Source organism: Python bivittatus, unplaced genomic scaffold (genome assembly GCF_059951505.1).
Source record: "Python bivittatus isolate LINGU-HERP-01145 unplaced genomic scaffold, Pbiv_v1 ctg000480_np1212, whole genome shotgun sequence".
Taxonomy (NCBI): domain Eukaryota; kingdom Metazoa; phylum Chordata; class Lepidosauria; order Squamata; family Pythonidae; genus Python; species Python bivittatus.
In genome coordinates this window covers 72,265,725-72,337,078 of record NW_028277075.1, presented here as the reverse complement: position 1 = coordinate 72,337,078, position 71,354 = coordinate 72,265,725, and the positions used below count along the sequence as shown (strand labels likewise).

The 71,354-nt window shown below is 38.6% G+C and overlaps 9 protein-coding genes across 9 annotated transcripts; 2 read left to right on the top strand and 7 right to left on the bottom strand.

Annotated features, from left to right (window-relative positions):
• Positions 1-2,951: 2,951 nt before the first annotated feature.
• Positions 2,952-3,899, bottom strand: LOC103052392 (olfactory receptor 5J3-like). The gene has a single exon (XM_007439610.1). It carries the CDS (start codon positions 3,897-3,899, stop codon positions 2,952-2,954), a length of 948 nt encoding a protein of 315 aa, XP_007439672.1.
• Positions 3,900-17,718: 13,819 nt separating this feature from the next.
• On the top strand, positions 17,719-18,690 carry LOC148215028 (olfactory receptor 5AS1-like). The gene has a single exon (XM_088145111.1). It carries the CDS (start codon positions 17,719-17,721, stop codon positions 18,688-18,690), a length of 972 nt encoding a protein of 323 aa, XP_088001237.1.
• A 6,387-nt stretch (positions 18,691-25,077) lies between these two features.
• On the bottom strand, positions 25,078-26,022 carry LOC103051921 (olfactory receptor 5AS1-like). Its single transcript, XM_007439608.4, has one exon. The coding sequence runs from the start codon at positions 26,017-26,019 to the stop codon at positions 25,078-25,080; it is 942 nt and encodes a 313-aa protein (XP_007439670.3). The 5' UTR covers positions 26,020-26,022.
• An 8,448-nt stretch (positions 26,023-34,470) lies between these two features.
• Positions 34,471-36,631, bottom strand: LOC148215027 (olfactory receptor 5F1-like). Its single transcript, XM_088145110.1, has 2 exons — positions 35,744-36,631; positions 34,471-34,524 (listed from the first exon to the last, which is right to left on the bottom strand). Exons 1-2 carry the CDS (start codon positions 36,629-36,631, stop codon positions 34,471-34,473), a joined length of 942 nt encoding a protein of 313 aa, XP_088001236.1.
• Positions 36,632-39,424: 2,793 nt separating this feature from the next.
• On the bottom strand, positions 39,425-40,363 carry LOC103051447 (olfactory receptor 8D1-like). The gene has a single exon (XM_007439606.2). It carries the CDS (start codon positions 40,358-40,360, stop codon positions 39,425-39,427), a length of 936 nt encoding a protein of 311 aa, XP_007439668.1. The 5' UTR covers positions 40,361-40,363.
• A 4,288-nt stretch (positions 40,364-44,651) lies between these two features.
• On the top strand, positions 44,652-45,599 carry LOC103052153 (olfactory receptor 5L1-like). The gene has a single exon (XM_088146281.1). The coding sequence runs from the start codon at positions 44,652-44,654 to the stop codon at positions 45,597-45,599; it is 948 nt and encodes a 315-aa protein (XP_088002407.1).
• A 7,147-nt stretch (positions 45,600-52,746) lies between these two features.
• On the bottom strand, positions 52,747-53,694 carry LOC103050497 (olfactory receptor 5AP2-like). Its single transcript, XM_088146283.1, has one exon. It carries the CDS (start codon positions 53,683-53,685, stop codon positions 52,747-52,749), a length of 939 nt encoding a protein of 312 aa, XP_088002409.1. The 5' UTR covers positions 53,686-53,694.
• A 4,602-nt stretch (positions 53,695-58,296) lies between these two features.
• Positions 58,297-59,238, bottom strand: LOC103050442 (olfactory receptor 5AS1-like). The gene has a single exon (XM_007445436.2). It carries the CDS (start codon positions 59,233-59,235, stop codon positions 58,297-58,299), a length of 939 nt encoding a protein of 312 aa, XP_007445498.2. The 5' UTR covers positions 59,236-59,238.
• Positions 59,239-68,539: 9,301 nt separating this feature from the next.
• On the bottom strand, positions 68,540-69,481 carry LOC148215026 (olfactory receptor 5AS1-like). The gene has a single exon (XM_088145152.1). It carries the CDS (start codon positions 69,476-69,478, stop codon positions 68,540-68,542), a length of 939 nt encoding a protein of 312 aa, XP_088001278.1. The 5' UTR covers positions 69,479-69,481.
• Between the last annotated feature and the right edge of the window lie 1,873 nt (positions 69,482-71,354).

The window sequence follows — 71,354 nt, the reverse complement described above, 5'->3', positions numbered from 1 at the left end:
CAAGTTTAATCCATGTTGGAAAGAGGAATGCTTAAAGAACATTTGAAGGATATACCAGGTACAGAACAGTTAAGAATCCTTTCTGTCTGCTAATTTAGTTCTAAACATCATTCCTGATGCATGATTATAAATCACTTTGAAAGAACTTAACTATTAAAAATGGGAAAAAAAATAGCAACCTTTGCAAATGTAACTTTGGGCATTTGCATCAGCTAAAATGACGTACATTTCAGCCTTTAGATGCTATTTCCTGTCATGCAAACAATATTTTTAATTGAAAAATCCTAGCAGCTTTGTTGGATTTTTCAATTTCTGCTCTGAATCAGAGGCATCTGATTCATCCTTATAGACTCTCATGCTGAAAACATTCAGTTACTTTTTCTCTATATTCTTGTATTTCACAGCACCGTAAACAATGTAGAGGCCACCTAGAAATAATTTCTTTACGGACACTATCCCAAATGAATGGAAGAAGCCAATCTACCATGACCATTCACCCAGAGTGACTGCATCACTTCTCAGGAAGGGTTTATACAAGAGTGATGAGTTGGTCACAGACTTGATTTATGAGAGAACAATATTTATTCCTTTAAGTGATCTGAAACAATAGCATCCCTGAAGTAACTTCATCTTCAAAGTCTCAAGGGAAATAACTTCAGGCTATCTTCCTGGGAGCTTTAATGCTGTACTGCTTTTAAAATTATTCACAACTGAATTGATGCTTAGTTTTCCTGTTTAACAGAAAAACAAACCAACACAATTTTCTAATATCTCATTACTTTAAATTTTGTCCAATTCTAGGGACATTTTATGCCAGACCAATGAAGAAAAATACCACCACTGTTCCAAAACCTGGTATTGTAGTATTATTTCTATACACATGGATTGCTAGTGTGTTTGTGTGTGAGAGACATTGAGTAATATAAAGGAAAACATTTTATGGAATTTGTGCATGAAATAGATTGTAGTTCACTTGGATTTTGCGCAATCTAGATAAAAGTTGGGTCTATGCAGATCCTCAGAGATCTCCAGGATTTTACTGGAGTTCCATCTGAAGCCATCATTAAATCAAAGGTCACACCTATCTGTAAGCCATTACAATGACAAAACTAATTTTTTGGCATTACTGAAAGTGCAAAAACACAAATTAAAGGTATGAATTCTCATATATCTTCACTATTTTTACATGGAACTCAGCTGAAGCTACCATCAAAACAAATATGACATTCATCTGCTTGGAATGATCCACAGTCATCCCATAACCAGTAGGACAGGACTGTGTGAAGTGGATTCAGAGGCAGAAGGATGCTGCAGAACCCTTGGATCACATATCACCTCCTTAAATCAAATTCAATGTTTTGCTCTGTGAGCTCAGGAAAAGGCATACTTTCTTTAAGGAGTTGCCAACAGATGTGATGTGAGTGCACCCATTTCCCCCTTGGAATCTGGATTGCTAAATAACCCTAACATTCAATAATGTTTCAAGGAATCCTCTAAAAACCCTGTAAGAATGCATTAAACTTGGCTTGGACCTACCTTTTAAATTCTTCTGATGTAATATTCTTTTGACTCTGAATGAACTGTATGTCATAACTTGATAAATGTCTAGCTGTCATTAAAGAGTTCAAATGCACAAACAGAAAGAGAACTCCAAACAAACATTGATCGCATTCTGCCAGACAAAGAATTTCTAAAAAATGAGTTATATATTGGCAGTTTTCTTTTACGTGTTACATACAAGAAGACACTAATTCTGTCTAGAGTGGAAAACTGAATGACATGGAGAACAGTGGAGAATCAAATACAAATGCTCTTGGTAACTTTTTTTTCTGCATTAAGTCACCCCAAGCTTTTGTTTCTCTAGAACAAATTTGCAGAAGTTTAAAAGAGAAAGGCAAGATCTCAGGTTCTGCTGACCTGTGGGAGCTCTCCTGATAACTTTTGCTTTTGAGCATAAACCAGAAAAATGTTCAAGGCCTTGTATCATAGAGTTACCATGTGAAATGCAAGATCCCACAAAGCAGCTCAGTGAAGACAGTAAGTAAGTAGGCCATCAGGTTTGTCTAATGGAAGAGCTGCAGATTTAATAACAGTCCTCCAATCCAAGTTAGCAGACAGTCTAGATGACTGAAGACTACAGCACATGAGAGACCAGGATAAGATTGTATAGTGGTGAGGGGAAGAAGATGGTCAGCAATACTGAGGAACGTATTTTTCTGTAATTTCTCAGTTTATTTATATATGGCTTTATTTAATGAGTTACATGCTGTCTATCATGAAAAGGCGATTGTGTGGCATGTGCTTAATTACAATGCAAACACTTTGTTTTCAAAGAGAACACTTTCTCCCATGGAAAAGCATGTAGAGATGAAAACACCCTTCTCATACTGTAATTGGATCCAGATCTTCATAATGCATTACTAAGGACTACTGATCCCCACTATCAGTAGCTTCTGTGTGGGTGGGGTGGGGTGGGGTGGGGAAATGAAGGTGGCATATTGGGAACTTTTAAAAGAGATAAGGTAAACTCCTAGACTGTGTGTGTGTGTTTGATTGGGAGGAGGGCAGAAGGAAAACTAAATAAGTTTTAAAATTATTGGGTGGCCATGAAGTAGTTTCCCATCTCCCTTAAGTTACTTCTTTAAGCAAAACCAAGGACCAGGGAAGAGTATTTACCAATCCTGATGTTTGCTGAAGCACACTTTGCACATTAGGCCCAGAAGTTCCTTTAGAAAAGATACTGTATCAAATTTACATCACTTGCTGTGTCCTTTATTCATTAGATGATCAACTTTAAGGTGTATTTAGCAGGATGGAGAAATTGCCAGGATTCTATTAATAATCAACAGACCAGTATGCATTATAGAAATTCTTTGTTAAAACTGCATATTTTTTTTCCTGAAATCTGGGCATTTTTGTTCATTTACTCTGAACAAAATGACAAGAGATATTTAATGGGAGCCCAGTTCTCTTCCAAATACTTTTTTCACAGCACATTTTACATCTTTATTCCTCAGGCTGTAGATCAAAGGATTCAACAGGGGTATTATTACTGTGTAAAACAGAGATGCCATTTTGTCAGTGTCAAGGGAATAGCTAGAACTGGGCCGGAAGTACATGAAGAGAATAGTTCCATGAAATATGGCCACTGCTGTGAGGTGGGATGCACACGTGGAAAATGCTTTATACCTCCCTTCAGTGGAGCGAATTCTTAGGACCGCAGTGATAATGAATATATAAGAGGTAACAATGATTAGCAAGGTGCTCATTTCAAACAGGCTGCCAAAAATGAATATCAGCATTTCGTTCATAGAGACGTCACTGCAAGCCAGTTTCAGAAGGGGGGTGAGATCACAAAAAAAGTGATTGATGCCTTTGGAGCCACAAAAGGACAACCTCAACAAACCACTCGTGTGAATCATAGAATTCACAATTCCCCATAGATACGATCCAGCTATCAATCCTTTACAGAGCCTCTTAGTCATCACTGAAGTGTAGAGCAAAGGGTTACAGATGGCCACATAGCGATCATACGCCATTGCAGCCAACAGGAAAAATTCAGTTGTGGCAAATATGGCAAAGAAACAATACTGTGCAATGCAGGAAGCATAAGATATGGTTTTCTTGTCCACTAAAAAGGTCACCAGCATTGTGGGTGTGATGGTGGTGGAATAACAGGCATCTAAAAAGGACAGGCTGCTAATAAACCCGTACATGGGGGTATGCAGCTGGGGAACAGTCCAAATTAATAAAATCATCCCAAGATTCCCCAGCAGAGTGGCAATATAGATGATTAAAAATGTTGCAAAGAGCAGTGGCTGCATTTCCAGGTGTTCTGTGAGTCCAAAAAGAATGAAGTTGGTCACCAAAGTGTAATTTATTCCAGACTTTGCTTTCATTCCCTCTTCCCTGTGGGGAAAAACAACAACAAAAATATTTAAAAAAAAATACAGATTATGAAACTCTGAGCAGATAGCTTCAATTTTCCCTTTTCCCTAAATATAGGACTTGTGGATGAGAGAGAGTTTAATTGATGGATTTGGGTGAGAAAGGGACATTGTGCTACTCCTATATTTATCTCTTTGCTATACCCTTATTCTGCTTGCAAGAAAAGGGATATTGTATTTTTAAAGAGAACATGTTTGAGAGAACATTTTCATTTCTACTCTGCCAACAAGAGTCAAGAGGACAATAGACTTATTTTAATCTTAGGATTATTATGCCTGTTACATATACACTGAAAGTTTTAAAAAAAAATTCTATTTTTGATTTCCCATTAAATAGATTTATTGAAGTATAATGTATTTTTACTGATAATGGGACTGTGTTAGAACTGCAATCTTTTGTTTCAGAAGTTAAAATGATCACACAGGGATTTTTGAATATATTATAAATATACTGTAGGTCTTCATACAGCTGGATTGACTAACAGGGCTGAATGTGTGATGTACAGTATTTTTGTTATTGGAGATAAAAATTCTCTGGATTGCAAAAACAACATCCATGAAGTTCCTCCAGTACACATGATGAAGCCAATTCTGTTTCATATGGCCTTCAACAATTGCCTTCACACCTAACTCTGCAGAAGAATAACAGTTTGCTCAAATCTATGGGGTGATTCCAGTAGTAATGTATGGCTATGAGAGCTGGACCATAAAAAAGGCCGAGCGCCGAAGAATTGATGCCTTTGAACTGTGGTGCTGGAGAAGACTCTTGAGTGTCCCCTGGACTGCTAGGAGGTCAAACCAGTCAATCTTAAAGGAAATCAACCCTGACTGCTCATTGGAAGGATCGATAATGAAGCTCAAGCTCAGATATTTTGGTCACCTAATGTGAAGAGAGATCTCTTTGGAGAAGACCCTGATGCTGGGAAAGATTGAAGGCAAAAGGAGAAAAGGGCGGCAGAGGATGAGATGGTTAGATAGCATCACTGAAGCAATGAGCATGAAACTGAGCAAACTCAGGGAGGCAGTGAAGGACAGGAAGGCCTGGCGCAATATGGTTCATGGGGTCACGAAGAGTCGGACACGACTTAACGACTAAACAACAACAAATGGGGTGATCATCTCACTAAAACCACAGATGGCAATGCTCAAAATACATTATGGTGTAGAAAGATGAACTGCCTTGAAACAGAAAAATGTATGAGTGACTATCAAGGTCAAAGTTTCTCTTTGGTGGTCTGACTGTCAGGTTCAAGCTTAAGCACATAGACAGTTATAGAAGAAAGGAAAAAAATTAAACTTCTTAGAATCACCTGCAAGTTGGCATGTAGGTTTTGAAAGAAAGAAGAATCAAATATAGCAGGTAGACAAAGAAGTGTGTGTGTGTGTGTGTTCTAGGTTTGACAGGAGATGCTGCTGGAGTGAGAGGCAACTGGATAGAACGTGAAGAAGAGGAAGCATTGGCTGAGGGGGCCAGGAACCAGACTGTCCACAGTCAAGGAGATGTAGAGTCTGGGAAGGAGCCTGTGGCACCAGGAACCAGAGGAGGAATCTGCAAAGAGAGAGCTGGAAGGAGAACACGGCCCAAGACTGTAGATGGTGGCAAAGTGGATACACCAGAAGGTTCAGGTGCTGGAGAACTGGGCAGAGCAAGTACAGGAGTGAGAATATACAGTAGTTATGGTCAGGCAGGCAGGCAGGCAGAAATTGTTAGCATTCTTAAACCTGTAGGTAAGTACATGTGGGAGGAGGGAAGAGACTAGCAGCTAAATGTTTTATATTAAAGGAGTAGAGGTTTGAATCCTTTAGTTAAAAGTCTTTTAGTATCCTTTAGAGTTAGACTTTGTTAGACTTGATCTGTCTCTCTCTCTCTCCACACACACACATGCAAAAAAAACAAAACAAAAAACTTTCACCCCTATGGGTGGTACGTGCCTTCCTCAATCTTGGGTCCTCTACCAGGCCTGGGAGTTTGAGGGTTCTGTGCAGTATCTTAGCTGTTCCTAGCACTGCACTCTTCTGGACAGAGAGCTTGGATGTTGTTCCTGGGATCTGTTGGAGCCACTCTCACAGCTTAGGAGTCACAGCTCCGAGTGCTCCTACCACCACTGGGAACACTTTGGCCAGTTCACACTACCGGCAGGGTATCTGATGATTGGCAGGTCATGCATGTTGATGGCATGGATCTTTTCCTCCCATTGAACTGGCTCTTCAGGACCTGTCTTATCCTTTGGTGGTACTTGGATGTTGCTGTCTTCCTTGCCTTCTCATTGTGGTTCCCATGTGACTGTGGGATACCAAGGTACTCGTAGCTGGTCTGCATGTCTGCTATGTGGCCCGCTGGTAGTTCCATCCCATTGGTCTTAACTACCTTCCCTCTCTTTACTACCATCCAGCCACACTTCTCCAGTCTGAATGACATACCAATGTCCTCCCTGTAGATCTGTGTCAGGTAGATCAGCGAGTTGATGTCTTGTTCACTCATAGCATACAGCTTGATGTCATCCATGTAGAGGAGGTGGCTGATGGTAGTTCCACTCTTGAACTTGTATCTGTATCCAGTCCTTGTGATTATCTGGCTGAGGGGGTTCAAGCCTATGCAGAACAACAGTGGGGACAGTGCATCACCTTGGTATAAGCTCCACTTGATGCATCTTGAGTTGACTTCCAGTGTTGTCCTCCACAGTCCCAATGAGCTCTTGAGGAAGGTCCTTAATGTCCTGCTGACTTTGTATAGCACCAGGCATTCACAGATCCATGTATGTGGCATTGAGCCTCTGTTGTTGTTTCCAATGCCCTTCTAAGCTGTGTTCATGTGCTGGCCCATATGGTCCTATAGCTTGGTGGCTATGTTGCCTGATAGGACGTTCCATATTGTAGAGAGGCAAGTTATTGGTTGGTAGTTGGATAGTGCTGTTCCCTTATGGGGATCTTTCATGATCAGCACCATACTATCTGATGGTACTTCCCCACTGAGGCTTGGTAATCAGTCTCGAGGGTTGACTATAGCTAGTTTATTCATGATCATATGCCTCATATCAGCTGCTATGCTCTGTAATAGAGGGGGTGGCAGTGACATTCCAGCTTCAAGGGTGGGCTGCACATCCAGTTGTTCTTCCGGGTCTTCTTGAGTCCAGGATGTAATGAGTAGTTGGTCTATCTCAAGTTGTGAAAGCACCTTCCCCTTCACTATGTTGAAGCATTGGGTAACTAGCTATTTCTCAGTTAGTGTAGATGTAGGTCTTCTGTCATATATCCCCTCTTATTAGATCTACTATTATAGTAGCATTCCATCAATTCCAGGTTCTCTTGTCTCATTCATGTATGGTTTGTTCCAGTAGCCCATTTATCGTCAGATTGTCCTGGTTCCCCAACATCTGGCATGGACCTTGTTAATTTGGGCAATGTCTGAGCTGGCATGACTCTCTTAGTTCATGTCACTCTCATATCTGAGGTAGGCAGGTGAGGCATTAGGTGGTCTTTGCCCAAGGACCCCTACTGGTAAGATAGGTACTAGCTGGAATTTGAATCTCAGGTCTCCCGTGTCAAAGGGCAGTACTCTAACCACTATGCTATCCAGCCTCTCTCTCTCTCTCTGTCCACACGCACACACGCACAAACACTTATGACTGGAATGATTGTAAATACACTATTGCACTAAGATTGTATAGTAATAAACAGCTCCGTATTTGCTTGTTGTCTCTGGCTTTGTTCTTGTCCATACTCCCCCTCCAACAGAAGGAATTTTATTGCTTCAAGTATCAATACAAAGTTAGCATGTTGAAGAAAGTTGCATACCCAGTAATGTATGGAAAACCTTACAGATATAATGCCTATACTATCTTGGGCAAGTGGGGTTTTTGTGTGTGTGTGTATGTGTGATGGGGGAATAGTTAGATGTAAAGATTTGACTGACATGGTATGTGTGTTAGCCAAGTGACATCATAAGTTACATGTATTTGAGGAAATGTAAAGAAAACACAGTTAAGAAAAGAGAGAGTTTGAAAACACGTATACATTTTCTTGTAACCTCCAAAAACAATCAAACTGGGCTCAATTCCAAAAGAATGTAGTATCTGGGACATTTCCACCACTTGTGAGTTACAAAAGTGTACACTTGCTCACCTCCAACTATTTATTTTTATATTATGTAACATCTCCGTTACTTTTGCAGACTGATTTATTTTTATTTATTTAGAAACTCATATGGCTGCATATCTTATATAAAATAATCCTAGGCTGCTCACATTAATATTAAATAAAAACAGAATAAATAAAACAAACCAACCCCAAGCACAGCACCAAAACATCATATAAACTCCTCATCCTCTTACATTTTCTGCGCTTGCTTCTATCCAAGCCCGAAGACTGGGTGAAGAGGCAGGTCTTCACAGCTCTCTGAAAGGCTAATAGGGTGGCAGCCCTTGGAATCCCAGGGTGGAAGCCCTCAAGGCACAAATGACCAGGCTCCAATTATCCTATTTTGGACATATTATGCGAAGACCAAGTTCTTTGGAGAAGGCTTTAATGCTGGGTAAGGTGGAAGGAATGAGAAGAAGAGGATGACCAGCAGCAAGGTCGATGGACTTGATTACAGTGGCAATGGGAGAACCATTGGAAGACCTGAAAGAAAAGGTTAGGGACAGTTCGTCATGGAGAAAATCTATCTATGTTCTCACTGAGAGTCAAGAATGACTTGATGGCATATAAACTATCATAATCAAAAGACAAAAAGGGTTGTTAATCTAAAATGAAGCCACACATGGCAGCTGGGTTCTCTTCTGAGCTATTTCTTTCCTTCTATGAGTATGGAAGTATTCATTGGGGCCTCTCTTGCCTAACCTAAGCAGGAAAGAAACCAAGGTAACTCCAAGGAGGATGTCCTTCATTTGGAAACAATAGACTCAAATACCCCAATTCAACTTTAGCTGGGGCATGAAAAAAAATGATGCCCATCTAAATAAGAAGAGGACCTGTCAGTATAATCTGTGCAAGCTTCTTAAAGACACAACTCATGTATAGCACACTGTAGGTTTAGTAGTTCAGATACTGTGGCAGCAAAGTTATTTAGGAGGTTCCTTTATACCTCACATATGATTAATGAACTTTGAATCTGAATAGGTCATTTTATTTTGATGATTGCTTATGAGAAATAGTCAATACTGAGCCAAACTTATAAAAGATGCAATGCCTACCTTTAAGCAGGAATGTAGCACTTCTGATAGTTTTAAAAGTCAAGCATAAGCTGAAGGCTGGGTTTTCTGAGGTGTTTATGTCAAAGCTTATAAAATGCTCAGTAACATCCCTAAAGCAAGGTAATTAAAGTTCTTCCCAGATGTGCCTATTTAGAAATTGGTAATTAGCCTCAAAATGACCCTGGTATATCCCTTTTTTTATATTTTTTCTCTTTTTTTTTCTTTCTTTCTCTCTTTTTTTAATGAGCAATGCATCTTCTCATACAAGTTCCTGTGAAGATTCCCAGTGTCAGAGGGTCATATCTGTTAAGAGATAGGTGGATTTACATGGGATGAAACAGTCTGTGAAATAACACAGTCTGTAGTTTTCAGGGAATTAACTGATGGCGTCTGGAAATGGCCAATATAGTTGATATGATATTATAGTCCACCTTCCCTTAAGTTATCAGAGCAGAAAAGTACAAATGTTATAGTATATCATGACTTCATGTATAAGAATTTGCATGATTTCCACCCTATCTTCCTTTGGGGGAGGGGAGAGAATTCTCTATTTTTACACAGTTTATATCCTGTGTGGTGTTTTCACTTGTATTAACCACCAGGAAGCAGTATGTGACTCATTTTGTCCTATTTGGGATTCTTCAGTGGGTGGTTATAAATTCTGTAAAGTCTGGGCCCCAACATTGAGAAGGCAGAGAAAGGAGGAATCACCTTCCTTTTCTGCCTCTAGCGGGAAATAGCTACTTGGAGCTAAAACCAAAGAACAGTTAAAAGTTGAATTTATTCTTAGTGCACAAGAGAAAGTAGCAGAGAAATTAACACAGAAAGAAAATTATGTGGAGGTGGCTTATCATTTTAATAGCTCTCACTCATGATTTATAGGCTTTTAAAACTACTGAGTTCATGTAGATAAAAACTTCAGAGGATGAGATAGAACTGGGCATTTTGGAGGAAAAGCAGAGACTTGATTCTCTGGATGTAAAAATGGAAGAGTTGTCTTAATGAGTGATTCACATGACAAAAATATTGCCCAGCTCGAAGATACTGATAGACATGGGAAATCAGTGGTTTTATATGCTCCAATGGCCTCTCCCTCTCCCACAAGCAATGGACAACTACATTCTGTATGTTCAAAGCCTCTGAATTATCTTCACAACTTGTTCTTCACAACTTGTTCTTCACAGAATGCTCTCCAGTTCTGTAGTGTGGAAGTAACAAGTGCGTTAATAATTTGGGGTTTTCATTAAACTGTAACAAAAAATGCTCCATCATAATTATTATCCTATATACTGCATATATGATCTATGTACCTCCGGGTTAGTGGGTTATGGGTAAAAGCATACTGGCTTGCAAGTTAGTTTCTAGATCAGAGATCCTGTATTACATAGAATCATATGAGCACAACTGGGGAAAAAACAAAATAAAACTAGGCTTTTGTTGTGCTTATGTTATGCTGGTCCAAATGCGCCACAACTGGTGGTACTGTTCTTATCATAAACAGAATTCAAAAACAGTATGTACGTATATGCGTGTGTATGTATGTATGTATATATGTATGTGTATGTATATATGTGTGTTGTGTGTGTGTGTGTATATATATATATATATATGTATATAATTAAAGTTTTAACAACAATAATAAGAACTAATACAAACTAAAATGGAACACAGAAAACGAAAAAGAGAGAATAATAGAAAAAGCTAAAAGTGCAATAAGAAAAACAAAAGAATTCAAAAACAGTCTTGGAGAATCTTTTATTATTTTTTTATTTCCCAAATTTCTAGGCCAACTCCCAGAATGACACTTGGTGGCTTCACAGAATTAAAAACCAAAAGCCAAAAAAAAAAAAAAAAGGCACAGACTCTATGAGGGAACAAATCTCTCCTATCACCACCAACCAAAGGGGCCTGCAAGGTACCCTAACCCAAGGCCTGAGTGAACAGCTACATTTCAGAGCTCACCCGAAGGTGCACGGAGTGAGAGTTGAACAGATTTGGGGAGATGCTGCTCCTGAGGGCTGGCACTGCAACAGGGAAGACCTACTTCTTGGGTGTCACTAGATGACATTGTTTAATTGATAGGACTCAAAGTAAGCCAACTTTGATTGTACAGGATGGACAGGATAAAACAGGAGATAGATGGTCCCTCAGATAGCTAGGTCCTATGCCACATAGGGTTTTAGAGGTAATAGCCAGCTCCTTGAATTCCACTTGGAAGCTTACTAGCAACCAGTACAGTTCATATGACAGAGGTGTTACATGGGTATAGCAAGGCCTGCCTATCACTGCTCATGCCACTGCATTCTGGACCACCTGTAATTTTGGAGTGATCTTCAATGGCAGCCCCATGTACAATGCACTGTGAGGTAAACAAGCCATGAATGCCTGTTAAGAGGGCCTCCCAGTCCAGGAACAGGCACAACTGGCATACGAGTTGGACTTCTGCAAAGGCCTTTCAGGCCACAGCTGCCACCTGCTCCTCAAGCAGGAGCTGGGAGTCCAGGAAGTTCCCCAGATTGGGCATTAGTCCCAAATGAGGTGTATATGTGCATGTGTGTGTGCACGCTACTTTATTCATGATGAAGGATGGAAAATCCCCAGAACTGGGAGGTCCAAACCCCGCAGCCACGTGGATTGGCTATGGCTGACCTTGAGCCTGTTTCCTACCATACAGACCCCCAGTGTCCTCTAGGCACTGAGACAAGAATTTGACAATATTGTTTGGCCAGACAAGGGTTGAGAAGTACAACTATTATCTACCTACTGGTGATACCTGACTCCAAACTGACAAATGATGTCCCCGGTGGCCTCATGTAGATATTAAACAATATCAGTTATTTAAACTAAATCAGTTTAGCCATTACATGCATCTGATAAAGTGAGGGATAGTTCATGAAAGTTAGGCTTTTAATAACATTTCTTAGTCTGAAAAAGTGTTAGCAGGCTCCTTCGGAATTTGGGCTGCCCTAGGCTAACATGGCTTTCCTCCTACAATGTTTACCCTAAGCATGACATATAATGACATTGTCTGTATGGTTGTGATGTACCTACCATACAATTTGGCTGAGTTCACTTCACCTCAGTCAACTGCCAACTCATCTACCTCTTTCCTGTTGGATCAGATGGCAATCGTGCTAACCAGGTCAAGGGCTGCTGTTTGGGAAGATATAGTGACCTAAAACCTCATACAGTTATGGCTAGCGCTGCCACTGTGGCCCTTCCTGAATCAGATGCCTGCACCAACAGTTATTTCTGTCTTAACTACAGCCTATCTTGACTACTGCAATGTGTTGTACATGAGGTTATGCTTGAAAACTGTCCAGAAACTGCAGTTGGTGCAAAATGTAGTAGCTAGGCAGCTGACAGGTACAAAGTACAGGGGGCATTTGATTCCTGAACTGAATATGTCCTGGTTATCAACTGCCTACCAGATACAGTTCAAAGTGTTGATTCTGAGCTATAAAGGCTCAACAGTTTAGGCCTGTATCTGTGGGTCTACCTTTGCTACTGTGAACCTGGCTGAGTAGTCTGGCTAGTCAGGTACTCTGCTATCAGAAGCTCAGCTATTGGGTACACAGGAAAAGGTCTTCTCCTGTGTGGCTCCCACGCTGTGGAGTACACTTCCAAGAGAGATGGACTTGGCCTATTCTCCTTAGGACATGGAATCTCTGTTAAGAACAATTAAAGCAATGAATTTGCGAGTTATAAATGTTCTTCTAGAAGGTGACAACCCAACCCAAATTTGCTCTGCCACCAAATTTACTTCCCGCCCATGCTAAGCGTCTTGCTAGCAACAAAATAAGGTGATTAGATTAAACTATAAACCGGGATTCCTTACTGTTCTTCATTGCTGCAATATAACTTCTCTGTGTTTTGTGAAAAAAGTACTTGGATTTTGAGATGGCTAATAAGAGTTCAAGAAAATATTAGAAACTTCATTCAGTTCTTCAGGACTACTTTTCTGCATGTCATTAAGCTTCACCCCAGGAGACACAAAGGGCATTTTAATTATCCTAACTGTTCCTTTCTTGAAAGGTAGATCTTTGAGTCTTTTTTCTTTTCCAAACTGAGAATATGTTAGATGGAAAGAAACTCTCAACATTCTCTAATCGATCATCAGCAATGCAGTTGGATAACCATGCTTTTCATCTGAAAGGTAGGACCATTATTCTATGATAAAGTAAAAAAAGAGAGGGTGGTGAAGCTTTGAAATAACTTGCGATCATGCAGTGCAAGATTTTGAGATGACTTTTTTTGGACTCACTTTGGAAATTATTATCAGAACACTGTTGCACTTTTATATTCTCTTTTGATGCTTGCCACTAGCTCAACTTTTCAAGAAGACTGCAATCAACTAAAGTTTTACTTCAGGGAGGAGAAGAACCAAATTTAGTGGAACTAAAAGTTTATTTTTTAGGTAGCAATGTATTTCAATAATTCCTTCAAATGTTAAAGGTAGGCTATTCTTCTGACCAGGGATAACCAGGAATTAAATTATGTTTTATCCTATAGTGAGCTATTAGTTGTATTATATTAATTAAATGAAACAGATGGGTGGAATAAAAACAGGTTAACAAATAAAGAAAAACATTTAAGAACATTTAGGCACATATGGTTTCTTTTTCTTCTGTCATTGCTATGTATTTATCTATTAAGTGGGCAATCTCTGCAATGGTTTCCTCTTTCATGAAAATGTCCTTAAAGTTTATTTTGAAGTACAGCACTCATTGCTTGTCTTACTGTAGATCTTGTGATCTGCATAAAACTTTACACTCTTTGTCTAGTCACAGAATTCTAATCCTTCTTCCCATTTTCAGTCTGAGAAGCTGTCTTGTCTGAGAACTTAGCTGAGACAAAATGTGAGATCCTTAGGCTCCCATGCCAACTTGGCCTCCTGAAGTTGGATTGAATCTTCTACTTTTTTGATGGTAAAAGGAGGATTCTACCACTGTTTAAATGCACAGTGGTGCAGTAGAAATGCTAATTTGCATTATTTATAGGCAGTAGGTTTGGTCCAGCTGTTGGAGGATGTCCTGACATTTGTGTTCTCCACAAAGCAGTTGACACTGGGAAGGGTTTGAGACAGGAGCTGGAAAAAGACTTCTTCACATACCAAAGTCCACCTTATTCTCATCCTCATTGTGTTCTTTTTACAAAAGTATATAAAGTAGCTGACCATAACATCAACCTGGAATGAATGAGAGAAATATTCAACCTGAAAAAATCAAAACATAGGCCTCTTTAGTTAAATCCTGATGAGGGCTGAGAGATAGGCACCTTTTAGAAACTCCAGGCTGTGCCACTGCAGAGGGGATCCCCAGGCTGCTTCCCAAATCTTGTACAGGGACTGAGGTAAACTGTGCCTCTGACTTAATTATCTGACAGCCTTTTTGCTTGATTGATTATGTGCCATCAAGTTGTTGTCGACTCCTAGCTACCACATAGATAGATTTTCTCCATGACAATCTGTCCCTAACCTGGTCCTTCAGGCACTCATCACCATTATAACTGAGTCCATCCACCTTGCTGCTGGTCACCTCTTTCCTCCCACCTTTCCTAGCATCTGAGCCTTTTCCAGAGAACTAGGTCTTCACATACTGTGACCAAAGTAGGATAATTTGAGCCTGGTCATTTGCGCCTTGAGTGATAACTCTGGGCTGAGGACAGTCCTTTTAGAAGAAACTTATTTAGTAGCAGCTGTGACATACTGAGTGTGAAAACTTATTACTCTTTACATTTTGTTTTTGATAGTCATGTCATAATAATGAATATTGTTGCTTTATCACATTTGATTTGTTAGATGTTTTGGATTTTTGTCATCATCATCATCATCATCATCATCATGTGTTTCCTTAAGTTATTTTAAAATTTTAATAATTTTTTATTTTATTCTTTGTCAAATTCCATATATGATGCAAAATAGGCAGCCTATTTTCGGTGTGCTTGTCCTTCCTCCAATTATTTTACTTTTAATTATTTTATTTTTAAACACGAAATATTTTTGAATACATACATATGCATAAACTCCCCCTTTCTTTTTGGTAGTAGTTTAGTTAGGCACTATCAAGTGGAGTTTGACTTCCGGTGACTTCTGGAAAACAGATCTCTCCACTTTTTGCACTTTTTCCCTATGGTTCTTGATGGAGTATCTCAGGAGCCATATGATTTTTGAACCTCCATTTTTCAGAAGAAGAGATCTGACCCTCCTCTATGAGGCTGCATTAAGGTCTGAAGCTAGTGATTCCCCATGTAGGAATCTGATGCTGGAGAAGATACAACAGATACAAATGTCTATGATTGGGGTGGAATTTACATTCTGTGAAATATATAGACAGACAGACAAATAGGAACGGCTGCAGATCCTCAATACAAAATTCCCTACCTCCTGATATTCCTTCAGAACGTGAGGAAAATTTTGCCAGTCTTGGATCTGGCAAAAGTTTGATCCTTCCCATGGAGAGGAATGGGAGAGGAATTTAAAACGAAACAGGAGGTCATCTAAAGTACCTTGGTTTTCCTTCAGTCTCAATAGTTCTGCTACTGTATTTTATAGGAGGGAAAATGAATCAGAGGTGTATCCAGATTGCATACATTTAGTTCATACCAGCATTTTATAGCTACAGATTTTTGAGAAGTGATGGTTCCCCACTTCCCAAGTGATCTGTAATCCCCATATTCCTGGCTTTCATTTAAAGACAAAACCAAGTGTCCAGTCCTTACCAAATTCCATATATGATGCAAAATAGGCAGCCTATTTTCTGTGTGCTTGTCCTTCCTCCAATATTTTTAGCCAATCAACAAAGTCATAGCAATAATTGGCACACCTTCTGTCTGGAGAAGGAACTGAAGGAAAAAGTTACTCTTCTTGCAGTATGGCATTGCTCTAAAGTAACCAATATACTGTACCATTATGCTGTGGAATACTACTAGGATGTGGGTAATGGAAGAACAATGGTTAGTCTAAATTTTCTCCTGAATGGGAGAAATACTAGAGGAAGAGAAGGTTTATTAGATTCAAAGCTTCACTTATTCACTCCTGTCCCAGGGTTGCTCAACATTAGAAGAAGCTAAGCATAGATGCTGGAGGGAGAATCTGATGTAAGATTTTTCCCTTCTCTAGTCAGACCTCTGTCTTCAAACTCAAGGGAAAAATGCAAGGAATCCTCTACCCCCATGATATTATCCCCATTCTGCTTGTTCAGAGACAGCCTCAACTATGTATTGACTGACTGGAGTGGGGTTTAAGGCAGGTCACAGATCAAGATCAAAGAGCCAGATATATGTATACATGAAATCAGATTAATAAATCAGTGAGCAGGCTCTTCACAAAGACAGGAAGGCTCAAAATCCAGGATCTAGTTCTAACATAAGCATAAGTTAGAATGCCAAGACCAGAAATTAGGAGTTAGAGACAGATGGTGATTTAGTCATTAGCAACCCTGAGCTTAAAGATTTTAAAGTCTAAATAACCAGATTTCCAGCCAATGTCCAATTGCAGATGTCCACAGTGTTTCTGAAGGATATGATTTGCCAAGAAAGGAGTTGCTCTTGAGTATACTCTTGTACTGGGTGGTTCCTTACACAGGCCTCTTTGGGAGGGCCAAGGGGGGAAGTGATGAAATGTTGTGATGTCACGGGATGTGAATTCTATCCCTTATGTATTTGTGTGATATGAATGGGTGCAGCTTCCATTGTGAGGTCATGACACATATATTGGAATATTAGTGATTAGGGATGGATGTTTATATTAGCCTGGGTAGCTTTCTTCTAATGTTAATGCTCTCTAGGGATAAAAGGTGGCTCAGATCTTTTGGTACTCAGACAGGGTTCCTCATATCCCAAAAGTTCATGAGTAGAAATTCCTTTGAAGGACTGGAATCTTTTTGGTTTGGCCTCAAACTGGCTGCCCAGAACTCTAATAGGTTTCCAAATTTTCCTTGGAAGAAAAATAGACCAAAGTGGACATGACAGTTCCAAGGATTAAACAATTTCAGCCTTTTTTTTTTTTTTTAACAATATGTGTCTTCCATTATAGGAACATGTTAAAACAACGTGTTAAAGTAGCATGTTAAACACGTTCAAAACAGCAGCAATACAGAAGTCCAGATTGTAAAGTAAGTGTAATTAAGCATCATTTAACACCGCAAACAAACAGTTGCGACAAAAACCACCATTCACGGTTTTTGTAACTCAGGGCTTCTTTTTTTAAAATAAGATTTTCTCTTTTATTTTGTAAATGTTTAATAGTATATTCAGCCAATATGGATATAATCATTTATCACATTATTATACCCACTATCTTCTCGGTACACCTAATAAATATATTATACTTAGTACCATAAGTTTCTCTTACACTATGGGAACATTTGTGAAGATTCTTATATTGATAAGTTTCAACAATACAAATTGAAAGTTCAGAGCAGATGATTAATTACAATATTAATTATCTCTTTCAGAGAATGCATGAAGTCTGAAGGAAACAAGTTTTTACAGCAACTGATCAGCTGTTCCCCTACTCAGATCAGTCCCAGGCTCCACTATTTGAAGCTTTGGGATAAATGAATAAGGAAACAGAAGAAATGGCCCAGTGGAACCAAACAACAGTGACTGAGTTTGTTCTTCTTGGCTTCACAGATCATCAAGAGACCAAGGCGGTCCTCTTTGTTCTCTTCTTAGCCATCTACCTAGTCACTTTGGTGGGAAATATTGGTATTGTCATATTAATCTGGATCAGCCCTTGCCTCCGCACCCCAATGTACTTTTTCCTCAGTAATTTGGCCTTCCTAGACCTCTGTTATTCCTCTGCCATCACCCCTAAAATGCTTCTCAATTTCTTAACTGGAAAGAAAACTATCTCACTGGCAGGATGCATTGCACAGATGTATCTGTTTGCTTCTTTTGCAGATGCTGAGTGCCTTCTTCTGGCTGCCATGGCATATGACCGCTACATGGCCATTTGTAACCCTCTGCTTTATCCAGTTCTTATGTCTCATAGGGTTTGTTTCTGGCTGGTAGCTGGCTCTTATCTTATAGGTAGTGTGAGTTCACTAATGCACACTTATTTTACATTCCGCTTGTCATTTTGTGGATCCAATGTCATCAATCACTTCTTCTGTGACATCCCTCCACTGTTAACTCTCTCCTGCTCCAACACTCGCATTAATGAGATTCTTCTTTTTGCCCTGTGTGGTTTCATCCAAATGAGCACTTTTTTGTTGATTGTTATCTCCTATACCTCTATCCTTTGCACCATCTTGAGGGTCCATTCTATCGAAGGCCGCGAGAAGGCCTTTTCAACTTGCACCTCCCACTTGACAGCTGTTGCTTTGTATTATGGTACCCTTCTCTTCACTTATTTGCGACCAAGCTCCAGCTATATCCTGAATACAGACAAAATCATCTCTGTTTTTTATACTGTGGTTTTTCCCATGTTAAACCCCTTGATTTATACCTTGAGAAATGAAGAAGTAAAGGATACCTTCACCAAATTATTGCAAAGAAAACTGATTGTACTCAGAAGGATTGGGAGGCTTTCTCAGTGTTTGCACTAGCAAAAATGCCACTAGCAAATGCAGACTTGAAGCTGGGAAAACACACACACACACACATTACTGCGATTACATTTCATTGATTTAATTTCAGCTGTGGCCATTTTGCTTCATATAAAACCTTTTGTTCAACTAGTGCTCTTCAAATATTGAACGGTTGTATGCAATAAAGTACTTTTGTATGGGGATTCGTAAATCACTTAAGCTAGGGAACTTTTATTTTGAAGTTTCAAATAGATGTATGAGTTAAAGAGTTATGGACCACAGCTATAAAGTTTCATCCTGTGTAGATAAATTCTATTGGGTAAAAAAAATCCCATAAACACATTTGTTGTGCTATAAACTATATCTTAGCTACTATGATTTTTTTCATCAAAGATAAATTAACGAATTGTCCTCCATGGAGGAAACTAACCTTGAAACCTGTTCCCACGTTAAAAATGCCCTGTAAAATGGAACATAATCTCCACAAGTCTCTAAGTGATGAGGATCCCTAAACATGGGGGTTCTCTATGCCTCTGGGGTCTGTGCATATGTAGCTCCTATTGCAAAAATACTCTATGCTTTAATTTGGAAGAGGGTCTGGTGTGGTAGATGGGATCAGGGCCAAGCAGGAGATGTAACCCCTTCTCCCACTGTGTATTTAGCCCTACGCAGGAAGGGTAATTTGGGAAGCTTGCTCATTTGATGATGCATTCATAGAAAATGTTATGGCAGAAGGAGGAATGTAACAGTACTAATATGTGTGCATCAAAAGCCATCATGTAAAACCCAGCTAAGGAAATAACATGGGATTCTCTCGGTTCCATAGTGTGTTCATCAATTCTGATACAGAAAGGAGTGCTTTCAGGCTTCCCCACTGGAGTGAGTTTAAGGAATGTTTTTGTGCTCAGATGAATATTGTATTTTCATTATATTATAACAGGAGGATTCAAGTGCTCAAATGATGAATGAGTATGTGAAGTCCTTGGGGTTCTCTGAGCTTGGTTGTTTTCTTGCAGACATTTTGTTACCTGACTAGGTAACATCTTCAGTGCTAGAAGGGAGAAGGGTTTGCTCTCTCTTTATATGCAGTAGCTTTACAATAGCTGCAATAGCTTCTGTATATTTAGAAAGAGAAATTTATGTCATTGTCACTGGGCAAATGGGTAATTTCATAAAAATAATGTTGGTACCACTTTAGCCAGTGGAAATTACAGTAGCGGTAACTATTTTGAGTGCCAAAAACTGGATGTCCAGTGTGGGGGTAAGAAAATGAAGATTGCTCGAATGAATAAAGGGAGTCTTCTTTCTGAAACACCCTCTATGAAAAAAAGGATGAACCTTCACGCCAATGAAAAGTAGCATGTTTGGAGAAGAAAACTATATATAAGATTCTATCATAGAGACAATACTTTATTTGAAGGGAGGTTGTAGATATTTACAGAGAATATTGGATTTGTATTTAAAGGATGAATTCTAGTACAGGGAGTCCTCAGTTTAAGAAGGAGCTCTGTTCCCAAGGTCTGTCCTTAAGTCAAATTTGTATGTAAGCTGGTACAGCATTATTGGATAATATTGTATAAGTAGTATTGTGTAATTAACTCAAACCATTGTGTATTTAACTTGAAACACTGTATATTTAACTCGAATTTTGCTGCAGTTGGCTCCATCCTTAACCATGGGTTGTCCTTAAACTGGGCATTCTTAACCTGGGGACTACCTGTATTCAGTCTGTATATAACTCTGTGTGTATGTATGTGTGTGTGTATGTATATATATCCTATTCTCGCTCTACATTTTCCTGAGCCTTGAACATTTTTTTACAATGTGCTTTGGCAAAAGTGGATTACACACACAGACAATCTGGAGGCATTCATTATTTCCAGCAGATGTCCCATGTCTTTGGAGATGTAGGTCTCCACTTCTCATGGTATGCACAGGTAGAACTAGAATTTCTAGATCAGTGTTTCTCAACCTCAGCAACTTTAAGACACATGGACTTCAGCTACCAGATTTCCCCAACCAGCATGCTGGCTGGGGAATTCTGGGAGTTGAAATCCACACATCTTAAAGTTGCCAAGGTTAAGAAACACTGCTCTACATAGTGTGGAGAATGCTGGAATTGAGCTTCCTGGCCTCAGTTGTGATAGAGAAGTTGTGCTGCCTTCTGAAGTTTGAACATTTAACTTCTGAAGGTTTAACATTTAACTTCAGGAACTAGAGAAAATGCCATCTTGGCCTTCAGCCCAAGCAGCGTTACACAAATGATGAAAATTACCAAGGAAATTTGGTCTGCTGCATAAGAAATCCATTGAATCACAGTCTGGTAAATTGAAATTTCACAGGATAAATGCATATGAAAAAGGAGACAGTGTTAAAGTATAAATAAATTAGGTTGACAATGTATGTTATTTGACCAAAACTAAGCATCTTGAAATGTTGTATAGATTTCATTAATGTATTACATAGCATTATTATTATACACATTTCTATTCCACTTCTCATAAGAAAGCAGTGTAATAGTATTATAAAATTCATATTAGAACAGTGCAAAGGTTTAAGGGGTGCTGCACTTTTATGAAGTTTCTTGTAAAACATCCTTTCAAGGCTGCTTTACAAAAGAATACAAGTTTTGCAAAAACAGAAGGAAAGTGAAAGGATTGTTTCATTTTATAACAGTCCAAGGTCTTGTCCAGCAATTCATGCACTGCAGCCACTTCCAACTGTAATGGTAGTACAGGTAGACCTTGCTTACTGACTTCCTCATGCAATGACCATTTGAAGTTGCTGAAAAAATAACTTTGTGACCAAGGTGCACATTTATGAACTTTGCAGCATCCCACAGTCATGTGATCACCATTACAGTCAGTATGCATTGTCCTATGCCTGACCCATTTTTTTTTCCCCTCGCAGAGCAGAGAATTCAGAGAGGAAGGGATTACAAGAGTGTAAGCAGGTACACAATAGGGAATACACATTGAAAGCAGTGCTCTGGCATGGGCTGGGAGCCATGAGCATGCTATGCAAACATCCAGTGTATTCCCCATTTTGTGCCTGCTTACTCTCTTGTAGTCCCTTCCTTCCAATCTCTCCACTCTGTGAAGGCACAGGAAAAAAAATGGGTCAGGTACAGGAGAGATTGCCTAGAGATTGCTTGTTTTTTTTCTCCCACCACACAGAGCAGAGAGATTCTTAAACAAGTGAGGGGGGAGGGGGGGGACAAGCAATCTCTAGGCAATCTCTCCGATTGTGTGCCTGCTTACTCTCTTGTAATCCCTTCCTCTCCAATGAATGTAAATACAAACATTAGTTGCTTCTTGATAATTATCCCAGCTAGCATTCCAAAGGGTGGGGAGCGGTTAGGAGGCAAACAAAAGCTGAAGGTGTGAAATTGATTAGTCTTGTCAGTTTCAAGGCAGCTATCCCAGCTCTATAGGGGTGAGCATTCCAAAAGGTGGGGGAGTGGGGAAAAGGGAAGCACAGTCTGGTCAAGTGATTTTCCACTTAGTGACTGCTTTGCTTAATGACAGAGCTGCCAATCCCAATTGTGGTTGCTAAACAAGGACTACTTGTAGTATGTTCTAAAATAAAACACATGATGTGCTATGGCAATGCCCAGACTTCTGCTGTCCTCTACAAGTGATGTCATAAAATAATAGTGCTGGAAGAAACCACTTAGGTTTTCAACTCCAACTGACAGCTCAGTCCAAATTAATCAAGACAATCAATTCATGTACTGGTAGGAAGACCTTGAATTTAAGTCAAATGATTTGTCCTTAAGCTAAATATTTGTAAGGAGTTATGGAAGGAAATGCAGCGATAAGCATTTCCTGGAATCATATGTCTTAGGCCTAAGCAAAAATAAGCTAAAGAAAAAAATGGCTTATGTAACTGCTTTCAACTTGGGGCATATACACACTGCGCCTTTAATCTGCTTCTATTCTGTGCTCATGCCAGTTTGCCTATAACATGGTTTAAGAAAATACAGTCTGGACTTGGACACTTTGGCAGCAGCTTGCAATATTTGTAGTTTGGACAGCAGGCTACAATATTCTCTCACTGGACAATTCCTTGTTGCTGTGTCCTCCAAATTTTCCATTCCAAAAAAGCAGATTCTGGTTGTTTTCCTTTCTGAGTCTTACTGGAATACACAGAGAGAGGGAGGGAGGGAGGGAGGGAGGGAGGGAGGGAGAGAGAGAAACACATTTTCAAAGATAAATTTCCCTGGAAAGATAAATAAATTTTTCCTGGAAAGTTGATGAATTGATGAATAGACTATCTCAAACACAAACACAAACCCAAAAAACCCAGCCCAGTAGGAAAGAAGGTAACTCAAGGAAAGAAAAATAATCATTGGGGTGGGGGTGGGGAGGTGGGCAATCTCCAGATGAACTGAGACATTCTGCATGTAAGACAAGTGTTATAGCCATTATGCTAGTAAGAAAGACCAGCTGTAAGAGAATCTGCACAGATGTTACTCAGGAAAAGCAGGAAAGCGTGTAAGGGGACTTTCCTGCCTCTCTGAAATAGTCAAAGGGCAGGGGCTGTTCTAGAAGAAAGTAAAGTACTGCAGGCAAACTAGACAGCAGTGCCTGAATTGACAGAAGCAGGTAAACATGGCTTTGAGACCATGCCATGCACAGAGGTTGTGTTCAGAGTTCATTCCTGCCCTCCAAAAATTATTCCTGGCCTGTACTGGCAACGAGGCAACAGGGCAGTGCAGATAAACCTCAGGATTTGTCCAAGATCAGAAGCTTGAGGGTGTACAAGTGCTTGAGTTTTACTTTGTTGAAGTGCGTAGGCATGTGATATGCCTCATCAATGCCTCATCGACTGTGTTTCACTCTCTGCCCTCATTTGGCAATTCCAATAGTTGGGAGAGGCTTCTGTGCATTTTGTCACTACTTTTGGCTACTGGAACTGCTGAACGAGTCCTCAAAGTGATGTGAAGAGCCTCAAACAGGCAAATTCTATCACTTCTCTAATGGTCTGTGGGAATGATCTTGGGAGATGGAAGAGCCTCAGACCAGACAACCATCAAGCAAAAGGTATCTCAGGCCACAGAAGGAAAAGGGACATGGGAAGCATCTCAGAAGGGGCCCTCCCTAGTTTTCTGGAAAGTAAAAGTAAAAGAGGGGAGAAGGGCTTTCAGACTTGCAAGATTCTGTTACTGTAACCTTACAATAAAGGTAGTGTTAGTACTCATGGTAGGTGCTTCTTGTCTGGATTACGTCAAAGGGCTGACATCTTCCACCTTGAATGGGTGGGTTACATTACTTCTATAGCACAAAGCTCAGGTTAAAACCACTTACACAGGCCTATTTTTCCTGTGGTTTATTTTTGCTTAGGTCCAAGATATGAGGACTAGGTGGCTACCGCATTTCCTTCCATACCACTTTTGGCAACCTTTAGGTCAGAGCTGGGTGAAGTGATCTCTTTTTGTTCAAGTCCCCCTACCCATATGCCATTTGATTAACTACTGCTTTAAGAGGACAGTAAATATCGAAGCCTGGTGATAGCATACTGTGTATTTTCTTTTAGAAAACATTACCATTGTCCCATTACAGAGCATAGACAGATATGGGTCAAATTAGAATGCAGGTTTCAAAGTACGCAAAAAACAGAAGCAGATGATCACAGGCTTTATGCAAGAAGTGTGATTCAGCAAGTCAAGCCAATGAACTGGAACCAAGTAATCTACAGCCAGCAGCAAAGATCAGCCACAGGTCCAGCACTGCTTTTCTCTCAATTTTAGCTATATCTGCTTCATCCTCCAGAGTCTTCTTCTAGTGTGACTTCTTGTTCATCAGAGATTAACCGATCAAGGGGATTTATAAGTAAGGATTTACTTTTAAGTAGAACTGCTATTCCCAAGGAATCTTTCCTTACCCTTTGTCCTGTTTTAATGTTTTGCATTTTCTTCTTTGTTGTGTTGTGTGAACTGATTCAAGCCGTTCTTAACATTAGAGCATATTATAAAAATACATTAAAAAAACACAGCTGAGTATCCTAGTATTTTTCAGCTCTCTGCTCTAAATATTTGTGTTTTTGGCCTCAAGGCTCACAATCTAAATTAAACTTGGTTGGTATCATCTTAGGGCTGAGCCTACATTGTCTCAAGGCCCATGACAACAGAGACATATGAGGAGGAGACAGACTTGGCAGAAGCCACACATTTCATCATTCTTTAAAAATGCCTTTTTAACTAACAGCCAAGAAGGAACTAATTTATCACTGCGAAAATGTCATTCTTTTTCTTTAATTGAAAAGCATGAAACATTACTACTGAACATAATAACATCATAGAGAAGTATGGCTTTTTGGCATAATCTGTCAAAAATATGAATTTACATTAGTATTAATGTTCTAATGTCCACTTTCCACTCCTCCTTCTCTCTTTGCATGCCTTCACAAATGGCAGGAAACACTTCCTCTCAATGTTTTCTTCCAGGCATCTTTCACTTCTTTGTTCCTCAGGCTGTAGATCAAGGGATTTATCATGGGAAACACCACAGTATAAAAAACTGAGATTATTTTATCAGTGTCTAGGGCATAACTGGATGTAGGCCGTAGATAAGTGAAAAGGAGGGTACCATAGAAAAGGGCAACTGCAATTAAGTGGGAGCTGCAAGTTGAAAAAGCTTTCTGGCGGCCTTTGTTGGTAGGAATTTTCAAAATGGTGCAAAGGATAGAGGAATAGGAGATGAGGATGAACAAAAAAGTGCTCATTTGGATAAAACCACACAGGGCAAAGAGGAGCATCTCATTTATGTGGGTGTTGGAACAGGAGAGGGCTAAGAGTGGAGGGATGTCACAGAAGAAGTGATTGATGACATTTGATCCACAGAAGGAGATGTGAAAAGTAAAACAAGTATGCACCAATGAGGTTATGCTGCTAATCAGATAAGAACCTGTTACCAAAGAGATGCACACTTTGTGAGACATAAGGACAGGGTATAACAGCGGGTTACAAATGGCCATGTAGCGGTCATATGCCATGGCAGCCAGAAGAAGGCACTCAGCATCTGCAAAGGAAGCAAACAGATACATTTGAGCAATGCATCCTGCAAATGAAATAGCCTTCTTCTCTCTTAAGAAATTTACCAGCATCTTGGGAGCAATGGTGGAAGAATAACTAATATCTAGGAAAGCCAAATTGCTGAGGAAGAAATACATTGGACTGCGTAAACTGGGGCAGATCCAGGTTAATAAGATAATACCAATGTTCCCCACCAGAGTGACCACATAGATGACTAAGAAGAGGACAAAGAGGCCTGCATTGATCTCTTGACGATCGGTGAAGCCAAGGAGAAGGAACTCGAGCACTGTTGTGCGGTTCCACTTGGCCATTTCATTCCTTCTTGTTTTCCTTGCCTCGGGATCTGAAATCAAGGAGAGATATGAACTATGGGGACAATGACAAACACTTGGTTTTCAAAAAGTGCTTCCTCTTTCCCCCTGAAACTAGAAGAAGAATATTCTCATCGGGCATCTTCGATATTTCATGAACAAAATGCTGGAAACCAATAAGCAGGGAAACCAGTGACCAAGGAAACCTGACATTTGTCTGTTTGGTTTGGCTGAGTTTGCATTCTCTTTGAAGAAATATGTTCTCAGCGTAATTTTGCATGTATTCAGAGATGTTTTTGCACATGGGTTTGGCTGATGTGCCAGATATGTATTCCCTATAACAAGGCCAATGTAGCTAACTTCACACAAGTTTTGACCATAGCCAGGCTGAGCTATGCCCTGTTGGGTTGCCTTTCATATTTATTCATTTATGGGTTGGTGGGCTTCTATATTTATAACTCCCATTTCTAAAGCTGCCCAATTTTTCGACCCTTCTGGGCGGCATAAAAATGGAAAACCAAAGAAATGAAACATCATGAGATGACAATGGAAAAGGAAGAGAGTTGTCCAATAATGCCCTGCTTAGACATTATAACTAGCAAGAAATACCATAGCTAGACAGTGGTTATGGTTACATGGTTATTATGGTTATATTTCTGTTATGATTATTATTTTATTACAATTTTTATTGGGATGTTAGTCACCTGAAATCTCTGGATTTGAGTGGAATGTAAATATTAATAAACAAAGAAATAAATAAACAATACAGGCGATAACTCAGAAGAGAAATGGTATATAATTTCATGCCACAGTACTGTTTACTAATATTAGTATTAGGAATTAGTACTGGTATTGTTTACCTTTGCTTGAGAGGGTGGATATCGCTGGTGACAGGAAAGGAATCTGCATGTATTCATAATTATTGTATCTGATTTAGGGAGGGACAGACCTGTCAGCGTCTGTTTTTCCCAGTCTTAAATTCATGTACTGCCACTGCTGTATTCTTTTGCAATTTAAAACAGTATGAATGTTCATATATATTTTTGTGTGATTTTTTTCTCTAGTATAATTATTTTTGCATGTACTTCTTTTGTACTACATGCATTTTTTCAGTCATTCCTCACACTTAACAGAAAGGATGGAGATTCTTAATTTGAGTTCATTAACCCCTAAAGTATGATGGATGGATGGATGGATGGATGGATGGACGGAAAGAAAGAAAGAAAGAAAGAAAGAAAGAAAGAAAGAAAGAAAGAAAGAAAGAAAGAAAGAAGGATGATCAGTTTTCATTTGAAGGTAAAATGCTTAGGAAAAACCTAGCCTTCCTTTCAGATAAATATAGTACCCCTAATATATTATGTTACCTTATTTTCACAAATATATGCATTTCTGTGCACTCTTCTCTATTTTCCCCTTCTATTTATGCTGCCTTTGCTTGGAAAACATTGTTGCAAAAGTAATAAAAGAGAAAATTTTGAAATTCAATGGCATTTTGGTGTGGGAATTGGTTCTTGGTGTTCGATTTAAGTAAGTACACATTAAATGCATGTCCAATCAATTTCCCCTTCTCCCAATGCCTAATCCCATTATTGCTTGTCTTCCAGAATTGAACCATGCCATAAAAATAGCACAGCATTAAATCCTAAAGAAATTATGCAGACAGTATTATTCCATAATGATTGTTTCACTTAATAAATATAGTTTCTCTTTTGTTCCCCAAAGCTCAAAACATTTGCCTTCAAATTATTGTTGTTGGTTGCACAGTCAGCCAGATGTTTAGACTGGATCTGGCATTTTTATCCACCTATCGAGTCCTTCCCAAGGACCTGGGATGGACAGATGTGGTTGTTCCATGGTGTTAAAGGTATCTTTGCAGATGCAGCTGTTCCAGGTAAAGCTGCCTTTTGCAACTGACTGATGGTGATTTTATCAATGTCGATGGTCTTCAAGTAGTGCTCCAGATGTTTTGGGATTGCACCCAAGGCACCTATTACTATTGGTACTATCTTGGCTTTCTTTTGTCACAGTTGTTCTATTTTTATTTGCAGGTCTTTGTAATCTTCTCCAGTTCTTTGTCTTCTATTCTGCTGTCTCCAGGTATTGCAATGTCCACTATCCAGGTTTTTTTGTCTTTCTTATCAACAATTGTTAAGCCTGGGGTGTTATTATTATTTCAGTTTGTATTCTGCCTTTCTGTCCAGAGCACACAAGTCAGCTAACCATAAAAACCCAGTCAAATGCCAGTCTTTGTTGTCCCCAATAGGACTAAGTCATCAACATCCTTTCTCAAGGAACATCATCACCGATTCCTGCTATATCACCGCCCATAATACAACAAGAGCACCATCTTCAGATCAGTTTCTGCTCTAATGGTTTTTATTTCTTATGACTTACCAGGGAGGCAGGATAGAAATGTCTGATGCCTTGATCCAGAAACTGCTGCTTTTAAAGGTTTTGAATTCATCAGTCTGCCACCAGAGACCAGGATGCCTGGAGTAGCTTAAAGCAGTTTAATCAAGAAATGATTGTTAAATGTGCAGAACAATCAATTAAAATATGCTTTAGGGGCAAAACATATGGATTGTCTACTTTGTAAAATCTTGCAGTTACTTTTACATGTTTATTTTTCCAGAAGCAATGTAAGTACCTTTATTCTCATAACAATTAAGACCAGCATAAGCTGTTACTTGATTTTGGCTACTGTTAAAAACAATATTGTCAAAAAACCATTCACAAATATATGGAGAGAATTAAACTTCAGATCTTCAAGTAAGACTTGGCTGACTCATGCAACCATGACTGCAGACCTATATCCACAAACACACATCATGAATGTGTAAAATGGTACTGTTCTACTTCAGTGAAATGCTTCACCACCACATGTCAATCCTCACTGTCTCAGGAAAGTGCTTCATCTTGATCAGCTGAAGTGTTCCACCTTGCCAAAGCATGGAGGTGGGACCAATTTGCCTCAATAGGCCTCCTCATTTTGATTTGACCAACAGGGGATGGTTAGAAAAGATTCAGAGGAGGGCAATGAAGATGATACAGATCTGAGCCTGTGCTCTATGAAGGTAGGCTGGAGAAAAGAATATACGGGTGGGGGAGATATGATAGCCATGTTCAGGTACATGAAGGGAAGCTATAGGGAAGAAGGTCAAGAAAATAGGAACAGCAATAATGGGCATATGTTGCAGTTACCTAAATTTCATTTAAATCAAAGGAAAAGCTTCCTGATAGTAAGATCCATACAAAAATGAATAGTCAGCCTACAGAGATTGTGCAGAATCCACTCTGGAGATTTTAAAGAAGAGGCTGGACAGCCACCTGTCATGGATGGCTTAATTGGTTTTCTTGCAGGTTGCTGGGGATTGGACTAGGTGATCCTTATGGTCCCTTCCAACTCTACATTTTTATAATTCTAATGATTAAGTATGATTTAAGAACATATTTGCCAACCATTGAATCCAGTAGTTTCCCCTCCTTCTTTTTCACTGTCAGGCATTTGTGCAAGCCCATGATTCTCAATAATAATAGGCAAATTTAGGGCACAGTTCTAATAGGCAATTTTTAAGTCAGGACATACTGGATTGGAGCTGTTTGTCTTGTCTCATGTGACTAGAACTATCCCAAATTGTCTTCACTTGCTTGAGTTTGGGGTTCACTCTGCGTCAGAGCACAATACTAATAAAGAGGTTGAATATCAGTGTTGGCTGGTAATCATGGGAGTTGTAGTCCTACATATCTGAAGGGTCCCACGTGAGCTGCCCTCTTGTCTTGATCCATCCTGATGGGTATGAAATATCTGGCATTCTTCATTCTCAGTGGAATGAAGAAAGAACAACTGTTTGCAAATGAAGGAACTGGGCATGAACAGCATCCTCATTGTCCAAAGCAGGGAGCGGATGGTTCCCGTGAAATCTCTGGGGTGTGTATGGCAGCACTGTACTACATCAGTTCAGAGGGCTTAACTCATGATTGGATTAGAAAAAATGAAAAAGGATTGTCGTATCATTTATAATCCTTAAAAATGGATAAAAAGGAACTGACTACATCCCATCTAGGAGGCATTCTCTGAAGAACAAAAAAAAAAAAAGAGAGAGATCTCAGACTGAGTTTTATGGCTGAGCAGGTGCAAGTTCAGTCCAAGAGGTTTATATGCAGTGTGTCTTAGGACTCTCTTTGCCCATCACCTTCAATAAAGAAGATATTGAAACCAATTTTTTACAATAAAGAAGTTCAGTCTGGGAATTTCTCAGGATCAAGAGATTTAGCATGGAGTTTGAACAAATTAGATTTTAGAAATAACAAAAAAAAGTTTGGTAGCAGATAACAGTCTGGAAACTGTTTCTTGGTTGATCCCAAGAATGCTGCAAAACAACCTTAAACCTACTTGGCATGGAATAATTATGCCCAAGAGAGGATTCTTCTTTTATACACTTCTGGGATTCAACAACAATTTGAATGTTTTGTAAACAAAAGCATGCAGATCAGTATGACTCTGGACTTATTAAAGTTGCTTTTAAATTTGTCAGGAGGCAGGAGGCCCTGATGAGGAGTCATCAGGGATGGGGTGAATTTATTGTTCTGTGTTTGGAAGTCAGCTTTGCCTTCATCCACACAGGATGAATTCCTAGCACAATTCCATCTCCCTGGCTTTGCAGCAACTACAATTAAGACCAGTCTTTCTCAACCTTTTTTTAAAAATAATTTTAATGGCTTTTTAATGAATAACAAAAAAGAAAGAAAAACAGAACACAATAATAATCATACACTATCAAGAAGAAGAAAAAAACATTAAAAAGTGCTATTACAAAAAAGTGACCAAAACCCAACAAAGGGAATAAAAACGTAGTATATCATTATAACAGTAGTTACAAATCTATATATATTTATCTAATGCAATACTATTCAGATGCATAAATCTTTCAATACATTTATGTGACTATCTTTTTTTTTAACCTACTGTGTTTTGTATAAATGAGTCCCGTATTTCATTATACTTGTCCATACAAAGTCTATGTCTATAGGCAATCCGCTCTTAAGTGTCAAATGCAATCACATCTTCAATCCGTTGAATAAATGGGGCCATACATTTATCTTTCCAGTGCTGCAATATCAGTCTTTTGGCCATAGTAAGGACACAAAGAATCCATTTACATTGTCCAGATGTCAAATTCCATGTGTTAGATGCATAGTTCCATAGAATATTATCCTCTGAAAATATTAGCTTTTGTCCCACAATCATATTTGTATACTCCAGTACTTTCTCCCAAAACTTGATAAGTATAAGACATTGTAAAAACATATGCTGTTTTTGACAATCCTTTTCTATACAAACATAGATTCTAAATAAATTCTAAATATTATTTTTTGTTGTATAGGTTGTAATTTAAGGCCCATTGACACTCTTGCCATAGAAGTTAAGACACTCTCCCATTGTCTAGGCAATATACAGTAGAAACCTCTAATTCTTTATTCCACTCATCTCTTAACATCTGCATATCAGATTGATTTGTTGATTACAAATATCTATAGAAGCTAATAGTAGGTTTTGTAGTTCTAAAGGCTTTAAAAAGTTGTTCTAGTATCTTGGCTGTCTTGGAAGCTGAAAATGCTGCTGGTTCAAATAATGTTGTTAACAAATGTTGTAGCTATAGATATTGCAGTTGGGATATATCTGATAGATTATATTTATCTCTTAACATAATATATGTTAAAAATTCATCTTTATCATCTATCAATTGGTCCAGAGTCAATATCCCCACTTCCATCCAACTTTTCCATATCACCATCTTTCCCCCAAGTTTTAATGTTGGGTTTCCCCATAGAATCCATTTAGCATGGGAAAAAGGATTGAATCTTTTTTTTATTAGACATTCCATTCCATAGCTTTCTAACTGACAAAATTGTTTCCAAAGATATTAGAGTTCTGCTGTATTTAGATCCTAATACTATCCCTCCAACCAAACGTGCTATATATGTATATTCCAGTGTTGCCCAAATCAGAAAATTAACACCAATTGTTGGCTTATGGTATTTAATACTTGGCAATAAGAAAGCTTGATGATATAGCTCCATGCTGGCTGGGGAATTCTCGGAACTGAAGCCCACACATTTTAAAGTTGTCAAGGTTGAGAAACACTGGTTCAGATTGTCCCTCCAGATCCTGGATACATCCTTTTTTAATCTTTTGACTAAACAGATGGAGCCTTCAAATGCTTTCTTCTCCAAGAAACCTGTCTTGTCTTTTCCCTTTGGGCTTGATTTCCCATGCAAGCCCCAAATAGCCATAGAAGAGACAAGATCATTGTTGCAAGTTGTTCGAGGTGTACACGTGAGGGTTCTTGAGAGTGGAATCTGACCTAGGCAATGATTAGCAAAGCAAGTTGTAGAACTACAACAAAAAGGAGGAGAGTTATTTACAGGAAATGCATTAGAGGCATAGACAAAGCCCCCTAAATCCTATCAGAAGAAGAACCAAAAAGCATGTGCTCTGTACTGGGGGCCAGGGAAGAAAGGCAGAAGGAAGTGATCTCAGATTCCCAATCTCATAGATAAAAAGCAGGCAAAGTGATGTGCCAAGAGGGGACAAACAGTAAATACTTAACACTCCATTTACCTTGTGGTCACTAGGTCATGAGTGTCATTGGATTCCCATTTCCAACAATAATTTTATTTTTTATGTTACAGTAATAGGCAACATTTGGCTCACCAATTTTTTAAGTTTTTTAAAATCCAGTTAAGAATATGCATCCTCTTTCATATGTAATTTTTCTAGCACACAAAGCTTCTGCACACAGCTTTTTCTAGTTGACATAGCTGTTAATGTAAATTCTCAAGGAAATCTTCTAATACAAATTTCCCTGATATTATTCTTGAGATAGGCTTTTAAAATATACTTTTCCAAGAATTAAAGTTTTTTACCCCCAGCCTCCACCCTACTACTAGTTTTTGCCTGCAACTTTCAAGTTTATCATTCACAAAGATATATGTGTAATATAGATGGATGGATGGGGGGCGGGGGCGGAGGGAGAGGGATAAGTTTTGCAAACTGGTTCCCATAGAAATTTGTGACAGAATGCTTTTACATCCCTTTTCGTAAATGGCCTCTAGATTCAGTACTACCAAAGGCTTTTGTTTGTTTGAAAATATGAAGCTTTGACAATTAAAATGTGACCATGTTCAAAACAAAAATTCAATCATATCTGTTAACCTGAAAGACTATGAGATTTGTACAATGTAATTTTGGGTATGTTCCAAAGTAATTTTTTTTAAAAAACTCACTGAATATCTAAAGAATTCTACAACTGTTCTCCTGATTCAAAGGAATGGAAGACAAGGGACCTAGGAAAGAAGGGAAAACTTTAGCTTCATAGCAAGCAGCCTAAACGCCTCAACTGCTCATGGAGGTTCCCAACATTATGTGTAAGAAATTTGGGGATGTCCCATTCTCTCTCCTAAGCTCATACTGCCTCACCTTTGAGGATCTGAATTATATCCCTCAAGCTGCCCACTCCTTATTCTAGCAGAAAAAGGGCTATGTATTTCTTATAAGCAGCAGCTGATCGGAAATAAGACATTTCCTTATCCTCCCAAAGCTTTAAAAGTGTGTCTAGTTAACAGACACTCTTTTAAAGGCTCATAGCTGCACAAGGTGAATCTTCAAGGTGTGTATGTGTATGTGGGGAGAGATGCTCCAGGGAGGGAGGGAGGGAGGGAGGGAGGGAGGGAGGGAGGGAGGGAGGAAGGAAGGAAGGAAGGAAGGAAGGAAGGAAGGAAGGAAGGAAGGAAGGAAGGAAGGAAGGAAGGAAGGAAGGAAGGAAGGAAGGGCTAAGTTTCCTCTTCCTTCCTCAGTGCTTGGAACTCCTCCCTCCCTCTAAATGCACTGCAGTGAGATCTTAATGTAGCCTATACCAAGATCAGAAAAATGGGGGGGGGGGGAGAGGGGAAGCAGAATTTCAGATAGCAAATGGAAGACTTCATTTTGAATGTTCCTGGTATTAAAAAAAAAAAAATCCCCAGTAATACAGATTCAGCACATCAAAGAACAGGATTCTAGATCCCTTTTCTTGCTCTGCTTATTTTCTGTCTCTCTTTCTTCCTGCCTACTCATCTGATATGGAAAGTCTTTTCTGGCATTGGCAAGTGGGATTGTGACGTATGACTTGAGGTGTGGTCTTTGAGATGAAAAATTATTTTAAAGGATGGCCTCAAGCCTCAAAACTGTTCCTCACCCTGATTTAATTCACAACATTTCAGTGTCTTGAAAGAGAACATTGCTTTAAATCAGCTTAGTCCAGGTTCTCGAAGATAATAAACAGCTGAGTGAACATTCAAAGGTCTGGTTTAATACAAAATATCAATTTAAATATTCCACAGAATCAGGACACAATGCTTGGCACTTTATTGAACTGAATTCACAGCACTGCAGTCTGCAGAAAAACATGTTTATCTTAAACTTGAAATGTTCTTAGTCACTGCTCTTATCAGAGCATCCTTTACCTCCTTGTTCCTCAGGCAGAAGACTTAGCATAGGGATGAGGAAGGCATACAGTACAACCATGATTTTATGCTGACTTTCAGAATAGTTTGAACTGGGTTGCAAGTAAACAAAACTGTGCCATAAAACATGATCAGAGCAACCGGATGGGGGAGGCAGATCAAAATGGCTTTTTGCTGGCTTCCCAATCAGTTAACCTTGAGCACTGTTGAAAAGATGCACATGTAGGTGCTGAGGACAATTAGAAAAGCTGTCAAAATAATGATTCTACCACCAATGAAACCACATATTTTAGCCACAAAGCCCATAACTTCATTTAAATAGGGATATTTTAATAAATAAAACAGGAAAATAATCCTTGAAACCTGGGGTTTTAGAGTCTGGGAAGATTGATGTCAGGCCTAGCCCAAGGAACTCCAAGAGACAATGCCAATTCAGTCGAGCTATGTTTATTAGCTACAACCTCTAGCAAGAATCTTCCCAGACTAAACCCCCAGTTCCCAAAGTCCTCCAGCCACAACAGTGTGAATTCCTCAGGGAGGTGCCAGTCTCATCCTCTTGTTCCTCCCACACATTTCTGGTGAGCTAAGAAAATGTTTATCTCCCTGAGCTTGGCCTTCATAATTCCATTCCATCACATCAGTGCAAGAATCAACTAGTACAGCACTCCCAACAGATGACCATTCAGGCTCCATTTAAACTTCTCTAGTGAGGGAGATTCCACCATCTTCTGAGGCAGTCTGTTCCATTACTGGAAAGTTCTTACACTTAGGAATTTTTTCTTGATGTCCAACTGAAATCTGCTTCCTTGTAATCTAAACTCATTGTTTCTTGTCCTGCCTTCATGAACAACTCTGAACAATTCTGCCCCTTTTTCTATATGACAACAGATGCTCGAAGATAGCTGTTATATCTTCTCACCATCTTTTCTTCACCAGGCCATGCATACACAATATCTCCAACCTTTCCCCATCAGTTTTTCCTTCCATGGTACCTTCTACTATAAAAGGTCATTTAATTTATTTACCATTTTAATAATCATTTACAATATTTTAGAAATATTTATAATTTTTACAGTATTTTACTGTTCGAAAGTAAAAAACAACTGTTACACACAAATTGACGAGCTTATCTAGGTGGGTTGAAACACTCTAGACTTAATAATTATTTCAAATGTGAAAATAGATTTCTATCCATTGTTCTCTTCAATGAATCCTTCACCTCCTTGTTTCTCAGACTGTAGATTAAAGGGTTAAGCATTGGGATGATGAAGGCATAAAACACAGAAACAGTTTTATTTTGATCCTCTGAATAGTTTGAACTGGGTTGCAAATATATAAAGAGGCCCGTTCCATAAAATATGATTACAGCAATCAAATGAGAGATACAAGTAGAGAAAGCTTTTTCGCGGCCAACCACTGAGTTCATCTTAAATATTGTGGAAAGGATACATGTGTAGGAGCTCAGTATTATCAGGAGAGAGCCCAACATATTAATTCCAGCACAAATAAAAATAAGTATTTCAGTTAAAAAGGTATTGGAACATGAGAGTTTGAGAAGTTGGGGGATCTCACAGAAGAAGTGGTTGATTTCATTAGACTGGCAGAAAGATGAAGTACCTACCAGAGTGGTATGAATAATGGAGTTCAGGAAGCCGGCTGTGAAGGCTCCTCCTGCCATTTTGAGGCATTGGGCATGGGACATGAGGGTTGGGTACAGCAAAGGATTGCAGATGGCCATGTAATGGTCATATGCCATCAACCCAAAAAGAATGAACTCCGTACTTGCAAGAGCAACAAAGAAATATATCTGGAGGATGCATCCTGTGAAGGAAATGGTTTTCTTCTCTACCAGAAAATTTTCTAAGGCTTTGGGGGTAATATTGGAGGAGTAACAAAGATCTATGAAAGCCAAGTTACTGAGGAAAAAGTACATGGGTGTATGAAGCTGAGTGTCCATTCTGATCAGCAAAATCATGCCCAAATTACTTACCACTGTGATAAAATAGATTAGTAAGAAAAATACAAAAATTGTAACTTTCAGTTTTGAGTTTTCTGCAAATCCTAGGAGGATGAATTCAGACACTGCAGTGTGATTTTCAATAGACATCTCTGTTTCTGAATGATTCTTGTGATGTTTATGCAGAATAGATATGGATCTTCATGTACCTTCCAAAGTCATAATTAAACATTTTAATTTTTTAAAAAATTTAATAAAGCCAAGCAACAACAACAAAACACCCCCACAACTCTACCCCAAACCCTGTATCATCAAGAGAGAAAGTCATGATTAAATATGACACAGCTGTCTATTAAGGGGATTTGCTGCCAGTAGATACTAATTTGTCGCTTTAGAGTGTAGAGAGAACAATGTTATATGATTCTTTCTCAGTCTGCAAAAATAAAACAGTTTCCGTATTTGTGAAATGTTATTAAAATTTAATAATCATGAACTTTAGGTTTTGAAAAATATGTTATAAAAATCCTTTTGCTTTTAATATGCAGCAATATATTGCTTTAGGAATTTGTTTTTCCATTTTTATTGCAAGCAATTTAAAATGCAGTTATTAATAACACAGACAAACCCATTTTAAGCAATATCTATTTCATAATGAACACTGGAGTTTAGCACTGTGCACTGATAATCACCATGTTCCATGAAGGACTGTGCATGCTTGGGCGGTGATTATCATGGACATATCTCCTTCTGGAAGATAAATTCAAGTGTCCATATTTCATGATGTAGCAGTAGAAATCACTTAAGCAGTCTCTCGTGAAACAATCACATTCCTATTTTTCTTAGAAAAGTTTATCAGCACATACACTGTAGAACTGTCAGTACTAATCTTTGGTGGTAGATATCTCTAGATGTGGACATCTTGGTTTTGTAAAACCCATTTCATAAATGTTTGGGTAATGTTCCAATACCGAGGACGTGCTATTTTAGACTGATGGGAATAGGGAGAGTCTATCCCATGCTTATAGGCTTGAAAAAGATCTAAGACCATACAAGGAAAAGGTTGGATCCAGAAACTTCCTTCCATCTGCCTATTGCAGTATATGTATTATATGACAGTACTGATGCATCACTAATGCATCCATGAGAAGTGAATCTGATTTCTGCTGAATAAAGAGAATAACTCAGTTTTGCATTTTAGCATATATATGTTACTATATGCTTCCTTCTATGTGTATTTTGGGTTAGTAGAAAGGATTTTCTTCTCCTGAAAGTCATTTGCAAAACCTAATTGCACAGGATAACCGCATTTGGGTAGAGTATATATATTGCATTATTTAAGCCACAAAAAGGAGAAAATAACAGCGAAACTATCTGCCTCTGCCTCTGCCTCTGCCTCTGCCTCTGCCTCTGCCTCTGCCTCTGCCTCTGCCTCTGCCTCTGCCTCTGCCTCTGCCTCTGTCTTCATTCCATTTTGACCCTGTGTTTAATCTTACAACATGCATGAAGGAGCCATTTCTGTGTGCATGGAATTCTCTATTAATTTCTATAAACGGAACAGTTCCACAAGGGGTTGGAGAATCCTGAGAATATAGAACAGAATTTTAAAGAACTCACTCTTCAATGATGAAAAAAAGTTATGTGATATACAGTATATGGATTTTCCAACATTGCGTATTTTGGCTGTTACACTGATAAACATATATCAAGTCATTATGCAAATACCCCAGTCAAATACCTCATATACTTTTCACACACAGTGCACACAACATTCCTGTCTAGCTACCTTTCATATTCTCAGTCATTCATACAATGAGCAAATGGAAGAAAGAGAAATTTATCTAACCTGAGTGGTAATAAGATTTCCCACCTTTATGACCAGGAAGAAATTAACTGGACAATGGGTTACCAGTTGGGTAGCTCCAGAATTCATCTGCTCTTAACAATTCAGTCATGTTATTATAATCCTTTCTGGCAATACCTAACTCCCAGTGTTCCCAGAAGGTTTGGCTAATCTTATTCATGTCTAGGTCCCATTCACTTTCTGAGATTGATCTGAGAATCATTTCTTCCTGCTATTAACTACCACCTTTAAATACTTTCAGTCACTGTTCTTATGGGAGCTCATCCACTAATCTGAGAGACGTAATATCTAAAAACAAACAAAGCAAAACAGCTAGAAAATTTTGAAAAATCCTTTTTCTTTTTCACCTCCTTTCCTCTTCTTTCTCTCTCTCTCTTTTTAATTACATATGACAGACTATGTTTCTAATTGTTATCCTGTTTAATTTAAGCCATATAGTTTAGTGTAATAACATTTGAAACATATGAACTTTAGCATTTGTATTTTCTAATTATCATTACAGTGATTAGGATGTTTAATAAAAAAATTTAAATGACTGAATTTCTGAAAAGCAGCAGTTTACTTCATTGTGTCCTTGATAGTAAAGTTCCAGATTATGGATTATAAACTTTATTTATATATAGGTATTTATTCTATCCTGTAGGGAATGTATTTAAGCTTCATACAAATTCTCTTTTACTTTGGTCAATCTTGTGAAAAGATCCTTCACAGATTACCTTTATATTCTATTAAAATCCAGCTCAACTTCAGTTAATTTAAGATGAAATGCTAACTTCTGTAACTTTTAGTGGCTTTGTCATACAGACTGAGAATACTCTGTTCTATAAGTATCAGGAGATTCTTTACCACAGAGGTTAATAAAAATTAGTTCCTGAACTAAGTCAAGAGCAGATCTGAATAGAAACCATGGCTGTTAGAAACGGCAGCATTTCAAATACATTAAAATAGACCTTCAAGGACATCTCCCACATGCTCTTCCCAGCCCCTCAAACCTTTGGTTAACTATCCTGCCCAGTTATTGTGCAATGAAAAAGGTTTATCTGTACTCTATTTGCTGAGTTTGCAATAGTTGGTGCCATTACTCATGAACAATGGAATCTGCCTCTGGTTCTTCTGAGAGCATCTTTCACCTCCTTGTTCCTCATGCTATAGATGAGTGGGTTGAGCATGGGAATTGTAACTGAGTACAGCACTGAAACTACCTTGTCCTGATCCAAGGAATAGCTTGAGCTTGGCCGTGAATACATGAAGAGGGAACTTCCATAGAACAACGTGACAGTAGCCAAGTGGGAAGCACAGGTAGAGAAGGCTTTGCACCTGCCTTTAGTAGTGTGGATACTCAGCACAGTGGTGAGGACAGACATGTAGGATGTTAGAATGACTGCTGTGGTGATCAGGATGTTGAACCCAACCACAGCAAAAAGAAGTCTCTCATTGAAATGAGTGTCTGAGCAGGCAAGGGTTAGGAGTGGAGGCCCATCACAGAAAAAGTGGTTGATCTTATGAGAATGACAGAATGGGAGGCGAAATATAGAGATGGTATGTACAGCTGAGCTCATCACACCTAGAACATATGCCCCAGCCACTAACCCCTTACAAACCTTCTGTGACATTATGACTGTGTAAAGCAGAGGCTTGCAAACTGCAACATAACAGTCATAGGCCATGGCAGCCAGCAGGTAGCTCTCGGCGGTAGCACAAGCTGCAAAGATGAATAGCTGAGTGGTACATCCAGCAAATGAAATTGTCTTTCTGCCTGCTAAGAAATTCACCAGTGTTTTGGGAACAATCGTAGAAGAATAGCACATGTCTAAAAGAGAGAGATGACTGAGGAAGAAGTACATAGGTGTATGGAGTCGGGAGTCCATCCTGATTAATACAATCATGCCAAGGTTTCCAACCATGGTAAAAATATAAACAACTGAGAAAAACAAAAAAGACAACATTTGACATTTATACTGATCTGTAAAGCCCACAAAAATAAAATCACTTCCTGTGGAGGCATTTCCTTCAGGCATTCTTTTGATGAAAGCTTTGTATGCCAGCCTTTGATTTTTGTCAGATGAAACCACTGAAACTAGAAGAGAAGCACATTTTTAAAGATAGCAAATGTCACCACACCATAGGCTATAAACTATTTTCCCTGTTATTTCCATTGTCATTCTAACATGGAATTTTAGAATCAACTTCAATTCAATATTTTCCTCCTTCTCCTGTAGCCAAGCCATTGCTAAACCTAGTTATATCTTCAAGTTCAGACTTTCAGATGTCTATTTCCTAAACACTCATCATGTTCCTGATAGATCCAAATTTGAGTACTGTAATCTACAGTACTATTTTCCTCTTTCAATCCTCCTTTACATCTATGCCATATGTTTCTAATAAATCTATCCCCCCACTTTAATTTAAATCTCTTCCCTGCTATTTAAAGTAAGGGGATTTTTTTAGCTGTCCATTTCATAAGATGCACACATCATTATAACCATTTACATCCAGGGTTGATATTGAAGTACCAGGAAGCACTTTGATTTACACAAGATACACATAATGTTCAGTTATCTCCCCTATTCATTGGTGCTCTCTTCCCTTTGGAAAGTTGCTCCAGTATGGAATACAATGCAGAATTGTATAGAAGGTGGGGGGAAGGTTGATTATTGGATGCCTGCCCTCATGTAAGAAAGAGTGCTTTCTGATCATGCAAAGCCATCACCAAATGCAACTGATTAATAGCGGAAATAGGATCAGACATCCCGACAAAAAGGGAAAGTACCTTGGAAGAGGCATGAATGGAGAGAATAGGTCTTCTCATTTTAACCTAAGAAATTCTGCTTCTTACTTTTGTATACTTGCTTATCTGGAACTATGAACTGCTGCAAATAATTTATTTTTCCCCCAAGCACTTCTGAATAATGATCTCACTCACTCTTGGGATACAAGAATGGTTAATTTTGAACTTGCCTGTGTCTTGCTTCCAATGGTTTCCTTACTTGTGGTTTGATTGTTTGCTGAAGGGAGCCTGGGAGGATTCATTTCTGTTAAGAAAACCGCTGTGAAATTATCTAGAGGTTCATTAATTCATACATTGCACTTTCGTCTATGCACCTTGTTAGGAAGCATATGTCCCGCTTGTGGCATCAAATTGTCAGTTTATTTCTGTCACTACATAGTGTAAAATAAGGATTCCATGACATACATTGATTAATCAATTTTAGACTGGAATTCTATAGCTTAGGAGTGGGGAAGCTTTGAGTACCCAAGTGCCAAACCAGCCATATTGTTTGTAGTGTGTCAAGAGTTCTACTGTGTGCCAGGTAATAGTATCACTGTGGGCAGGACCAGTTGGCAAAAGTGAAAAAAGAAAAGAAAAAAAGAAACCACTCTTAAAATATTCAGTAAAGCCCAACATTTGCTAAGACAATTAGCAGCAGTATTGTCAACAGTATGATGAAAAAGATGTCAAGGGCCATGTGGCCTCCTGGCCATGAGTTACCTCTCTAGCTTTTCACAGGATCTTCAGCAGATGGTAGGATATCATTGAAGGGCTTTTCTACCAAAAAAGAAGTAATAATGGTGCCAGTCTGTGATGGTGGAGCTAGGGCTGGACTGTGGCCCTGCAGCTGAAGGTTCTTCAAGTGACAGAGGGAAGACAAGCTAATTTCTACTCTGGCCAGCCTTGAACTAGCTAATTTAGGAAATGATGTTTCCTTTGCCATGGATTCTCTTCTTATAGGACAGGATTATTCTATCTATTATAGGATTATTCTATCTATTTTTTAAAAATCTATATTGTCACTCATTCATCAAGAGAACTTCTTTCACATGGCATGGCCATTTTCTTCTGAGCCAGTTAGTTATTATTCCATTTGTTTATTTTTAGAATGGGGTAGGCCATTTACATAAACTCACTTCCTTTGGCTTGGGTGATGATTTGGAGCATATTAAGCTTGGAAGTGTTTGGGGGCTGCAGGTGACTTCTCTCTTTTAAACAGACCAATTTCAGGGGAAAAAAATGTTATCAAATGTTTGTATTGGACCACAAAGAGAGGACGGTTGATTGTTGTCAGCCACCCAAGGTCACGTATTTAAGATGGGCAGCCATATGCATTTTGTTTATTAAATGCATTAAATAAACAAATGAATAAAGCAAGCCATTGAGAGGACTATATGTATAGAGGTTAAGTTGTTGGACTTGGACTGGGAAGGTCCAGGTAGTAATCTATCCTCAGGCACGGAAGCTCACTGATTTTGGGCCAGTAACTATCCTTCAACCAAGACTAACCCATACAGTTTTGGGGGGAAAAATTAAGGAGAATGGATGCTCTGTACTCTTTGAGCTCCTGGCGAAAGAAGTAAACATAATGTCCTTTGAATCAAGCTTGACTCCTGATGATTTCATAGACATGTCTGTGTAAGATGTGGTGGGATTTTTTTTGCAGGGTGTCAACAATATGAAAGTTATTTGCGCTTGCCTTCTTCCAAGATGTTTTTCAACTTCCCAATCAAGTCATCAGACCTGGGATTTCCCAGTGTTGTCAGTGGTCTCCTGTTCAAGGACTAATCAATCTGACCCTGTTTAGTTTTTTTCAGTCCAGCCAAGAGCAGCTAAGTGCTGCTGCTGCTGCCTTCTGAGAACAAGAGAAAAGGTGGGAAAAGGTGGTAACCACTACTAACGTGGTTACCGATACAGCTATAGATATATGAAGTTTGAAAGGCTTTTAAAATTTATTGATGAGATAGGCAGTAGTAATTTTTTAGACAAATACATGCAAACATTCCTGTGCTACAGGACCCTTTTCAGTTCAGTCTCCTTGTTCCCCTCCCCAGTTTTTAGGGGGAGATTCCATATGAATAAAAATGATATAGGGTATGTCAGAAAAGTGCTCCTAGGGAACAATTCTGAAGAATTCATTTGTCTCCTCTCCAACTTCACAAGCTGTTGATAAGTACACATCATATAAGGTTCCCTAAGTAATTAGCCCAGAACACTTCAGAAGGCTATGTACAGGGATGCTGTGACCTCTCTTTTACCAGGCAAGAGAATAACTTGGCTCACGCACCTGGATGTTAAAGCTTGGAAAAGAAAGCTGGTGCCTGGCTGGACAAGAGGGGACGGTCCTATGGGCGGTTTTCACAACATGCATCTCTTACAGAAATCCTTCACTGCTGCTGATATTCCCTGAGAAGTTCCCTCCTCTGGAGGCAACAGAATACTCTAAAATACTTCAGAGATCATATCCCAAAGGTCACAGAAAGGATTGAAAAAGGCCCCCTCATACACTCCAGTTGCACTTGTCTTTGAGTTCAAGGAAGAGGAATCTGTTGCCATTGGCTTGACAACTGTATGTTTCTAGGGTTGCTCTGTTGCTTTTCAGTGTCAGGTAGCACCAGGTAAGATGTGGAATACATAGCCCAATGTAACTTAAGTCTGAAAATCAAACTGGAGATCTGAGATTTGAAGAAAGCATGATTCTATTGGCATTTGCAAGTCGCCATGCAAGATGAATTTATTCCATTCAAGAATCAAGATATTTTTTGAAAACAAGATTTGTGAATAGGCTATAAAGGGGAAGCAGGTCCTTGAATTGAGCCCTGCTTCAGTTCAGGAAACTGCTTCAAAGAGGTAATTCGACCAAAGCTTTATCAAATTGAATCACTCCTTAGAAGCTTTGCAGAGCAATGTTAGCACCCTCTTGGAAGATTGGAACCTATTCACTTTCTATTCCAGAAGGCACCCTTCAGAATGAGCCCCATGAGAACCAGAAAGCTGTCCATATAGATTAGTGTTGATTCTAACAACATGAATAGGGGCTTTCAACTTCTTTTCACATTTTGTGGTTATCTGAAGATGACCACTATAGGTTGCAGTCTAGGAGTGTTTTTATTTATCCATGTATACTATGATCAAGATATAGAAGGTGTATGAGCTGCAATAGAAAGAGACCTAGTAAAATATTATGTGAAAAATGGGGACTGCAATACTGGGAAGGATCTCACTTGTAATCTCTTTACAATCAAATGCTTTGATGGGCTTCAATAAGTGATTGGTTTGGCAGCCACAAGCTGAATTTCTTTAAAAAATTGTTGATAAACACTCCTTTATTGGTGTTTTCCTTTTTCTCTCCCCCACCCCCAAAGGAATAGCATTCACAGATGAAAAAAGAAACCACTCTTTGAAGAACAAAATACGATGCCAGAAACATGTCGTGTGGTGTTGCCTACAAACAGTCATGTTCTTTGACTGGTTTCTAGGTCAAGGGTTTCTTCATATTATATCAGATATGATATTTTCCAGTTCATGATCCGAAAGGAATGGAGAAAGGAAATTACACACTGGTGACACAATTCATTCTTCTGGGTTTCTCAGACCACCCAGAAAGTCTGCAGGTCATTCTCTTCCTGATGTTTCTTATAATCTACCTTATGACCCTGGTGGGAAATCTTGGGATCATCCTGTTAATCAAGGTCGAATCTCGTCTCCATACCCCAATGTACTTCTTCCTCAGCCATCTATCCTTGATTGACATTTGTTATTCTTCATCTATAACACCCAAATTGTTGATTGTTACTGCCTCTGCAGTAAAAGGCATTTCTCTCTTTGCATGTGCACTTCAGATGTACCTGTTCATCATGTTTGTTGTTGCTGAATCTTTTCTCTTGGCCGCAATGGCATATGACCGGTATGTAGCCATTTGTAATCCTTTACTGTACACTGTGATTATGTCCAGAAACGTCTGTATCTTTCTAGTGCTTAGTTCTTATCTGTGGGGCATTATTTGTGCTCTGATTCATACAATTTCTGCTTTTCGGCTACCGTTCTGTGGAAATACCATCCACCACTTCTTTTGTGATGTTGCGCCAGTGTTAACTCTTTCTTGTTCAGACATCCAGCTCAATAAGATGCTGCTTTTCATTTTTGCCACCTTGGTGGAAAGTAGCACCATCATAATTATTCTCATGTCCTACATTTTAATTATCACATGTGTTTCAAGGATTCACTCCAGCAAGGGAAAATACAAGGCTTTCTCCACTTGTGTCTCTCACTTCACAGCGATCTCAGTCTTCCATGTGACAATTCTCCTAATATATTGCCAGCCTAATGCAAGCCGTGGAAGGGATTCAAACAGAATTGCCTCTGTCTTCTACACAGTGGTGATCCCGATGCTGAACCCTCTGATTTACAGTCTGAGGAATAAGGAAGTGAAAGGAGCTTTCCAAAGGTTGGTGGAGAGAAAAGTTTTTTCTCCATCAACCAGTTGAACGGATTTTCTCATTTAATGTCAAGGCAACCAACTGATATCCCATAATAAAGACAGACACTCTTCTCAACTAAGTGCTCATAAAAACTTCCTTTGCAATGACAGAGAAAATGCATTTCTCAGGAAGAAACCTAAAGGCAATTCCAGCATTCCTATATTTGTGTTGTATAGCTCTGCAATACATTTCTTGAGGACAGCTGGTAGGGAAAGGAATGTTTCATTTTGTTTACTTTAAAGTACTCAAAAATAAAAATCAGGATTTTTTTTCCCATGGTGTTCTCCCTTATTATAAAAATATGGATTCATAAGGCTCATATCCTTATGAGGCTCGAGATAGCATGACTCCTTCTTGAAAAGAAATCAACAATAAGACAGGCAGGGAAACGTTTCCTGTATTCACCCTGACTTCTACTTTTTTTTTTAGATTTTTTTTATCCTGCCTTTATTATTTTTATAAATAACTCAAGGTGGCGAACATACCTAATTCACCTCCTCCTATTTTCCCCACAACAACCCTGTGAGGTAAGTTGGGCTGAGAGAGAGGGACTGGCCCAAAGTCACCCATCCATCTTTCATGCCTAAGGCGAGACTGGAACTCACCGTCTCCTGCTTTCTAGCCTGGAACCTTCACCACTAGACCAATCTGGCTCTTAATTATTAACAATTAACAATACTGTTAATAAGTATTGAGGAACTTGTTCTGAGTAACAGTAGGAAGCAAATGGAACATCCTTAATAATAAATGGAGTTTGCCCCTGATCATTCTGCCTCCTCCTCTTCTCTCCCTCCACATGTCCCCTCCCCTAACTCTAATCTGCAAACAGGACGGTTTTGAACAGGGGCTAATTCCAGCTGAGGGCCAAGTATCAACATCTGCTTATTGTTCTCTTGGGGGCATCTCAAGTTCCCTTTGCCTCCTGTTCTGCTGACCCCTTGGAGCTGCAGAGGCCAGAAACCTTTGCTCTCTTTGAAAAGCATTGCAACTCTTTTTATCTGGGGCAGAACATGGTACTATTTGCCACTATCGAGTCAGACTGGGGCTCTTGGACAAAACTCTGCACGGATTTGGGCCAGGGTATGCAGCCACTGTTAGGAGTCACTTTCCCACAGCTTTATGGCCATTTCAATTTGCTAACCCTTAGAATATGCTTAAAATATTAAAATAACACTTACCTCAGTTCGGGAAGGGGGGGGCTACACTTCTGCAGTGTAGGCCAATCCTGTTACTTGATACATCCCCTACAATTCTCATTGCCAAAGGGGGGGGGAGAAATAAGCATGTTTCTCAGAAAATAAGCATGTTTTTCAGCAAATAAATGATTGCCCTCTCTTGGTCAATAGGGGAGACATGTAGTTTTAGATCAGTGTTTCTCAACCTTAGCAGTTTGAAGATGTGTGGACTTCAACTCCCAGAATTCCCCAGCCAGCATGGGCTGGCTGGGGAATTCTGGGAGTTGAAGTCCACACATCTTCAAGATGCCAAGGCTGAGAAACACTGGTTTAGATGTTATACTAACCTTAATACTGTCTGCAGACTTCTCTATAGTGTGTACTGCTAAGCCAAATAGTCTTTGGTTAACATTTTCAGAAGAGCAAAAGAGTTTCAAGATAATCTGAATGTTTTCCTGAAAGGGACCTTAAGGGCAGATTAGTATCAGGAGATCAAAATAGTCAAGGTTTGGTCACAACCATGAAATCAAAATTTTGACCCCTTTTTAGATGCATTGCACGTAGCACTTTGAATGTGTAGTTGTGGCTGCTATTTTGAATTTTTTTATGCCTCTCTCCCATGTGAATGCCCCTGAATACTATAGATAATATTTATTGATTCTAACAAAAGTTTTAAACTTTTATAATGGTTGTTTTGATGTTGAAATTGTAATATCACATATAGATATGGCTCCTTGATACATAAATCAAAGTTAGTACTAAATTAATTTCAATAGGGCAACAATGCCACAATTATGCTTTCACACTGCCAGAACAGATGGAAGAGCGAGATGAAGATTTGAAGAATGGCAAACTCTACCAGTTGAACTTCTTTATCCTTATGATTGTTAAAGATGTAGGAGCTCTGTTCTCTTTGTATCTAGCTGTCTTAGGGGAAGTTCTTCAGCCTAAGAATGACCAAGCTGATTGTGTGTGTCTGATGTTACTGGTTTTTAACATATATGTAAGTATGTATCACACCTGTTGACAAATTTTGCCTCCAGAGCCTGAAGATATTAGCCTTTGCAAATACAGGTCATGGGTTTTAATTAGATGCCTTTTGTTTTCAGTGATCAGTTGGCTTTGGATTATCATTTGCATGATAGAAAGGATTTTTAAAGTGTTACTATTCTCTTGACAACTCTCATATTTTTTTGGCATATCTGGGACATGTGCATGTATGTATAATGTTTTGGGTTATGTAGTTATATCTTATTCCCCTCTCTGGTGATCTTGTTAGGGGCTAGTTCTCTCAGGCACAACATATCCAAGTAATTAATCATTTTCTCCCTGATCTATTTTGCCACGACATACCTACTTTTCATAAATCTTCTCTCTGGCTTCAAATGTGCTAAAGTCATTTACTTTCTGCTGAATGTAGAATGCTGATCAAATGAATATTTTACTCAGATTAGTAAACAAGTCTCTTAAAGAATGTATCCTAGCTAACAACACTCTTGGCAATCAATTTACAAGCCAGAAATGCTGTTATTGCATGAATTATCTTTGGATGCAAACAGTAGGGAGAGTTGTGAACCACTTTTAAGAAGATATCGTCCTGGGTATTAGCTGAAAGGCTAATTATATCTTTATTTAAAAGTACATAATCAGTAAAGTTATAAGAATAAAGTAGTAAAGAAAAAGTATGTGTGTGGAGGACACACATTTTATAGGACAGTTCTGAATGGAGTCTTAAATCATCGTTGAAAGGGGCTTAATGTCCTGAGCATCAAAACATACCATTCTCCTCTGATCATTATTTTTGTATTTTAATTACTGCTCAAGAGAATAAAAATATTTATTAAAACAATTTTTTAATAGTTCCTTCCTTGCTCCATCTTCTACTGGCATGTAAAAGATTGTCAATGAACATTCATATTTCAGGTCTGGCCAAGTTTGACAATGTCTTCTTCTGATCTGTGGCTGACAATTATCTGCAGAAAAGAAGGCCAAGCAAGGAATAATTGGCACACACAATGTGGGATAGTGATATTTCAGTTTGACCAGGGTGGGGGAGAGATAAAAGATTCTAAGCCACACCTATGTTTTGAAAAGATGCCATGCTATTTATTTGTTTGTTTGTTTATTAAACAAATCTGTATGTTGCTGCAATCCCAGGACTCTCAGTGGCCCAGAAGAAAAATAAAATAAAACAGCATAAAAATACAACTTATGGCATCACGCCCTAAAAGACCTCTGGAAAAACTCAGTCTTCAACCCATAATTCTTCTTCCTTTTCCACTAGACTATTCCACTAGACCCAAGGTTCACACAAGTTTAGATATTGGATACTGCAATTTGTTTAATTCTGAGGTAATATAATATACAAGACCAACTACTATGGCTTGTAGCTTCCCATTATGGGTGGGATAGACTGCTGTGGTTTGTTCAACAAATGATGATTAAAAAATCATGGGCTTGCAATGGTGCAGAACCACATGGGGACATCAACAAGGGAGTCCTTTTTTCCTTTTCTTCTATAACCATGTTGGTTATAGAACTATACTACTGTCATGGTTTTCAACCAGATTTTGCTCCAAGAGGAAAGGAATAAGACCTTTTGGGGTTCTAAAATATCCTTTTCTGTTTGAGGTAGACTCCATAGGTTGTCAAAATTGGATTCTGAGCCTCAGTTCAGAAAGAGCTTTCCCAGTGTCTATAATCTGGAGACAAATAACATTGTCCGCTACAATTTCCTATTCTTGAATGCTGAGTTAAATATGTCTGAACATTTAAATCAAAAGTACATTATTTCTAATGACCTAAGGACCTTCCTGGGCTTTGAATATAAAGGCAAGAAATATACTTGAAAAATAGGCAGATCCAGGACACCAATCTGGCAGGGCAGTTCCAAATTATTCTGGAGTTAAATTTTAAGCCTCTGTAAAGTTTAAGGCACCCATTTTCTCTTTAAGCCTCCCCAAATCACCTACTTCTTTAATAACAGTAACCAAATTTTGGGCCCTGAACACTTTGGGGAAGAGGAAATTCTGGGGACCATAATATGAGTGCTCTTGGGCCATACACAGCCTGTGGGTCATACTTTTTAGATTCCAAATAAAGTAATCCAAATATGAGTGCATGTCTGTGGTGGAAAAATAACTCATCCATAAATGCCAAACAATTGGAGAGGAGCTAAATAAACATTTATTTAGCAAAGCTAACAGGTTACAGTGAGTTATTGATCTCTTGCACCTGGGGCAGCCAAAAGCAAACATCTCAGCAATACACAAACTTAGATAGGGGTTTGATCAAAGTACAAGGCATGGGTGCAAGAACAAGAAAGAGAGAAACTACTTATGACTAACCCAGGAACTGGAGATAAGGCCTGGAATGTTCTCCAGGTGTGAGAGGAAATAAAGGGATGCATTGAAAGGTAACATACTGTATTTTTCCATCTATAAGACGATACTTTTTTCTAAAATCATTACACTAAAAATTGAAGGTCGTCTTATGTAAGGAAATAAGCCAAGGAGAGAACTGCACGGTTGCGAAACTGCCCATACTTAGTCTCTGCAAACAGGCTTCCTCCAATCACGAGCCTTATGTAACTGACGTCAGCTGATGCTGAACAAACCAATTGGAACACATCCCGCTGGAGGTGGAGAGCGTGTAGGCAGTGCGCAAATGTGACAGGAACCGGTAATGTCAGAGCATTCTGAGCCCATAAAGATGTTGGAAAATAAAAAAATAAATAAGCGAATGTCTTGCTCTGCAAAATTCAAACTTCAAAATTCAAATAATCAGTTATGCAAAAGGGCATGGAAATAGAGCTGCAGAGAGACAGTTTGGACCTGCTTCCACTGAGTGTATCATGTAAATGTTACCTAATTACTAAATAAAAATGTGTTCTGCTTTATCTTTATAATATTGATTTCTTAATTTTGGGTTGGAAAAGTGGGGGTTGTCTTATACATGGGGTCGTCTTATTCATGGAAAAATACAGTAGCATCCTTGATACAAATCAGTACTGATTTCATATTCTAGCAAGCTTGCAAACTGCCTCCTTTGCAAGAATTGTGGAGAAAAGAGTCTAGCAGGGCACATTCCCACGTCCTCAGCACTTTCCAAACCAGAACACATATTCTAAGTCTATGATGAAGGTTCTGTAAGTCATAAACATTACTGACATAGCAGGGAGAAAGCATGAAGCATATGTGACTATGCAAGCAAATGACTGTACAATTCTATATGGATATATCAAAAGGCATGGAGGGGTATATGACAGACCATACCTTCTAGTGTAGATTCTGCAAATTATAATGTTTATAAATAACAACTTATAAATACACTAAAGAGGTATACGAAGATATACAATATGGTCAAAGCTTCGGAAAGCTCAGAGACTCTGGGAGTCGGGCAGCATATGAATTTAATAAATAAACAAATAAAATACCATTTCCGCCTCTTTCTTTATTACCGCAACATGTTACTCTTCATTGTCACAACTTTTCTAAGTCAGACAAGTATGGAATATAGTTACAGAGGAACAGGTAAGAAGTATCTGCTCCAGAGGACATTCTGGATACAGAGGTCTCTTTGAAGCTGCTGTGGCTATAGGTGGAGCACTGGGAATCCAGTCAGAGGAAACTGGCCACTCACTAAGTACTAGATATTGAGTAGCTTGTAAATTCAATCATAAACTTGATAAATTGTTTAATCAGACTGGCACTAAGTGGAAATCATTACTTGTCATAGTTAAATTTACATTAAAATGTTATTAGTTCTCTTAAGTATTCTATCGACCAATGAAGTTTCTGAAGCTATCTTTTTCTTCTTCTTTTCATCATATTGTTGCTTCTCACTGAACCTTTTAGTCATTCATTCATTCATTCATTCATTCATTCATTCATTCATTCATTCAACTGGTATATTACTTCCAGATTCCTGCTGGGTTATGACAATAAATCATACAATATAAGTAAAATATGCACATTAATAAATCAGAACAACCAAAACAACACAATACAATGAAATTAATAGAAAATGGTAATTCAAAATCAATAAAATAAAAGAAATTACCAATAGATTACAAAATTGCAAAATACAAATGGTGAACAATCAATCCCCATCTGAAAAAGTTCAATACTGCCAAACTTCTGGAAGACTGTTATTACAAGAGTTAATCTAGCTCTTAAGGAGAAGCTGCTCCAGAGAATTAGAGCCATTACATAAAAACAAAGTTTTCTGGCCACAAAATGTTTTCTCACTTCTCAGAATTCAGGCATCACTCGAAGCTTCTTCTGGGAAGGTTATTATAATAAAGATTTTAGCAATTACATAATCATAACTGAAATGCATTTATTTATTTGCATATATAAATAAACAAAAGGTAACCCATCAGTTACCTTGCAAAGATTTAATATAATGTTTTTACTATTTCTTTGAGTTTTCAGAGGAGGAGGAGGAGGAGGAAGAGGAGGAATGTGTGAGTTAGGAGGAAGTCCTGTGAGGAGCAGCTGCTACATCCAAACCCTTGTCAGCTTCCTGAGACAAAAATAGCTGTTGGGTAGACGATGGTGACAAAATGACTTCCTCCTTCTATCCCATGTCCCCCATTTCTGTTTACTGTGACAGGAAAATATTAGCTACCACAGTTCACACACTGAAGTAATTTCAAGGCACTGGGTGAACTCCTCAGAGCTTAACTGATAGGCTACCAGAAGGATAGCAAAAATGTTCAGTGATGACACTAACAGAACCTCTGATGCTACTATCTGGCACAATCCTCCCTGTTAGTAGTGATAGTGCATGCTATGCTATGCCTCGTTTCTGTTTCATCCTATGGCATCCTACGGCTTTCAAACATTCACCCTCAGCATTATTTTATTCATTTTTTGGCTTGGTTTGATTTTCTTTTAAAGTGTTCTCTTCTCCTCATTTGTCATGTCAGTCAAAGGACTTCCTTTAAGCTACATTCTTCTCTGTGGATGTCATATTTATTTTGACAGTCTGAGTCTCTTCCTTGCTTTCACTAGGGCAACTTTCACCTCTTTGTTCCTGAGGCTATATATCAAAGGATTGAGAAAGGGGATTGCCACAGTGTATATCACAGAGACGATTTTATCCTGCTCCAGGGAGAAGTTGGAGCTGGGTCGCAAATACATAAAGAGAAGGGTTCCATAGAACAAACTAACGGTAGTCAGATGTGCAGTGCAAGTGGAGAAAGCCTTGTGCTTGCCCTCTGCAGTCTGTATCCTGAGGATGGTAGAGAAGATGCAACAGTAAGAGAGGAGGATTATGAATGTGGTGGTAACCTCATTAAATCCAACAACAACAAAAATAAGGATTTGATTGAGGCGAATATCAGAGCAGGCCAACTTGATTAAAGGCGGCCAGTCACAGAAGAAATGATTGATGATATTGGAGTCACCAAATGACACTTTTAAGGTAAAACCTGTCTGTATAGTTGCATTTAGAAACCCAAATGCATAGGACCCCAATACCAGCCAAACACATAGTCTACGAGACATGATGACAGTATACAGCAATGGATTACAAACAGCTACGTAGCGATCGTATGCCATAGCAGCTATGAGATAGCATTCTGTAGTTGCAGAAACAGCATAAAAATATAACTGGGTCATACAGTTAGAATACAGAATGGTTTTTCTATCTGATAAGAAGTTCACTAATAGCTTCGGGATAATGGTGGAGGAATAGCACATGTCGAGGAATGACAAATTGCTGAGGAAGAAGTACATTGGTGTCTGAAGATAAGAATCAATCCTTCGTATTACAATAAGTCCAGTATTTCCCACCAGAATGATAATGTAAACCAGAAGGAAGACTATGAATAGAATTATCTGGAATTCTAGTTGATCTGTAAATCCCACAAGAATGAATTCATCCACCATAGTGCAGTTGTTGCCATCCATATATCACATGCTCAGTATTCTGGGTTGTGAGAAGAAGAAATTACAGTGATTAGGATGTTTTGCTTATGGCAAGAGATTTAAATTTGAAAAGTTACTGGTTACTGGACATGAAAAATGCACAATTAAACATAATACACTGAAAGATATTTACATACATACATACATACATACATACATACATACATACTCAACTTAAGGTGGCAAACATACCTAATACTCCTGCCTCCTATTTTCCCCACAACAACAACCTTGTGAGGTGGGTTGGGCTGAGAGGTAATAACTGGCCCAAAGTCACCCAGGCTGCTTCCGTGCCTAAAGCAGCCTAGAACTGATAGTCTCCTGGTTTGTAGGCCACCACCTTCACCGTTACACCAAACTGGTTTGTCAAGAAATACTATAGCTATTTTGAAATCCTCCCTCACTAGTTTCCTGATTTTCTGAGCCAATAAAATGAAATACAACTAAAAATATACTGTCATATTTCAGGTAACAGCATCTGGTTGACTATATAGGAGCTCCAAAGCTAAGCAGGTTCAGGTCTGGTTAGTACTTGGATGGGCTATATTGTAGGAATACTACAGCTGTCTGCTAGATTGGGAAACATCCTGGAAGGTGGCCATCGCAAACTAAGAAAACCAAATTGATGTATCTATGAAGTCACAAATAGTTCAATGCCAGTCAATGGAGACTTTAATATATATCTTTGTACTGCTCCCAGAGAATTCATAAATAATCAAGAAATAAGGAATGAAACTGCTCCTAGCTATTCCTGCTGTTATTGTGGAACATTAATGCTGCATTCTCACTCCACATCTTAGCTTGGTGGAACGACCTCTTAAACTTAAATAGCCTCTGTCATATTTGCACTATCAATTGTCCTGGTTGTTTTAGTCTACCCTGCCTGTTTATGTGTGTTTTAACTGTTTTAATTGTTTTTTGGATTTTGTAAGCCATCCAGAATCTAATAATGGAGTGGGTGGCCATCGCAAATGTAATAAATTGAATTGCATTTTTTTCAAGAAGATATTTCTCATAGGTGGAGTTCATTATCAGTAATGGCAACTGCAGATCTTTTTCTTTTAGACTTTTTTTCTCCCACCACTGCAGGGAACAGCAGGAATAATTTTATTGGCAGCCATTGTCTGGGGACAATTTGTGAGGATAGCTGCTGCTACATAATGGAAAATAAAATTGAAAATAAGGAGAGTATTCTGATGAAGAATGAGGAAAAGAAAGAGTTCCAAAATTTCCTTAGAAAAATGTCTGAAATAGAACATTTTGGTTCTATTTCAGAAGAAGCACACTGTGATCTTCTTAACAAGGCACTCAGTCGCAATCACTGTAATGCATGCATAAGGAGAAAAAAAAGCTTGTGAAGAATTAAAGTGGTATCTTACCAGCCAAAATGCTGAGAAGAACAGGAATTAACAGAAAGTATGCCTTCGTTTATGAAAAGTGAAGAAATCCTTATCGACCATGCAATCCGATACATGAAAACTCAAAAATAGGTCTTGTCTACCTCAACTGGATTCACCTCTATGTGAGTGCCAAACTCCTACCCTTTAATACTAATCACCTATTTATGTCTTTGCCTCCTTCGTTTCATTTGCAAAAAATATCGCGGCCTTTAGGAAGGCATCGACATATTTATAATATTCTTATTATCAACATCTTTCATTACTAAACAGTCTCCTGAGAATGAACGTGGTTACTTATTAAGGCTTGTTTTGTTTCTTTGCGACTGATGGTGGGAGGTCGCATTGGCCCATGGCTGCTGGTGGAGGCAGTGGGGAATTTGGGGAAAAAAACAAAAAAACAACCCTTATCATTTGTTCTATGCACCCTCCTGCAATCACAAACAATTCTAAGGATTATTAGAATACCATTAAACGACTGGAAATGTACATATATTAATTTCCATGTCTTTTCCTTCATTATAGGTAAATTCTATAACATTTTAGACTGTTAGTTCAGAGGCTCATATGCCAATCAAAGAACTGCCAGAGGAGCGAAACAAAACCCCCACCCTTACCAGCACTGGCAAGGCAGGCCACAGCACATAAATAGAGAGCAAACCCCAGCCCATTCTAGCACGGAAGATGTTACCTAGCCAGGTAATGAAACATTTGCAAGAAAAGAACCAAGCTCAGAGAACCCCAAGGACTCCACTCCCCAATTGCTAGTAAAGGAAAGTGGCTGTGCAAGTACACACAGCTACGGACAGCTTTCTCAGTAGTTGTATGACTCTTCCAAAGGATGCGGCTGCTTGAACACTTCAGGGAGAGGTATCTTGCTGGTCTAACATGTTTTTGTGGCATATCTCTTCTGAATGCCTTGCACATCTATGGTGATGATGAAGGTGAGGGCGATGGCGATGGTGATGGAAGTCATGGCCATGAAAACTCATTGGGTGAAGTTAGACCGATCATTGTTTCTCAGCCTATCCTTCCTCTCAGGGTTGATACTATGGGGATAAAATGAAGCGAAATTTCCATGTAAGTTGCCCTAGCTGCTGAAGGAAAAATGGGATATAAATACTGTACATAAATAACATTAATAAATAATGTTATTTATTTATCTAATAATAAATACTGTACATAAATAACAACACAGTATTTCTGCCTCCCACTTTGGAATGTAGAACATCTCACAACAAAGAAAATAGGAAGTAGAATTTGCAATTATATTTTATTAACTCAGATTTATTAATATAGCGGTATTCATAACAAATGGATGTTCATGAACACATATTCATAAAACATAGGATTATTTTAACATACAGACTGCTTCAGTCAGACTTGATTCTTGGTGTCTGTCTGTGCAGTACTTTTGGCAAAAATATGGAAGTCTTTGTCACTGCTTTCTTCTAAGATGTTTTTTCATCTCCCCAGTCTAACCTAACCATCTGGGGATGTCATGGGGTTTGCATCAAAGCACTAACCAAATCCATCCCTGCTTTCCAAGGCCAACTAGGTGCTGTCACCTGCTGGGCACTGTGTCATGCTCTGAAGCCACATCACTGCTGTCTGTCTGTGGTGGCCACCAGCAGAAATTGCCAAACAGCAGGTCTATTCACTAGCTGTTAGCTGGTTAAAATGAAAAGTCTGCATAGAACTTTTTGACATACTGTTCTCTGTTAAGTCCCTCACACATATTATTATACATAATAAAAGCAAAACAAACAAACAAAACCTTAAGAACCTACCTTAGGCAGAGCTTTTATTGCTGACTCTTGAGGTTAAAGAAATAACAATCATCATCATCATTGGTCTCCTCATCTCAGTCTGAGCTTGCCATGACAGGTATCATAAATACAGTAAATGTCACATCAAGCCAGCACATGATACTGCTTGGAGGAAAGGAGTTCATGGATAGATGCCCGTCCTAGCTGGACAGAGAACGTCTATTATTGGATTTTATTGCTCCTGATAAGCTATATGTTTGGATTTATGGCCTTTGGTTTTAGCCCCACTGAGCTCCAAGCACTGCAGCTGCAATTCTATTCATGCATAGAATTTATAGTCACATATGCTTTTTAACACCACTTGCTTTCACCCAGGCATCAGAATGCTACCGTGTCATTATAACTGGGAATCCTTAGCTGGGTAGGGCTCACATCAGAATTTTATACTCATTTTTCTAAGTAAATCTCACTGAACTCATGTATGTATGTATATAGGATTGTAGTATCATTAATGCCAGCTGCCTAGATTTAAAATTAGAATGATTGTGCTCTGTGTTTGGCTCTGTAACTCCAAGACAGAGAAAAAATGTATTTCCTTTCAGAACTCAGAACAAGATAGATTCGGACTTTTGGGGAAGCAATGGCGAACCGAAGATGGCTTCACTTTCATTGGACTTGGACAATATCAAATTGACTTACTTGTTTAAGATATATATACAATATATTGTTATTCTGGTAACTGTTAATGGACTTTTGCTGATTAAGATGGAATGATGAGGCTTTATTATAATAGATAGAAGATGAGAAATGGGATGAAGAGATTTTTGGTTGCAATATCAGAGAACTAGATCAGTTACTGAAATTGTACTTGTCTTGATGGAGGGGAAATCTCTTTTTTTTTATATTATTCCCTTTCCTCTCCCCCTTTTTTCCTTGTCTCTGCACTTTTTATATTTTATATTTTTCTTAGTTTGCATTCGTTTTTTAATCTTTCTATTTTTAAACTTCAATAACATATTATTAAAAAAAAGAAAAAGAAGACATATTCCAGAATGGGGGAATGATGCAATATGGAGGACTGAGCAGCAATTTTGACCACAATGTTACAAGAGAAGATTGGAGAGGTGGAACAGGTTTCCTCATGCGGCCAGCTCCATACGTGGAATGTACAGAACGTGAAAAAGGTAACCTAAGCTCTGAGGGTTATTGGAATGTGGATTTCACGAAGGGCATTTATTCTGCCCAGTGATCTGACCCAGAAAATGTATTGCACAAACAGAAGAAACCCATCACAAAAGCTTTGGAGGGACAGGCAAAGAATAGCCCTCAAACTATTGTATGCATCACAAAGCTTTTCGTAAGTGTGATATAACACATTTATGGCAAATGAATCGCATGAATATGTGCTCCTAAATTTTGTCTGCAACTCACCTGAAAATGGCTATTCTTTGAAATGTTTTTTTCAGGGCATTTCTAACTTCTTTATTCCTTAAACTATATATGATGGGGTTGAGCATAGGAATGATCACAGTGTAAAAGAGTGCCACGATCTTGTCTTGCTCCAAGGAATAGCTGGAGCTAGGCCGCAGGTACATGAAGAGAAGAGTCCCATAGAAAGTGCTGACAGCTATCAGGTGGGAAGAGGATGTGGAGAATGCTTTATAAATGCCATCCAGTGAGTGCATCTGGAGGATGGTGGCAAGGATACAGCAATAGGAGATTATCACTATGGATGTGGTGGCAACCGCATTAAATCCTGCAAAAGCAAATAGTAGAATCTGAATGAGTTGGATGTCAGAACAATAAAGAAGAGTCAGAGGAGGTCCATCACAGAAGAAATGGTTGAGGATGTTGGAAGTACAGCACTTTAATCTTAAGCGAGATCCTAGTTGTATGGATGCATTCAGAAATCCTGCTACATAGCACAACACCACTAATGGAATGCAGACGGTTTTGGACATGATGGTTGTATACATCAGTGGGTTGCAGATGGCCACATACCGGTCATATGCCATCACAGCCAGAAGGTAGCATTCAGTAGTTGCAAGACCTGCATAAAAATAGAGCTGTAAGGCACATCCAGTGTAGGAGATGACTTTCCTCTGTACCAGGAAGTTCACCAGCATCTTGGGGGTGACAACGGATGAGTAGCAGAGGTCTAAGAAGGATAAGTTGCTGAGAAGGAAATACATGGGGGTTTGAAGGTGAGAGTCAGTTTTCACAATCACAATGATCCCAATATTCCCCACTACAGTGGTAATATAAATCAGTAAAAATATCACAAAGAGTGCACGCCGTAGGGCAACATGATCTGTGAATCCTAAAAGAATGAACTCGTCCACTTCAGTGCAGTTTCCTCCAGCCATCTCAGTGGTTTAATTTATTCCATACTGAAAGAGAAAATCATGCACAATTGGATCTCAAAACTGAAGGAAAGTTTCTGATGGGAGTCGAACATTAGGTTTAGACACCAGGAAATCCATGTCAGGCCAAGAAATGTTTGCATTCCATATATTTCATCATCCTTTTTAAGGAAATTTAATGATAAAATAAATTAAAGATTATTTTTAAACAGCTCAGCATACTCAAGCATATTTTGTCTGTTAGTTTTCTCAGTGGAGTTGCATTTCATGAATGTTGATGGGAAGAAAATTAGATCATTTAAAAAAAAAAGACCCTTTTCTTGTTTTCTTTTCTATAACACCATTGGTCAGATGGACAGTATTAGGATCTAAATATACTCAAATTCTAATATCTCTGGAAACAATTCTGTCAGTTAGAAAGCGATGGAACGTAATGTCTAATAAAAAAAGGTTTGACCCTTTTTCCCATGCCAAACTGACATTATGGGGGGAAACCCAAGTTTAAATGTTGGGAAAAAGATGGTGATATGGAAACATTGGATAGAAGCGGGGATATTGACTTTGGGCTGACTGACAGATGATGACAATGAATTTTTAACATACTCTGTGTTAAGAGATAAATATCATCTATCACATGTAACCCAATAGCAATATTTACAGTTACAACATTTATTTATTTATTTATTTATTTATTTATTTATTTATTTATTTATTTATTATCTCTTGGGGAGATGGGCGGCATACAAATTTAATAAATAAATAAATAAATAAATAAAATAAAATAAAATAAAATAAAATAAAATAAAATAAAAATGTATACATCACATTTATATATGCTGCTGGTCTATCATACTTTGGACCAGCAGCATTTTCAGCTTCCAAGGCACCTGAGATACTAGAAGAACCTGTAAAAACCTTAGAACTAAAAAACCTACTATTAGTTGTTACAGACCTTTGTTATCAATAAATCAATTTGATATGCAGATGCTAAAGGATGAGTGGAATAAAGAATTAGAGGTTTCTATATTGTCTAGGCAATGGGAGAGTGGCTTAACTTGTATAACAAGAGGGTCAATGGACCTTAAACTATGACTTATACTTCAAAAAAATAATATTTAGAATTTATTGGACTTAACTACATCTGTATAGAAAAAGATTGTTAAAGACAGCATTTTCTTGGAGATATAATAAGGACAATGCCTCTTTAAAGCATACTGTATGTTTTTACAATGTCCTATACTTAGTAAGTTTGGGGAGAAAATAGTGGACTATATAAATATGATTGTGGGACAAAGGCTAATATTTTCAGAGGATAATATTCTATGGAACTATGTACCTAGTCTGTGGAATTTGACATCTGGACAATGTAAATGGATTCTCCGTGGCCTTACTATTGTCAAAGGACTGATATTGCAGCATTGAAAAGATAAATGTTTGGCCCCATTTATTCAACAGATTGAAGATCTGATTGCATTTGACACTTGAGAGTGGATTGCCTATAGACATAGACTTTGTATGGACAAGTATAATGAGATATGGGACTCATTTATACAAAATACAGTAGGTTAAACAAATGATAGTCACATAAATGTATTGGTAATATATATACATCTGAATAATATTGCAATAGGTAAAGATATATAGATTTGTAACTACTGTTATAATGATATACTAAGTTTTTGTTTCCTTTGTTGTATGGTTGTCACCGTGTTGTAATAGCACTTTTTATGTGTGTTTTTTTCTCTTTTGCAATTAAAAATTTAAAATAAATTTTCAGAAAAAGGAAGCTCCTTAAATTTATGGATTTAATATCTTCTAGCTGCAATTTGTTTTCATTTTTTTTATTGCTAAAATTTATTCTTAGCCTTATTTTAGCTTATAAATTCACTAATGGCTGTACATCTGGCACTTTGGGGGATTATTTAAGAAACACACAGCATGAGATTTAGAAGTCAATTTGATCTACACTTTCGTGAATGTTCTAGATCACCCTTCTCCAACTTGGACATACTGCAGATGTACTATCTTCACTCCCCAGATTCTCCACAATAACCATGCTAGCTGAGGAGTTCTGGCAAATGAAGTCTACATGGACAGTGTCCAAATTTTCCATCATGGAACAATCTAACCCCAAAACAAATATTCAGTGACAGAACATTTTAAAAACATTGAGACCTCACAACTGGGATGAGTTCCTGGTGGGAGACTTTATTAGGTGAATAATGACCTTGCTTAAAAATAAGCAGAGACTGGCCCATTTACAGGCTAATTAAAAAAAAAATGGTGCTGTAAGATACTTCTTCAATACATTGGCCATTGATCTGTGTTCCTCAGAATAATGTACATAAGGATTTCTAGAAAAGTGCACAAAGTTTGGAATGTGCTGCTCCCCGGATGAAGGTGACAACCAATTCCATGTTTTTCCACTGAAATCCCATGAAGCTGTTCCAAATTCTATTACAATGGCTGAGACTAGTAATGGACTTGATCAAGGTAAACAAACTTTCAATAGAAGTTTACCATTGTTATTATATTCCTTATTTTTTACTGATTTTTAATATATCTAAATAGATACTGAATGTTTATTGGAAGAAGCAATAAATGTGTACTCACCATAGTGTCCTCCAAACACTTCAGGGGAAGCAAAGCGTGCCTCTTGATTCTTTTCAGAATTACCTTAAAAATTGTGTTAGAAGGAGGATTCCCATATGAAAAAGTGATTATTTCTACCAGGAAGGCTGGTGTTTATTAGCTGTCTGCTTTAAACCACTGGGATCCATTCTCCTGATGGACTGCTGTATTACAGAGTCAACTTCCTATTTTCTCTTGGTATGGAGGTGGAGTAATTCCCCTCCTGCCAGTGCTGCACTTTCAAGGAGGAATAAGCCAAAGCTGTGCCAACCCTTTTGGGAAAAGTAGTTTCTAAGAAATGTCTGGGGACTTTCTTTTCTCATACCAGCTAAAGAGAACCATTTTTCCACCATTTTCTTTTAGGCAGCTGGCATTTCTCTCCCTTTCCCTAGAACAGTGTTTCTCAAGCTTGGCAACTCTAAGACATGTGGACTTCCACTCCCAGAGTTCTAGAACCTTGCAACATTTGAGGTACTGCAGAAAGGGACCAAGCTGCTAAGACAGTCGCATCTGCAGGCACATACCACATGGCTGCTATTGTTGTTCTTGAAAAAAAGGAAGAGATTTGCCCAACTGTTACTATTGCTGTCAATAGAATTCATGGCAAGCTTGGCCTAAAAAACACTGCAGGGGAAATATTCTTCTCTCTGGAGAAGGTTGGATGAAACAGTCATCCAGATTTACTGCAGAGAATTCTGGAGAAGCTGGAGAGTTTCTGAACAGTAGTCTTCTTAGGTGCCAAAGGAAGACCCTGTGGCCATTAACACGTACTGGTTAAAATGTTCATAATATCTCCAGAGACTGCTGTTTTTACACAGTGATCTAAAACATCCTAGACACAAGAGCTGTATTTCTTGTTAACACTTTGCTTATACAGCTGTAAAAATATGCATACGGAAATTTGCAATTCTTGTATAAGATTTGATGCAGCCTGAATGACACCTGGATGGTTGCATTAAACAATGTGAAATTAGTTGTTTTTCTTAAACTCTTCAAATGAGTTCTATTTATCTATATCTATCTATCTATCTATCTATCTATCTATCTATCTATCTATCTATCTATCTATCTATCTATTATCTATCTATGTCCGTCCGTCCACCCACCCACCCACCCATCCATCCATCCATCCATCCATTCAGTGTGTATACCCTGGGGATCTCAGAAAATATTTAGTAAGGTTGGTTACAAACTCCCTACTCCTGGAGGTATAAATCAGGAAGTGGAACATTCACACATAAGATTTGGTCTTGTCCTATTATTTTAGTTTTGTACTAGATTTATATCCCACTTTTATTCAGGAGCTCAAAGTGTGTACCTAGTGCTCCTTCCCCCTATTTCCACCACAATAATAACTATGTGAGATAAATTGTGACAGAGAGATTGACTGCAACAAAATCATCCAGTGAGCTTCCATGGTTGAGAGTGAACAAGAACCTGAGTCTCCTTGATCCTAGCCCAACACCTTAACTACTACATTTTACTGGCACTCAACAGAAAATATTTTGGATAAATTATTATATTTGCATTCAGGACTGACATCGACAGGTTTGCTGAACATGACTCTGGTTCACTGACAGTTAAAGACAAATATGCCCTTTTTGGCTATTTCTCCAATATTTGGAATCTGTACAGTACAGCTATTAAGAGTTGCCTATGTGAAAAATATACAATTCACCAACTCTTCCTATTTGCATTTAAGAACCAGTGTATTTCTTGAAAAATGGAAATATAGCCTTCTGACATGTATGTATTGTACTGCCCTGTCTTCTCTTTAATGTAAATTCCTTCATTTGCAAGTGACCATTCTTTTAAATATTTTCTTCATACAATTTTTAACCTCCTTGTTTTCAAAGCTATATATTACTGGGTTGAGCATTGGGAATATCACTGTATGGAAGACTGACACGACTTTGTCGCTGTTCATGGCATAACTAGTTGTAGGACGTAAGTACATGAAGAGAAGGGTTCCATAGAAAAGGGTGACAGCTGTCGAGGGAGAGGTCCAGGTAGAGAAAGCCTTGTACCTGCCCTCTGTAGAGTTCATTCCGAGGATAGTAAAGAGGATTCCTCCAGCATCTCCTCATGTTATGTGTTAAGAAGCTGGTGACTTTAACCGCGTATTCTTGATCAACCATAGTACAAAAGGACTTGATTTTTTTCTTAAAGTCAGAGCGTAAACAATGGGACAAGATTTTGCTCTGAGAAATCAATTTGTCAGGAGCTTTCACAAGACAAGGGCATAAAGCTTACGCGCTGATGCAGCTAGACTCTGGACTGTGCCTAGATAACTTTGGTTAGCTTGGGATTGCCCCATCCCAGACCAAGCACACACAGGCACACAGGGAGGTGGTTGCAAATTTTACTGATAGTTTTGTGAAGTAATGAAGAAAGGAAATGGCAGTGCAAGCGCACACACACATGGTAGAGAAAGAAGACCCCCAAAGTTCAGCAAGCTGGCCTTCAACGGGCTCCCATCCAAAACAGCGGGCACAAGAGCGGTCAAGAAAGTCCAAGGCCCAAACATTGTAGACGGTTCGTCAGCCGCTCCAGGTCCAGGGTCAAAGTCACAAGGTTTCAAATTGGGACTCAAGGTGCATGGAGACTGGGTGAATGAATAGTTCTTGCCGATGGAGAGACTGAGCACGTCGCTCTTCTTAGTGAGAACAGCCCTGGTGTGGCTCATTTGGAAGGGTGAGGCTCCTTTCTTGAGAGGAGGCTTGCACAGTGCCATTGCCCTGTTCTCCTTTCTGCATGGCGAGCCCCTGCACTGGGAGGGGTGGCAGCTCAGACTCCTCATCTTCAGAGACTGGCGGCAGCTTTGCCTGCTGGTTGGTGGACACCCTGCCATCTCTGCCTGCAGCTCCTCAGGCAGCAGTTTGTCTAGCAACTCTGGGACTGGCTGTTCATTGTCGATCTCCTCATTTCAGTCTGAGATTGCCATGACAGGTATCATAAATACAGTAAATGTCACATCAGGCCAGCATACAATATTGCTTGGAGGGAGGGAGTTCCTTTGTTTTTAGCCCCATTGAGCTCCAAGCACTGCAGCTGCAATCCTATTCATGCATAGAATTTATAATCACATATACCTTTTTAACACTACTTGCTTTCTCCCAGGCATCAGAATGCTACAGTATTGTTATAACTGGGAATCCTTAGCTGGGTAGGGCTTGCATCAGAATTTCTCTAAGTAAATGTCATTGAATTTGTTTCTGTATGTATATAGGATTGTGGTACCAGTAATGCTGAGGGATGCGGTGGCTCAGCAGCTTAATGACGCTGGAAGTTGCAGGCCAGAAATGGTTGGCACTTCAGCCGTTTCAGCCCAAGCTCCGCGTGGCGGGGTGAGCTCCTGTCTTGCACCCTCAGCTCCTGTCCTCCAAGCAGCTCCAAGTGTAAGTGGGTAGATAAATAGGTATTCTCACCCCGATGGGAGGAAAAAATGCTGGTGGTGCCTTGCACGGGAAAACAGGAATCGGTTGCTGGTTGCTGGACACAACGCAATGGAAGAGACCCGATTTCCTGTGACTGCCAACTGGGCACCACTCTAGGAAGGAGGCAATGGCAAACCACTTCCGAAAAAACCTTGCCAGGAAAACTGCAGGGACTCATCCAGACCGAAAGAATCGGTCATGACTGAACGCAGATTAAAAAACAAAACAAAACCATTAATGCCAGCTGCCTAGAGTTAAATTAGAATGATTGTGCTCTGTGTTTGCCTCTGTAACTCCGAGAGAGAGAAAAAATGTATTTCCTTTCAGAACTTAGAACAAGGCAGATTCGGACTTCTGGGGAAGCAATGGCGAACTGAAGATGGGTTCGCTTTCAGCAGAGCTGACGACCGCGGCAGAATGAGGAGCTGATGAATAGATCAGCACCGCGAAATCCCCTTCCTGGACAAAGGGGAGGACCTGGGATTGCCCACAGGGCTCCATACAGATGCTCCCTGCAATAAGACCATAAAACAGTGGTCTCCAGTGGGTTTTAGAGCTCTGGGAGCCAGAAGAGTCAGCTTTGCCCAAGCCATGGGTTGGAGCCTTCAAACTGGGTTCGCCCACATCTTCTCTTAATCACTCCCGGAAATGGCTTGTAAATGGCTTTTTTGATACCGCGAACCCTCAGAAGGACAAGTTTCATTTCACTGGGTGACTCTCCTTCAATCCTCAATGAAAGAAGTTTCATTAAGTTTAAGAACTTAAAGAAAAAGGTTTTTTTATTTGGAAATAAGGAGCAAAAGGTGATTAGAACATTGATTTTGGAAAGGTATAAACAGACTAAGGGGGTAGATTGACTGGAAATAAAATTTTGAAACTAATTATAAGAATCCTTCCTGTGGTCTGTTTAAAATCCTATTAAATATATATATGAAGATCTTGAGTTAAGTGTAAGAAATCTTTCCATGGGAAAATGTTATGGATTAGAGAAAAGCATGATAAGGGGAGACCTTGAAAGCTGGTTATTAGAGGCACCCAGAAAGAACTAAAGATGATAATTAAAAGAGAAGGTCCACTAATACAGAAGGGAGAATAGTATTTTAACTCTGGAAGAATTCAAGGATATTTGGCAACAATGTACTCACAGCTTTCTCTTAAGGCTGCTTGATTTATTTATTTATTTATTTATTTATTTATTTATTTAACTTGTCCCCACCCATCTCCCCCCAATGGGGGACTCTGGGCAGCTTACAAAATATTAAAACAATAAATAAGTATACAATTAAAATTAATAACAGGACACATTTACAAAGAATAAAAGGGAAAATCCAGGAGGCTGATTGTAGCAACACCAGGCCTCTAGGGGGCTAGCCAACCCCATATCTGATGACCTCCCTCCCCACCCCAGGCCAGATGGCAGAGCCAGGTCTTCAAGTCCCTCTGAAAGGCCTGGAGTGAGGGGGCTAGTCTCACCTCTGGGGGCAAGATGTTCCAAAGGGCAGGGGCTACAGCAGAGAAGGCCCACCTTCTGGACCCCACTAGTCGGAGTTCTTTTGCCGAGGGGGTCCGGAGCATGCCCTCTCTGTGTGATCAGGTGGGACAGGTTGAAATCGTGGGGGAGAGGCGGTCCCTCAGGGAACCTGGCCCCATGCCATGTAGGGCTTTAATAGCTGAAAAGGACACACAAACAATAAATCAGAAGAGTGATTTGGATGTGTGGATTTCAACTAAGAAGAGTTGACAACTTTCTTATTTTGGACTTACAAAAGAGATGTGTTATACTTATGAAGGAGTTCCTGAGAAATGATAAAGAGAGAACGAAAAAAAAAAAAAGTTTGGGACACTACTTAAAAGGAATAAACATTAAGCTTTTTAAAACCAAAAAGAAGGATCATAAAGTCTGTTTGTCCGATCAAGGTTAAAATAGATATGATGTTTTTTTCTTCTAGTAGCTTTTAATGAGTTTTTCTTGACCAGGACTGAATGACAAGGCTTTAAAGATTTGTTTTTAGATAAGACATGAGAAGAAGAGGTTTTTTTGTTGTACATTTAGAGAAAGTGATAGGCTATGGCTTTAAAATATAAGGAAAGTGTTAAACGTGTGAAGGAATTTCTGAGAGGAGACGAAGAGAAAATGATAAATTAATTTGTGGGATATTATTGGAAGGGATTAAAGATTAGGATTTTTAATATGTTGTTGTTTCTGGTAGGTCTTAATGGAATTTTTCTTGAATTTTTCTCATTATTCAGGCTTTGTTTATAGATATAAAATACGGGAATAAGAGATTTTCTGTTGTATTTTTAGAGAAAATATTATGTTATTGTGTAAAGGAAAGGAAAGTAATATGAAACTGATTTACTTGTTTAAGGTTATGATAGATAGATAGATAGATAGATAGATAGATAGATAGATAGATAGATAGAGATAGAGATAGAGATAGAGATAGAGATAGAGATAGAGATAGAGATAGAGATAGATATAGATATAGATATAGATATAGATATAGATATAGATATAGATATAGATACAGATATTAGTTATTTCTGGTAACTGTTAATGGACTTTTCCTGATGAATACTGAATGATGAAGCTATATTATAATAGATAGAAGATGAGAAATGGGATGAAGAGATTTTTGGTTGAAATATCAGAGAACTGGATCAGTTACTGAAATTGTACTTGTCTTGATGGAGAGGAAATCTCTTTTTTCTTTATATTATTCCTTTTCCTCCCCCCCTTTTTTCCTTCTCTCTGCACTTTTTATTTTTTTTATTTTTCTTAGTTTGCATTCGTTTTTTATCTTTCTATTTTTAAACTTCAATAACATATTATTAAAAAAAAGAAAAAGAAGACATATTCCAGAATGGGGGAATGATGCAATATGGAGGATTGAGCAGCAATTTTGACCACAATGTTACAAGAGAAGATTAGAGAGATGGAACAGGTTTCCTCATGCGGCCAGCTCCATACGTGGAATGTACAGAACGTGAAAAAGGTAACCTAAGCTCTGAGGGTTATTGGAATGTGGATTTCACGAAGGGCATTTATTCTGCCCAGTGATCTGACCCAGAAAATGTATTGCACAAACAGAAGAAACCCATCACAAAAGCTTTGGAGGGACAGGCAAAGAATAGCCCTCAAACTATTGTATGCATCACAAAGCTTTTCGTAAGTGTGATATAACACATTTATGGCAAATGAATCGCATGAATATGTGCTCCTAAATTTTGTGTGCAACTCACCTGAAAATGGCTATTCTTTGAAATGTTTTTTTCAGGGCATTTCTAACTTCTTTATTCCTTAAACTATATATGATGGGGTTGAGCATAGGAATGATCACAGTGTAAAAGAGTGCCACGATCTTGTCTTGCTCCAAGGAATAGCTGGAGCTAGGCCGCAGGTACATGAAGAGAAGAGTCCCATAGAAAGTGCTGACAGCTATCAGGTGGGAAGAGCATGTGGAGAATGCTTTATAAATGCCGTCCAGTGAGTGCATCTGGAGGATGGTGGCAAGGATACAGCAATAGGAGATTATCACTATGGATGTGGTGGCAACCGCATTAAATCCTGCAAAAGCAAATAGTAGAATCTGAATGAGTTGGATGTCAGAACAATAAAGAAGAGTCAGAGGAGGTCCATCACAGAAGAAATGGTTGAGGATGTTGGAAGTACAGCACTTTAATCTTAAACGAAATCCTAGATGTATGGATGAATTCAGAAATCCGACTACGTGGCACAACACCACTAATGGAATGCAGACGGTTTTGGACATGATGGTTGTATACATCAGTGGGTTGCAGATGGCCACATACCGGTCATATGCCATCACAGCCAGAAGGTAGCATTCAGTAGTTGCAAGACCTGCATAAAAATAGAGCTGTAAGGCACATCCAGTGTAGGAGATGACTTTCCTCTGTACCAGGAAGTTCACCAGCATCTTGGGGGTGACAACGGATGAGTAGCAGAGGTCTAAGAAGGATAGGTTGCTGAGAAGGAAATACATGGGGGTTTGAAGGTGAGAGTCAGTTTTCACAATCACAATGATCCCAATATTCCCCACTACAGTGGTAATATAAATCAGTAAAAATATCACAAAGAGTGCACGCCGTAGGGCAACATGATCTGTGAATCCTAAAAGAATGAACTCGTCCACTTCAGTGCAGTTTCCTCCAGCCATCTCAGTGGTTTAATTTATTCCATACTGAAAGAGAAAATCATGCACAATTGGATCTCAAAACTGAAGGGAAGTTTCTGATGGGAGTCGAACATTAGGTTTAGACACCAGGAAATCCATGTCAGCCCCAGAAATGTTTGCATTGAATATATTTCATCATCCTTTTTAAGGAAATTTAATGATAAAATAAATTAAAGATTATTTTTAAACAGCTCAGCATACTCAAGCATATTTTGTCTGTTAGTTTTCTCAGTGGAGTTACATTTCATGAATATTGATGGCAAGAAAATTAGATCATTTTTTTTAAAAAAAAACCCTTTTTCTTGTTTTCTTTTCTATAACACCTTTGGTCAGATGGACAGTATTAGGATCTAAATATACTCAAATTCTAATATCTCTGGAAACAATTCTGTCAGTTAGAAAGCGATGGAACGTAATGTCTAATAAAAAAAGGTTTGACCCTTTTTCCCATGCCAAACTGACTTTATGGGGAAACCCAAGTTTAAATGTTGGGAAAAAGATGGTGATATGGAAACATTGGATAGAAGCGGGAATATTGACTTTTGTCTGATTGCTGACAATGAATTTTTAACATACTCTGTGTTAAGAGATACGTAAATATCATCTATGAGATTTAATCGAATAGCAATATTTACATTTACAGTTGTTAACAACATTCTTTGGACCAGCAGCGTTTTCAGCTTCTGAGACACCTAAGATATTAGAACACCTTGTTAAATTCTTTAAGACAAAACAAAGCAATTGTTTGTATAATACTACTATTAGTTTGTATAGATATGTGTTATCAATAAATCAACTTGATATGCAGATATTAAGGGATGAGTGGAATAAAGAATGAAAGGTTTCTATATTGCCTAGACAATGGGAAAGAATCTTAATGTCTATAGCAAGAGTATCAATGGACCTTAAACTATGATTTATACAACAAAAAATAGTATTTAGAATATACAATATTGGACTTCACTACATTTGTATAGAAAAGGATTGTCAAAAACAGCACTTGATGTAAAAAGGACAGTGCTTCTTTAAAGCCTATGTTTTTACAATGTCCTATACTTACTAAATTTGGGGACAAAGTAGTGGGTCAAAGGCTGACGTTTTCAGAGGATAATATTCTTTTGAACTATGTACCTAGTATGTGGAATTTGACATTTGGACCACGTAAATGGATTCTCCGTGGCCTTACTATTGTCAAAGGACTGATACTGCAGCATTGGAAAGATAAATGTTTGGCCCCATTTATTCAACAGATTGAAGATCTGATTGCATTTGACACTTGAGAGTGGATTGCCTATAGACATAGACTTTGTATGGACAAGTATAATGAGATATGGGACTCATTTATACAAAATACAGTAGGTTAAACAAATGATAGTCACATAAATGTATTGGTAATATATATACATCTGAATAATATTGCAATAGGTAAAGATATATAGGTTTGTAACTACTGTTATAATGATATACTAAGTTTTTGTTTCCTTTGTTGTATGGTTGTCACCGTGTTGTAATAGCACTTTTTATGTGTGTTTTTTTTCTCTTTTGCAATTAAAAATTTAAAATAAATTTTCAGAAAAACGAAGCTCCTTAAATTTATGGATTTAATATCTTTTGGCTGCAATTGTTTTTTTCATTTTTTAATTGCTAAATTTTATTCTTAGCCTTATTTTAGCTTATAAATTCACTAAATGGCTGTACATCTGGCACTTTGGGGGATTATTTAAGAAACACACAGCATGAGATTTAGAAGTCAATTTGATCTAAACTTTTGTGATTGTTCTAGATCACCCTTCTCCAACTTGGACATACTGCAGATGGACTATCTTCAACTCCCCAGATTCTCCACAATAACCATGCT

Excerpts from the sequence above, each read along its gene's own strand:
- LOC103052392 (XM_007439610.1), bottom strand. The coding sequence starts at position 3,899 with ATGAAAGCAAAGTCTGGAATAAATTACACTTTGGTGACCAACTTCATT.
- LOC148215028 (XM_088145111.1), top strand. The coding sequence starts at position 17,719 with ATGGCCCAGTGGAACCAAACAACAGTGACTGAGTTTGTTCTTCTTGGC.
- LOC103051921 (XM_007439608.4), bottom strand. The coding sequence starts at position 26,019 with ATGGCCAAGTGGAACCGCACAACAGTGCTCGAGTTCCTTCTCCTTGGC.
- LOC148215027 (XM_088145110.1), bottom strand. The coding sequence starts at position 36,631 with ATGTCTATTGAAAATCACACTGCAGTGTCTGAATTCATCCTCCTAGGA. Across the intron at positions 34,525-35,743 it reads ACAGTCTGAGAAACAAGGAG|GTAAAGGATGCTCTGATAAG; the intron begins GTGAAGGATTCA and ends AGGAACAAGGAG.
- LOC103051447 (XM_007439606.2), bottom strand. The coding sequence starts at position 40,360 with ATGCCTGAAGGAAATGCCTCCACAGGAAGTGATTTTATTTTTGTGGGC.
- LOC103052153 (XM_088146281.1), top strand. The coding sequence starts at position 44,652 with ATGGAGAAAGGAAATTACACACTGGTGACACAATTCATTCTTCTGGGT.
- LOC103050497 (XM_088146283.1), bottom strand. The coding sequence starts at position 53,685 with ATGGATGGCAACAACTGCACTATGGTGGATGAATTCATTCTTGTGGGA.
- LOC103050442 (XM_007445436.2), bottom strand. The coding sequence starts at position 59,235 with ATGGCTGGAGGAAACTGCACTGAAGTGGACGAGTTCATTCTTTTAGGA.
- LOC148215026 (XM_088145152.1), bottom strand. The coding sequence starts at position 69,478 with ATGGCTGGAGGAAACTGCACTGAAGTGGACGAGTTCATTCTTTTAGGA.